A 72,089-nucleotide genomic window follows, 5' to 3' on the forward strand; every position below is an offset into this window, starting at 1 on the left:
TGTATGTATGGTAGACAATGGGAACAAGGTGGACTCAGTTAAAATTCACATCATAATTACTCCTTCATACTGATTCAAAAACATGAAAACAATGCTAAAAATTCTACTTTGGATTTACAAGCAGTGGCATTTACCCAATATTATCTTTTTATCCTTAAAATGGAAGAAAACAATTAAACTTCCCATTTTGGTAAGAGTAACATGAAACCTCATAGATATTGAAAAGTCTAACATTGACTTATTTTTATTATTTTTATTTGGGTTTCAAATCATGATCATTAGAAAGACTGAACTTCCATTTATTTCAAAAGTCTGTTAACCAGACTATCTCATTCTTCTAGAGTACCTCTTCTTCTGATAAAATTGAAATGTTGATATGTAGATTTCATTCTACTATATCATTTTTTTTTTTGCCAGAGTTTGATGCAGTTTAATTTCATACCTATATATTGCCTAGTTTTATGCATTATACAAATGTTGAAAGCAATCCTGGGTGTGGGTCAGAATATGCAAAGATATCAGTACTTTGGCTAAAGAATTGCTATTAACATAAATGGAAAATTTTAAAAAAGCATTGATAATCATTTACAGACTAAATCTGATAGAGTATAACCAGCACCAATCTTAGTTTACTTCATACATTATCAGTAGGCTTCTAATGGCAGCATCATAAACATTTAGGGCTCCAACCTCTTCTGATCTCTAGTTTCATATTTCCACCTAACCATTTCCATTTGTTAACACTTCCTATCCTATAAGACTCACCTCAAATTTTTCTCATCTCCTCATTCTCCTCTAATAAAAAGTTATTATTCCTTCTCATAGCACTTTATAACTTTTATAACTTCTTAACACTTCCTACTTTGTACAGTATAATTTGTCTGCCTTACTGAAGTATAAGTTTTTTCTGAATAGCAATCATATTATACTTATGTCAGTAATGATTGTTGTGTCCTATATATATGATAATAAATATTTTTTAGCTTAATATTAATTTGTACTTTACATTTATCTAGTACTTCATGTTTGCAAAGGTTTCATGCTTACACATGATATACTATTTAAGCCTCAGAACAGCTCTAGGATGTGAGTACCTTTATTTTTATAGATAAGAAAGGTGAGCACAGAGTAGTTGGACAAATTACTTGACAGTATTCAGCAGCCAAGAGATAGTCCAAAACCAATCTATTGTCCATCACTTCTTGTGTCAGGGCATTCAATGATTCCTGCAGATTTTGAAGTCCTGCATCAATCTCATCATGTGTCAGGGAATCTAATGATTCAAGGTGAGGCACAGAGTAATTGGACAAATTATTGACAGTATTCGTAACCATGAAATGCAATATAAATACACAAACAATTTATAAGTGCCCTGTTAACAGTAGATTCAAATATAATTTAATCTCTATCTCTTTTTTAGAAGTTCTATTTTTATGTTTTATAATGTACATAATTATTAATATAATAGTACATATAAATAATTTATATATAAATAAACGTACCCATATTGGAGATGTATGTTCAAAATTTTTTTGCTGATGGGTGTAAGTGATCAAAAATATTTGGACACTACTGGCATGAAACAGTAGAACTGTCATAAGAAGAATTAGTTTGGAGTTTTGGTTCCAGTACTTAGTACTACTTAGTCTGAGACAATTATGGATGCTCAGAAGTGGGGAGGTTTAAACAGCAAAAAGACGATTCTTTGTTGGGAAATTTTGGGGGATAAGGGTAGGTGCAGTTCTGTTAGAGACAAGCCCCATGACTCACATGTGCAACAATGTTTGTGGCAGCCTTTTTTTGTAGTGGCAAGAAACTGGAAATTAAGTGGATGCCCATCAGTTGGAGAATGACGAATAAATTATGGTATATGAATGCTATGGAATACTATTGTTCTGTAAGAAATGACCAGCAGGATGATTTCAGAGAGGCCTGGAAAGATTTACATGAATTGATGCTAAGTGAAATGAGAAGAACCAGGAGATCATTATATGTGGCAACAGCAAAATTATATGACAATCAATTCTGATGAATGTCCATCAATGAGATGTTTGAGGCCAGTTCCAATGATCTTGTGATGAAGAGAGCCATCTACACCCAGAGAGAGGATTGTGGGAACTGATTGGGGAGCACAACATTGCATTTCACTCTTTTTGTTTTTTGCTTGCTTCTCATTTTTTTCTTTTTTGATCTGATTTTTCTTGTGCAGCAAGTTAATTGTATAAACATATTTACATATATTGGATTTAACATATATTTTAAAATGTATAAAACATATTGGATTACTTGTTATGTCTTGTTATATATACTTGTAATATATATATTACTTGTTATATAGAGATGGAGGGGAAAATTTGGTGCACAAGGGTTTTGCAAGGGTCAGTGTTGAAAAATTATTTCTGCATATGTTTTGAAAATTAAAAAAAAAAACTTTAATTAAAAAAAAGAGAGACAAGCCCCATGATTAGTTATCACAGAGAATAAGACCTATTTTCCCCTCTTCTGACTGGTTAATCATACACCCTTGGGGTCAATATACCACCCTCTGAGTAAAGCTTCTACTGCTCTAGGCTATGCCTATTGTCACATAAAAATCACATTTTCCAGCTCTCTTTCCACATTTCCAATCCTCACCTCACATGTCTCATGTCTATCTCAATATATCATCTTTTCAGGGAGTCCTGAACACCACTGTTTTCTCATTTCCAAATACTTCTATGTAATTCACTAGTGCAAATTGCTTCTCTATTGACAAAACTCTACTGTAAACATGATGATTTAGAAAACTCTCAGATATTTATTTTTATTTTTTGATCAGGATGGGTTTTGGATTTCTATCAGTAACTAACATAAGAAAGTTTCTTATATTTGGGACTACAAAATTGTCCTTTATAAACAATTTAATTAGAGAATTAGATGATGTTATTTAACTTCCCTTAGTCTCAGTTTCCTCATTTGCTAAATAAGGAGGTTGAACTGAATGGCCTCTGTGGTCATTTCCAATTCTAGACCAACAGTGATGAGTCAAATATAAATTTATGTTTGTTAGATAGAGAATATAGAGGGAATAGGGCTTCTTTCTCTATTCCTAAGTCATTAGAAGTACTTAAGCAGAGTAGACCCTCTTTTTTCAAAAAATGGTGAAAGGTATGGGCTGCCCTGATGGAACCTTTGGTGGGAGCTCAGTCCTTCCAAAAGGAAGCGTGCTCAAACTACCTGTTCTTACCTGACCACTAAGGTCAAGCTCCCTCCTGTGTGTACTACTGGTACTTCAGTATGAGAATGGGGGTTGCTTTATTTCTTGCTGTCAATAATTGTAGTTTACTCCTGCTTCCCAGAGCCAGCAGTTCTTGGGACTTTTACCATGTCAGAATAAGTCCACTTCTCTTTGCTCCACAAGAATCTTTTATATCTTTTTGGGGCCACAATTTTATGGGTTTCATTTTTTTTCTTTTAGTGACTGCTGTTCTCCCATGACCTACTTTAAAAATATTTCGTAAGATGGTCTGTGATCCAATCATAATAGAATTAGAATATAGGGAGAGTGTAGACTGAAAACAAATCTGGACAATTAAACATTACCCAATCTAATTAATTTCATTTCAAAGCCTATGAAAATGACTTGAGTGAATTTCTTAATCTCCAAGTCACTTCTGTGTGAAATAGCTTTTATCTTCTGCTTTTGATTTTACTAATTCCTATATTCCTCAAATTCTTCCCCACCTCAGATAAATCTCTGTTCTCATATTGTGCGGTGGAAAGGGTGTCCATTGGGTTTGGAGTCAGAAGGAATGCCTTCAATTGCTAGCTCTGCTCAGTGACTTTGGGCAAATTTTTGAAAAATGGGGGTGAGGGGAAGAAAATTTAGATTAAATAATCTCTAAGGTCCTAACTTTAAAAATTGTGAATTTTCGTCTTTATCCAAGGCAATTAAGGACTTTTTATCAGTAATAATAACTATGGTTTTACATAGTACTTCACAAGTTTTATCTCATTTTTTCCCCTCAGGACAACCTATTAGCCTCATTTTATGGAAAAGGAAACTTTGGCAGACTGGGATTAAGTGATTTGCTCAGGGTTACATAATTAAGTGCCTGAAGTCAAATTTGACTCTGGGTCTTCTAGGGAAGGGACTCTCTTTTGCCTCTTTTTGTACCCCCATTGTTTAGTATAGTGGCTGCTATTAACAATGTGGGATATTAATACATAGTTATAGATTTATTGACTCTAGATCTAGCATTTTTTTTTATTGCTGCCCTCTGGTTGCCACCTTTTCACCTCTTTTAACTCCCCCATTATATTAGGCAATATTACCAGATCCTTCCCTTCTGACCAGAAGCTAGAGGTACATTCTATATATTGGGGAATACAAATATGGAAAGGCTTGGGTATTTTGCCAAAGTTTACAATGGAAATACATTTCAACATACCAATAACTCTAAGCTTATACCACCTATTGCTCACCTGAAGAATTATCAGATATAAATTTTACATATGGAACTACATGTTATATCCTTAAAATGGGTACAGATGACAAATATGGTATTTATAAAGCAATTTTCATCTTCAAAGTACGTTAAGGGCTTATTATTTTCCCCATCGAAGCATGCATTATCCTCACTTTTCCAGATAAGAAAATGGAGACAGGGGAGGGCCTTGCTTTAGGCTATAGAGGGTGGCGACTTATGAGATGGGCTGGACTGATAGTCCTCATAATTTCCTTTCCATTTCACTCCCAGGGAAGAAGAGAAAGCCAGAGACAGTTTCTGTTTTGGATTTGGTTAGTGTAATGTTTGAAGAATTTCAAAGAGTGCTAAAGCTGAAAAGGATTTATATTTTTTTTAGCCCAATATTACTGAACTGCTTAAAAATTCTAGAAAACTAAAACAAAACAAAAACCAGATTTCCTTATCAATCTGAAGACAGTTCATTGAGGAAAAGTGTCACTTTTTAACCTGCTTTGTTGGAATTATATACGGTATGTGTGGTTTTTTATTTTTATTTTTTTTATGAAATTAAACAGTTTTATGTTAAGGAAATTCAGGGACAAGAAAAATAAAATATAATTCTAGACTTGATTTATTACTGACCCTAAAAACAAGATGTGGCTTTACAGAAAACAAATAAACATTGGGAATCTAGTATTTATCTCTATATGATTCTCTCTACCCAGAAACCTATCTTTGCATCCCTATAACTTTGCACAGTTCCTGGCACAAAGTGAGTGTGTTTATCAAGTATCAGCTTTAGGAAAGTTGTAGTTTTTCTCTTATAGTTCAAAAAGTGTTGACATTAAAAAAATATCCTTAATGATGTTGAGCTGTAAAATAGAACTGGTATCCTCCACCCACATTAATTACTCAAACAAACTGTAATTGGCTGGGCCTGGGATAAGTGTGCCTCATCAGCACATAATATTGCTGTCATAGAGAGAATAAAGAAAAGACACTTTCAAAGGGAAGAAACTAAGAGCCTTATTTCTGGCAAAGGAGTTTTCTCATTGGGAACAGGTCACCCTAACAACACAACCTAAACAAAACAACGCTCATGTGGTGTGGCTGGTTGATGAATCAGTGATCCCTTTCTTCTTTTGAAAAAACTGCTAATACCTGCCCGACTGCAAATGTTTATTCGTGGGTCTCATACTGAGTGTTTGACAAGAGAGGTAGAAGCAAGAATTCTGAACTTGAAGTCAAGAGACTTGGATTCAAATCCTCTCTCTGAAGTTTATTAGCTGTGTTGCTTTGGGCCAGTAATTTGATCTCTCAAAGATCAGCTTCCTCAACTGTAAAAAGCCATATAATATTTGTCCTACCCATTTCACAGAGTTGTTGTGAAGCTTGAAGGAGGTTATGTATGAAGCATTTTTTAACTCTTGAAAAAGCTACAATTATTTTTTGTGCCCATAAATTAATTTATTGCCTCACAAAAACTATATATTTTAAACATTTTTTTCTTTCTGTAACTATAAGCTTTTTATATATTTAATCTACTTGCAGACAGACATAGAAGAAGAAAGATGGACCATGTCTTTTTTTTTGCCACCCTCTTCTGTTCCTTAAAACATAATTCTGTCTTCTTCAGTTTAGTTCTTTGAGGTCCAGAAAGGTAATGAAGGATAAATATGTTTACTAAATCCTAGGATACAGGTTTTAAATTATCTCCTGCAAATTACGAGAATAGTGTTAGTATAAGTAAAAGAAAATAGATTGTATGGTTTTTCAATTGTGATTCCAAGGCAGATGGAGTATCAGTGTAAATTTAGAAAGTTAATAAAAGCTTAGATAAATCCTTAGTGATTAGTCCATAATGTATATCTGGTTATAGCAGTGGTATAGTGGGGCATTATTCAGCCACTCCCGTGTCTCCTTCCCTCCACCCTATTACTGAATCATTACCTAGAAAGCTGAAGCAAGAAGGAGGATACTCCTCTTCCCTTATAGAGGGAATCAAGTGATAGGCAATTTTTTCTCTATTTTTTAGCTCCAAACCTCTAGTTAGAGATGGGGATCTGGCAAAATACCTCCTTGTTTGATCTTTATCTTCTCTGGGGATATTGCCTCCTCGATTGTCTCCTTCCAACCATATTTTAATAAATATACCCAGACTAGCAGAGTCCTGTTGTTTAAAACTGTTTATAAAGACAAAGTAAATTATCTCTAGCAGATATGTGTGTGTGTGTGTGTGTGTGTGTGTGTGTGTGTGTGTGTGTATGAGATGCATCCATCCCTTTTCAGAATAATATTTTTAAGTGCAAAAAAAAATACAAAGGATTATGAAGGAAGACAATTTTTTTTTTGCAAAAGAGGTACAAAAATTATATTTTAAAAAAGTTTACAACTCCTAATTGTAAAGAAAGACAATAATAATCCTCCATGCCTAGAGGGAAACATTTTAAGTCTCCTTGAGGAAAAAGATTATTGCCTTGGTGTCAATGGTGAGAGATGGGCACACTGCATGTGCCCAGATATAGAGATCAATAGGATCTAAAGGAATCCAGCTCCGGAAAAGTGAAAAGAATACCTAAAGCTGGAGGCATTTCCTGACTAGAACTGTGAGGAGGCAACTAGGTGGCACAGGGGATAAAGTACAGGTCCTGAAATCAGGAAGATCTGAGTTCAAACTATCAATGAGACCTGGGAAAGTCACTTAACTCTGTTTGCCTCGGTTTCCTATTCTGTAAAATGAGCTGAAGAAGAAAATGGCAAACCACTCTGGTGCCTTTACCAAGAAACTCCCCCCCACCAAAAAAAAAAAAAAAAAAGAGTTGGACATAACTGAAAAGGAATTGGCCAAAAAGGGTTTTGAATATAAAAGCATCACTTGAAACCACTACTAAGACAGGATTTAAGATTCCATAAATGAAGTTGTTTGGTTATTTATATATATAATATGTATGTATAATGAAGGGCTAGGACTAGGTGGTCTCTCATATCTCTTCTAATTGTAAAACTCTATGAGTCTATCAACTTTTTACTGACATGTGACCTTCTTAATAAACAATTTATCAAACTTGTCAGAGGCAGGTTAATGTTATAGTGGATACAGCTTAAAGTAAGAAGGGAAATTCAAATCCAACCACAGACATTTACTACCTATGTAACCATGGGTACATATTTTAATCTCTTGTTTGCCTCAGTTTCTTCAGCTGTAAAATGGGGATATTAAGAACAGCTACCTTGAAGGATTGTTATGAGGATAAAATGAGGTAATATTTGTAAAGCACTTAACATAGTGTCTGGGACATAGTAGGTGCAATATAATTGCTTGTTCCCTTTCTTCCCTACCTCTTTCATCTTAGGTAATACGGTTTACTAAATAGAGTGAGCTCATCAAACGGGGTTTTCATCTAAACACATGCATCAGAAAATTGAGTTGCTTAAATTCTATAGGGCCCTGCCCTAATTTTTAATTATGTACTGTGGCTTTAGATTTGCTTTCTAAAAGCTAATTCTTTTTTTTCTATGTTATATTCCATGTATAATATTTAATAATAGTAAAATACTTATATTACTAAAACAATCTATATAGAGAAGAAAATAATATATTTTCTGAGCAATTAAAAGGATATGCCTAAAAGTTCCATCCATGTAATATCAACTTAGTAATTACTGAACAAATTGCTCCAAAGTGCCATAACATTTGTGCAGTCTTTATTGATTATCCCTAGGCCTTTGATTCCATTCCAAACTTAAGGCTTATCCAGATACTGCAAATATATTAAATAGAACCAAATGTTCTCTATTTAAAACATGACCCTAATACAATAAGGTAAAAAAAAATTGATATGAAACATAGCTTTTTCAGGGAAATAGTTTAAGCTTATTTTGATTCTGTCTCATCTTAAATTTATTATAATCTCCTTTGAACAGAAAAAAATGTAATTTCCAAATTAAATCATTTAATTTATCAATCATTTGATGCATCTGAATGACATGCTACGTGGCTTCAACAAAAATGCATTTAAGAACTCCTTCATCTCATGGAATCTTTCTCCAATATTACTAAATATCATTTGCATTCAACAAGGATAAAATTCTTATTATTTGCCAAAGAAAGATGGAGACTGAATATTTCATATTTGAATATAGATGTCAAATTGAACCAATGGATGAAAGTGATATGTACAAATATCTTGATATCCTCTAAGCCAGACATATCAATCATAAAGATACCTAGGAAAAGGTCATCATTGAATTTCAAGAATATTACTGACATCCTAGTCAAATTTAAGTTGGAATACTTAAAATTGGATACTTAAAACAATTAGCACTTCTGCAATACTAGTATTAATTTACACTTTCAGAACCACAGCAGATTTGTAAAGTATCTTAACAAAGTCATATACAATATTAATGAAACATAGGACCCATCACCCTAAGTTAATTATAAAAAGATAAAAACTTCATTAAAAAGGAGAAAGATGATGGAAATACATACCCAGAGTACATAACTAAAAAATGTTTTTTAACAAATCTATAGAAATACTTTGAAATGAGAAGCCTAACTTCATTAAGCATTATAATAAAGACTGACTACAGGTACATTTCTTTAGATTTGTTGAATATAATCAAAAGATATTTACTTTCAGTTGAAATCTTTGAAACTATTAAAACACTAGAGCTAACTCAAAATGCCCTGCACAGTTGATACCTGCACAAACTAAGCCAATCACATACTTACAATGACTGTTAGTCCATAAATATTTATTAAACATCTACTGTGTGTCAGGTGTTGTGTTAAAGACTGGAGATACAAAAAAAGGCAAAAGAAGGAGGACATAATCTAATGGAGAAAATGTCATATTATATAAAAATCATTTACAGGATAAATTGGAGATCATCAACAGAGAAGAGGCAGTAGAATTAGAAGTGATTGGGAAAATCTTCCCAAGGTGTAATTTTAGGAAGGTGTAATTTTAGTTGTGATTTGAAGCAAGTCAAGGAAACAAGGAGAGGGAGGTAAGGCGTATTTTGGGCACGGGGAGCAGCCAGTGAAAATGCCCAAAGTAGGGAAATGGAATGTTTTATTTGAGAAATGGTTAATATAGATTATTTGAGGAAATAGAAATTGTGCAACATTATCATGTAGATTATAAAATTTTAGCATCTATAAAACACTTAGAAAGAATTGACCAATGGCTAGAAGATTGAATCAGAGGATTGCTAACTTTCTGGACTAAGAGATTACAAATTCTCATATTACCAATACAGACCTCAAAATATCCTGGATATTGTAATTAATAAATTGTACTGGAATCAGAGCATGACTAAAGATTAAAAAGTAGTAGTAAGTAGTAAGTAGGAGTAAGATTTTTCTTACTCCTTTGGATATCACATTGTTCTATAATTTAAGAATGCTTAATATTAATTTCCATAATCTCCAATTTGCTTATATTCATAATCTCCAAGTTGCTTATAACAAAAACTTTTAAAATATAAAGGTTTAGCAGGAGAAATCAAAATTATATGGTATTATTGTTTTATTGTCTGCTACTGTTATTGTATTGAAGATATTTTCAATGAGTCTATAAAGGATGAGCTTAGGTCTTAATATTTTTATTCAACTTTTGAAACCAGTTTTTGTGTGTTTCTGGATAGTCCTTATAACACTTAATAAAAAGTTTTAAAGCAGTATATCAACTTGTTTCAAGACCAAATCTATCCAAATGCCATCAAGTTAAATAAGAATTTAATTATGACAATGATAATAACAACAATACCAGTATTGAGATAATTCTTTGAGGACTGGAAAATACTTGATATACATCATCTCATTTGAGTATCAAAACAATTCTGTATAGTAGATACTACAACTATTATTATCACCATTTTACAGATGAGGAAACTAAGGCTCAGGGAAAAGTGACTTGTTCATGGTCATATACCTAAGAAGTGCTGGATAGGACATTTGGTTCTCAGAATTCCTGGCTCCAAATTCAGTGTTCTAGCCACTAAATCATATCAATATGAAGTTCTAAATTCTATATTAATTTTAAAAGATGAGAAAATTTAAAGAAAATATTAAAATATTTAATTGTAGATACGGAAGAACAATTAGTAATTAGGGCAGTTTAGGAGACTTTGGGATTTTGTTTCTGTCTTTCTCAGTGACTCATAATGTGAAAATCATTTCATCTCTGTTAACCTCAGTTTCTCCACTTATGAAATAGGGATAATCATTGGGAACCTTCATTGAGCAATTTTTGTGAATTGCTACAAATGTGCAGCATTGTGATTCTTTTTTTATCAACATGTGGGAGAAATCTCATAAATATGATTTAGATCCATGCATTAGCCATCCATTAGGGGTTAAATGAACCCCTGAGTAACTGAAAGTACTAAATAGAGAATGATTAGGAATTTCCTGTTGAACTTTTTATAAGGGAGAAAAAAAGGTGATTCCATAACGTGCTGAAACAAGACTCTTATGAATTGCTCAATGGGAGAGGCAGGGTGTGTCAAGACATCTCCCCAAGAGAATGCTGAGTAAAGGAATAGTAATGTTTGCAATGCTTTAACCTATAGGCAGAGAGGGAGGGAAAAAAAAAAGTCTTTTATGTCATTAAATATTCAGAATGAATTCTAGTATCATTGGGCTATAAGGAATTGTTTAATGAAATTTCATAAGGCAATTAATTCTGCTTTATATTTATTTTCCTCTATTAATATTACCTAAACATCTCAATTAGTTCCAAGTATATTTTTGTTGTTGTTGATTCTATTTGAAATCTTTTACAAGGAATTTACAAGGAATGTTACAACCAATGCAGACAAGATGGAAGGGAAGCAATAAATTGGGAAAAATAATTTACATACAAGGGTTTTGATAAAGGCCTTATTTCTAATAACCGGGAAGTACCAAACACAATAATCATAGTGTAAAGTGAATTTTAGGAAGGGGCATTGGTGATAGGGCAGAAATCATTGAAATAATGTCCAATCGATTCTGAATTCTTAACTTTTAAGGTGCTGGGAGTAATAAGAACCATGAAAACCAGAGTTTTATCAGTTTCTTCCCCAACATCTAATCATAATGTAACGTAAAGTACACTGAGCTAGAGATCTGTTGACTACTGGTGAGGTGCTAGACTTGCCTATGCATTCATTTGGGGCAAGCAACCTCCCCTCACTGGTGTAAAACAGGAGAGTTAGACTCTAAGATACTTTAAATTCTGGCACCTTAAGGTTTGAATCACTCCAAATTCATCTTGCTGGTAGAGTCAAGAGAAGTTTTACGTGGATTTTATAAATGCTTAGCACAAACAGAAGCTTCCCAGAGTTGAAGGGAGATCAAAAGAGCTCCATAAGTTAGGTTTTCATGTGGTCAGGAGGTAGGAAGCTTCTAAAAGCTTTTAACTGAATGAACATAGCATAGTTATTGAGGCTTTCTTGCATTCTGAGATAGTAAAATGAATAATAACAATTATAGGTAGCATTTATATACCGCATTAAGATTTTCACAATGCTTTACAAACTTTGTAGTAATCCTGAGGTAGGAGCTATTGTTAATCCTATATTTACAGATGAGGAAACTGAGGCTGAGAGAAATAAATGACTTGTCCTGGGTCACACACAACTAGGAAGTATCTGAAACTGGATTTAACCTCAGGTTTTCCTCTTTCTTAGTTCAGCACTCTATCCACTGTACCATCTAACTATTCTAATAGGCTATATTTCTAATGTATGTCTCTCAAGTCTCTATATCATTATATTCTTATCAGATTCCAGACTAAGTCCTCTTATGATTCCATTCAGTCATTTCTCCTAGGTCCCTGGCTATCTTCTATTTCACTGTTTCATACAATCATGAAATCAAAAACTTCTTGGTCAAGAAGGACATTAGAGATTACTTAGTCCAAGTGAAGGAAAGGGAGGATAGAGCAAAGATCTGTGGGGAAGATCAGGGAGGTTGGAAGAAATGGTCACTCTGCTTTGAAAATCACCCTCTGTTACATGTGGCATTTTAGTTGTCAAGTAGCCAGGAAGTACAGGAGTAATAAAAGATATCTTTTATCATGTAATATTTGAATAAGTCCAGTCCATTCTCTATTCTCTATTTTCAAATGTGTCTGATGGAATTTAAAATTTAAAATTTTCAATTAGAAAATGGCTTGAATTCTTATAGTTAATATTTCCTATTCAGATTAATCAATAATCATCATCAGACCAAACCCTTTTAAAAAATGGAAAGTTTTCTGTAGATTATGATTTTATCCAAAATATTATATTCAGATCTCTCATTAGGCCTTATTATTCCATGATTTGTCTAGAAGGTGGGAGTTAGTAATAATTGCAGCAAATACATAATAAAAACTATTAAGTTGAGTGTTGAAATAGAAAATGAAAGGTTATTTTAATGATACTGCTAAATTGGTAGATTATATCTATGCACCCACAGACTTCTTGGATAGCTGAACAAGTCAGGAAATGTAGTAATTTGTTAGACTCTGCTATCAACTCTTTTTCTGTGAACATGTTCTTCTCCTATATATGTTCCAAGAGTTCTATGAACTCAGAATCTTCTGATGTTGGCAATAGTGTGACTTGGAAGATTGAGCCAACAAGTCATTCATACACATCTCCTTCTTTGAAAAAAAGAATGGAAAGTTATTAAGCCTATATAATACCTAGACATTGACAATCTTGAGGAAAGACAGACATGCAAACCAAAGTTTGAAAAATGGGGATGTAGGTTTGCTAGGTAAGAACCTTGCTTAGAAAGCTAGCCTTTATGACTTCTATTAAATCTATCTATCTATCTATCTACCCTTTTAATCTGTATATATGTACATCTACACATATATGTATGCAATATGATCAAATAAAATGGGCATTTCCATATACATAGCAGAACACAAAGGTAGTGTTGTATATGAAACTGCAAATATCTATTACATACAGTTTGTTTTTCTTTTCACATTTCTAAGTTCTAGTGGTAGCTTGTAAAGCTTTCTTGTGTGTTGATGCTTCTGTCTGGCCTTCCTTCTTTTGTTTTCTCTGTTTGTTTTTTTAAATATGCCTCTAAAGAGTGATATTATAAGTAAATTAGAAGAACAAAGGATAATCTACCTTTCAGATCTGTGAAGGAAGGAATTTGGGGCCAAAGAAGAACTGGAGTACCTTATGGAAGGCAAAATAGAGAATTTTGATTATATTAAATTTAAAAGTTTTTGTATAAACAAAACCAATGCAGACAAGATGGTAGGAAAGCAATAAACTAGGAAAAATAATTTACATCCAAAGTTTTGATAAAGGCCTTATTTCTAAAACATGCAGAGAATTGACTCAAATTTATAAGAATTCAAGCCATTTTCTAATTGATAAATAATAAAAGTATATGAACAGACAATTTTCAGATGAAGAAATTGAAACCACTTCTACTTTTATGAAAAGTGCTCTAAATCACTATTGTTCAGAGAAATACAAATTAAGACAATTCTGAGATACCACTACACCTCTCAGATTGGCTAAGATGACATGAAAAGATAATGATAAATGTTGGAGGGGATACATTGTTGGTGGAGTTGTGAACTGATTTCAACCATTCTGGAGAGCAATTTGGAACTATGCTCAAAAAGTTATCAAACTGTGCATACCCTTTGACCCAGCAGTGTCTCTACTGGACCTATATCTCAAAGAAATCTTAAAGGAGGGAAAGGGACCCACATGTACAAAAATATTTTTGGCAGCTCTTTTTGTAGTGTTAAGTAACTAGAAACTGGATGGATGCCCATTAGTTGGAGAGTGGCTGAGTATAAGTTACAGTATAGGAATGTTGCTGAATATTATTGTTCTATAAGAAACAATCAGCAGGCTGATTTCAGAAACGTCAGGAGAGACCTACATTGACTGACGTTAAGTGAAGTGAGTAGAACTGGAAGATCATTGTACAAAGTAACAGCAAGAGTATACAGTGATCAGTTTTGATGGAAGTGGCTTTTTTCAACAGCAAAGTGATTCAGGCTAGTTCCAATGATCTCGTGATGAAGAGAGCCATCTGCACCCAGAGAGAGAACTCTGGGGACTGAATGTGGATCACTACATAGTATTTTCATTCTTTTTTGTTGTTTGCTTGCATTTTGTTTCTTTCTCATTTTTTTCCTTTTTGATATGATTTATCTTGTGCAGCATAATTGTGGAAATATGTGGAAATGTGGAAATATGAAAAAGAATATATTTAACATATATTGACTTACTTGCTGTCTAGGGGAGGGGATAGGGAGAAGAGAGGGAGAAAAAAATTTGGAACACAAGGTTTTGCAAGAGTGAATGTTGAAAATTATCTTTGCATATGTTTTGAAAATAAAAAAGCTTTAATAAAAAACAGAAAAAGAAAAAATAGAAAAATATGCCTCAGTGATCCTCTTTCCCTTTTCCTTTATGTTTCCTTTCTTTTTGAGTTTGGGTCTTCCTATCTCACCCAGGCTTTAAGTGTAAGGAACATTTGTGGGTCTGATCCTACTATTGATCAATATAGAAATCTAAACTTGCTCTACTTCTCTGACCTGGCTTGGTTTGCCTCTCTTTAGGTAGTCTAGTGATCTTCTGCTCCCTGGGGCTCACCATATTTTATTAAGTACCTACAATGTGCTACATATTGGGGATACAAATAAAAGAAAGAGAAATAATGTCCATTCTCAAGTATTTTACATTTTATTGGGGATATATGTAGATATGTAAATATATACAAATATATTTAAAATAAATGAGGTGAATTTAAGGGGAGGACACTATCTGATGAAAGAAATCAGGAGACTTCATGTGGGAGGCAGTGTTTGAACTTTTTTTCCTTGATTTCCTCAAAGGATTTAGTGATTTGCCCAGCAACTACTAAGTATCTCAAGCTGTATTTGAACTTCTCCTCACTCCAGGGCCAGTGCTGTATCCACTGTGTCATGTAGCTGCCCTTGAACTGAATTGACAAAAAAAAGAGGAATTCTAAGAGGCAAACCTGAGAACTGAATACACTCCAGGCATGGGTGATAGCCAGTGCTAAGTTGAAGAATTGGAAGATGGAATAACTTGTTCAAAGAGCAATAAAAAGGCCAATTTGGGCATGAAGGAGAGTGATGTGTAATTAGGCTGGATAAGTAGTCTGTAGCTATGTTGTAAAAGGCTTTCAATGCCAGACAGAAAAGTTTATTTGTGATCTTTGAAATAATAAAGAGACATAGACATTATTGATTAGGAGAGGGGATGACATCAGTCTCTCATTTGAGGAAATCTCTGTAAGAATTGTGTGAAGGATAAAATAGATCAGACAAGAAGTGCTGGGGACAAGAGGAGCTAGAATGGTTGTGATTGGAAAAGAAAGAAGGGGACAGATCCAAGAAAAGGTGTAAAGTTAGAAGTGACAAGATTTGGCAACTGATTGGATATGTGGAGTGAGGTAGAGTGAAGAATCTGAGGATAACAAGGTTTTGCGTGAAAGATATCAACTGCAATAGGAGAATTCAAAAGAGGGGCAAATAAATTTTGTTATGCTTACACTGAGTTTGAGAATGCTAAGGGATGTCCACTTAGAAATAGTGATAGGAAGTTGGAGACACTTAACTAGATCTTAAAAGAGATGCTAGGGCTGAAGCCGTGATCATTTTCAGAAATATGATAATTAAATCCATGAGAACTGATGAAATTAGCAAGGGAGAGAGTATTGAAAAAGAAGAGAGCTCTCTTATTCTGTAAGAGAATGGTAGATCACCAAACTAGGTTGAAAAGGAGCTAGAAAAAGAGAGCAATGTCATGAAATCTAGGGAATAGAGAGAATCCTGGAAAAGGGGATGATCAATAACTTTATTTATATTAGAGAGGTCAAGAAGGATTTGACAATTAAGAGATCATTGGTAACTTTGGAGAAAGGAGTTTCATTCAAATGTGGTCAGAATCAGATTGCAAAGGACTGAAAAGTGAGGGGGGAAGAAGTGAAGACAATGATTGCAGCCAGCATTTTCTAAGAATTTGGCTGTGAAAGGAGGAGATACAGGATCACAAGAGAGAATGGTCAAGTCTAGTGGATTTTTTAAGAATGGGAGAAATTTAAGCATGTTTGGAGACAGCAGAGAAGGAAGCAATAGATAATTGGAAATTGATGATTAGAAAGAGTGAAGGGGATCTGCTGGAGAAGTTGGGAAGGAATGGAATCAAAGGTAGATAAAGAGGAGTTGGTTTTTGTGAGAAGGACTGTTTCTCATCAGATTGGGTCATAAAGGAGAAAAGAATGAGGTTTGGGGATTGAAAGAAGAGAAAAGGAGATAGTTCACGACAAGTGGAAGTTGCCATTTTTTTCTCTATTTTCTCAGGAAATTGAGGGGAGGTCCTCATTTGAAAATCTTGGGGGAAAGAAGTAGCATGGGAGACTTGAGAAAAGAAGAGGTTTGAGATAGTCTACCAAAAAGACTAAAGAATCCATTAGAAAGGAGTAAAAAATTGTTGCTTTAGTAATGTCCCAGTAGTAGTTTACTAAATGTCACACAAGCAGAAAGAGCCAAGACGTCAACTCAGTTCCTCTGATTCTAAATCATGCATCCCAATATGTCCTCCATTGCTTTTTATATTTCAGTAAAGTAATCTTTCATTGGCAATATGTATTTGAATCTGACAATAAGCTTGCAAAGGAAGGCAGGGAAGGTCATCATCCATGTTTAGAGAGGAGCTACCTGTAGCTCAGAGATCATCACATAGCTAGTAAGAGGAAGAGATAGAATGAGAATCCAGGTTTTTTCCTGATAATGTGTCACCCTAAATATCAGAAACTTGAGGTTAAAGACCTTTCTCTTTTAATTTGAAGAAAGATGCTGTATCCAGATTATCTGAACAGATGTACTAGGACATAATTAGAGTAGCCCATGTTGGGCCACTAATTATCTGTTACTGAGACTTTGGGCATTTAAAATGAGAGTTTTTAGTCAGGTGATCTCTCAAGTTCTTTCTAGCTCTAATAATAAATGATTATAAGTTCAGCTTTCGGTGGATTGATAAAACTAAGGATTCCAAGTCATTTAGAGAAAGCACTAAACACAGAGACATTTCCAAATAGATAAAACCTCTTTGATTTTTTAAAAATTTTAATTGTATATTATTTTTACAATTACAAATAAAGATGATTTTCAACATTCATTTTTGTAACATTTTGAGTCTAACTCTTTTTTCCTCCTTCCCTTTCCTTTCCTTCTCCCTTTATAAGACAGCAAACAATTTGATACAGGTTATACATATTCAATCAATTTTTAACATACTTCCAAATGAGTCATATTAGGAAAGAAAAATCAGAACAAAAGGGAAAACCATGAGAAAACCAAATCAAAACAAGACAACAACAACAAAAAAGATGAAAATAGTATGCTTTGATCTGCATTCAGTCAATTCTTTCTCTGAATGAGGATGTCACTTGTTCATTCCAAGACTATTGGAATTGTTTTGGATCACTGTATTGCTGAGAAGAGCTAAGTCTATCATAGTTGATCATCACACAATCTTGTTTGTATGTACGGTATTTTTCTGGTTTCTTCTTGCTTTACTCAGCATCAGTTCAGGATTTTCTGAACTCAGCCTGTTCATCTTATAGAACATTATTTTCATGTACCACAACTTGTTCAGTCATTTCCCAATTGATGGACATCTACTCAATTTCCAACTTTTTTACACCACAAAAGGAACTCTTACAAATATTTTTGAACATTCTCTTCCCCCTTTTATGATCTCTTTGGGACATAGACCCAGGAGTGACACTGCTGGATCAAAGGGCATATCCTTATTAGTTTTTAATACCCTTGGACATAATTCCAAATGGCTTCCCAGAATGGCTGAATCAGTTCACAAACCCACCAACAATACATTTATATGCCAGTTTTTTCACATTCCCTCCAATGTTTATCATTAGTGTTTCCTGTCATCTTAGCCAATCTGATAAGTATAAGGTGATATCTCAGAGTTGTCTTAATTTGCATTTCTCTAATCAATAGTGATTTAGAACATTTTTTCATATGAGTATAGATGGGTTTTAGTTTCTTCATCTGAAAATCATCAGTTTATATCCTTTGACCATTTATCAATTGAGTTTGAATTTTTTTTCCATTTTTTTATTAGGATGTGCAGAGAATGCCTTTGAACCATTTTTGGAAATAACAAAGAATTCAAAAGAGACTAGAGAGCTAGAGGTAAGATAGACAAACCTCAACCAGGGGGTGAAACTCTGAATTATTTTGAACTCCTATAGTAGGAAGTTTATGCCAAGAAGAAATAATTTGTTACATGGAAACTCTTTATAACAATCGTTTTCACTTTGTGGAAACAAACAATACTAATGGTATATATCTTATATTTGTCTATACTTTTGCTTATGCTGTACCTTTTTGCTTAGAATGTCATCCTTTCTCTGCCCTTCCAATCTATCCTTTAAGATCTGTTTCATAAAACACTAGATTATAAACTCATTGAGGGTAGCAATCATGTACTTTTTAACATCTCTGGATCTTCTTTATGACCTAGTTTGATGTGCAGTGTGAAGAAACTTGTGTTTATTGCGATTGTTGCATCATTTCAGCCATGCTCAGCTCTTTGTGATCCAGTTAGGGTTTTATTGGCAAAGATACTGGAGTGGTTTTCCATTGCCTTCTCCAACTTATTTTACAGATGAGGAAACTGAGGCAAATAGGGTTAAGAGATTTTCCCAGGTCACATAGCTAGTAAGTGTCTGGGGTTAGCTGTTAACTCAAGTCCTCCTGACTCCAGGCCTGGCATTCTATCTATTATACCACCTAATTTCCCACATGTAGGAACTGCTCAATAAATATTTATTGCATAAAAGAATGAATGAAATAATGATGGTTATTTAGTGGTAGCCTGGTGCAGTAGGTACAGAAAGATCTGAGTTCAGAACTTGCATCTGACACTTATTAATTGAATGGTCTTAGGCAAGTCACTTAATCTTTGTTTCAGGCATCTATATCTATAACTATAATTAATATTGTATTAATTATAATTAATTATATTGATTATATATAACTAATAATAACTATTATTAGCTATATTGCTAAAAGAAAAAAAAATAAGACAATAAAAAAAGTTACAAAAAAAAGGAATGCTTCATCCAGCATTTAGAATTCACCAGTTTTCTCTCTGGAATTGTCTCGAATCATTATCTTGATCAGAATGGCTAAATCTTTTACAATTGATCATCCTTATACAGAGAGGACTGGCAAGACGTACATGAACTGATGCTAAGTGAAATGAGCAGAACCAGGAGAAGCAGCTACACCCAAAGAAAGAACACTGGGAAACGAATGTGAACTATCTGCATTTTTGTTTTTCTTCCCGGGTTATTTTTACCTTCTGAATCCAACTCTCCCTGTGTAACAAGAGAACTACTCGGTTCTGCAAACATATATTGTATCTAGGATATACTGCAACATATCTAACATATATAGGACTGCTTGCCATCTCGGCGAGGGGGTGGAGGGAGGGAGGGAGGGGAAAAATCGGAAACGAGTGCAAAGGATAATGTTGTAAAAAAATTACCCTGGCATGGATTTTGTCAATATAAAGTTATTATTAAATAAAATAAAATATTAAAAACAAACAAAAAAAAAAAAATTGATCATCCTTACAATTGCTGTTACTGTGTAACAGCACAGTTCTGCTCTTCTTTATTCCTGGTTTTGCTTAGTTTGCTTTGCATTAGTTCATATAAGTCTTTACAGATGTTTCTGAAACCATCCTGTTTAGTTTTCTTATAGCACAAGAGTTTTTTTTACAGCACAACTTGTTCAACCAATTGATAGATATATCCTCAATTTCCATTTCTTTGTTACCCTCTCATTTTACAGATGAGGAAACTGAGGCTCTGGGAAAGCTGCTATAAATATATTTTGCACATATAAATCCTTTTCACTTTAAAAAAAGTCTCTTTAGGGTACAGACCTAGTGGTAGTATTGTTAGATCAGTGTGCAGTTTTATAGCCCTTTGGGTATATTCCAGATAGTTTTTCTGTTAAGGTTATACTAGTTTATATCTCCACCAATAGTCCCTAGTGTTGCAGGTTTTTCACATCCCTTCCTTGCTGTAGCATGTTGTGAAGCTCTGCAGACAACAGCAACTTTAGGCTGAATCATTTTTTTTTTTTTTTAATTTTGGAAAAGTTGCCAAGATGTATGAGTAAGAAGAGAAAGCAAGTGGGAGGGGAGAGACACAGAGAGTGCAAATTAGGAGCGGTTACAGTGGGAGTGGCTCAGGCCTCAGGTGAGCTAACTGGCTCTTTCTGTTCTGAAAGGCATTGCCTCAACACCCAGTTTCCCAGCTCGACTCTTTAAATTTCTTTTGCCATTGCTTTCCCCAGGATTACTGCATAGCAAGGTAAGGGGAAATGAGGGAGACGGGTAGATTTTCCTTCTTAACTTCTGAAATCTTAAAAGAAAATAATAACTTTGAGTAGAAAGGGAGAGAAACTTAACAGACAATGCAAAGGCAAATTCTTATGAATGTTGATTTCCTACTCATCACTTTGCTTTCAAGTTAGCCAGGCAGCTTGCCTTACTTTTCCCACTGTGACCTGGGAGGACTGATTCTGGGATTAAAATTAGATTTAACCATATAAACCAGAAATACATAATCTCTTCAAGTGGGTGACCACTGATTCATGAAGGAAGAAGTGTTTATCCAGGATTCTGATTATTTCTCTGAGTCTACTTTAGAATTCAGTCGGTTAGTCTTTGATTCATTGAAAGCCATCATTTTTTTTTTATTATTATCAGTTTCAAAAAGGGTGTGTATCTTGAAAAGCAAGCAAGTTTTTTTTTTTCCAAACTTTTTAATTTGCTAATTATAAGGGAAACACTGGAATGACTGGTTCACTCATTAGCAGGTACTGCTTAACTGGGATTTAACCTTATAATACACTTGTATCCTAAACATGGGGAAAAAATCAGAGGAAGGATTATAGTGCATAGGTGGATAATTTATGGAGACTTAATATTAACATTATTAATACTTTATATACCTAATACTTACATATTGTCTTAAAGTTTAAAAAATGCTTTGCCTACATTATCTCATTTGATCTCATTTCTGGGAAAATGTATACTAGAAAATGATCAGAAGATGATAGGATTCATGGAGAGAGAGGCTGTGAACTGTATATGTGAAAGAAGTATTACCACTAGTGAAGTCATATATATACCAATGTTCCAATACATTAGCCACATGATTTTTTTTTTAACTTAATGAATTGTCATTAATTCTGGGTCAGTACAATTATATTTTCAGTTGGTTTCTTTCAAAGAACAGAGGATTAGATATAGATCTAGAAGGGACTTTAGAGACTATGTAGTTCAACCCTCTCATTTTACAGATGAGGAAACTGAGGCTCTGGGGAAAATGGGTGATTTATCTAAGATCCCACAGGTGTAAGTGGTGAAAGAAGCATTAAGGAGAGCTCAAGAAGATCTGAATTCATATTAGATCTCAGATGCCAGCTATGTGACTCTGGAAACCTCAATTTTACTGCAGACTGCCTCAGTTTCTTCAACTATAAGATGGAAATAAAATAGCACCAATTCCTAGGGTTATTGTGAGAATTAAATGAGATAATATTTGTAAGTACCTTGCAAATTTTAAAGTACTACACAAATATTAGCTATTATTGTTCTGAAAAGATGGATCTACTCTTATGAAGAAATTGGTCCTCATGAATCCCTCGTATTGCAGTATTTCCATATTTGCTCTTTGGCAACAAGACACCATATTCTCCTATAATGATTACAGATCATTATAGTTACATCTTAACTATGGTGGAAAGAAACTTGACAAAAGGCTGTCATGGATTTGTAGAGTCACAGATTTAGAGTGGGCAAGGATTTTTGATATAATATAATCTAACATTTTAATTTTTTCATATAAAGGAAAGCCCAATGAATTTTTGGATGTTGAGAATTTTGGGACTAAGAAAAATGGGGTGAAATGAGGAAATGATAGAAGCTATGTTGCTATGAACACTGAAGTTTAGATTCCATGAAGTTGGAGAGGATAATTTGTTGTACCAATTCCACTTTGCTACAGGCGAATGAATTATATGATTTATTGGTCTTTCTACCTAACTGTTATGATGTTTATTTAACATCCACAGTGATCTTACATATACAGAGTATTCTAAACACTGGCATTTCCAGACTTTTTTTTTCTTTTAATGCCTACTTATTTTAGCTAAGCAAGTTTGAATCAGGTTAGGCGGGTCTCAAAGTTAACTGAACTCTGATCTTAAGAAGACTACGCCAGTTCCCAGACACCTTGCAGATGCTGAGTAATTTCCTTGTGGGTGGAAAGGCAGAAGACTTGGGGTTTGCTTAATTCAAACGAAGGATTCCTAACAGAAAATGTTCCCCTGTGTTTTTAACTTTGCTTGGTTATATTTTGAATGCGATCATTCCAGTTCCTCTAGGATTATTGCTACTGCATTGTAATAAATTCTGGTCATTGGGAAAAGGTTGCCAACCAAACAACATTGCTGGCAGCAATAGATTGGTCATATATAGGAATGGAAAAGAAAACTGGTATTTTAGATTTTTCTAACAAAGTAGAAAGTAATTAAACATGCAAAATCAAATAATGAATTTCTAAAATTTGTTAACTTAGGGCCTTTAAAGTCCTCATTCTGTTGGTTCTAAATTCTTTATAGCAGGAATTCTCAAAACATTGTATATAGTAATAGAGTAGAACAATTTAAAAAGTGTTTTGTTCTGTAATGTTAATTCTAAATTAAAATGCATAAAATAGAGTATTTAAGAGATATATTTATAAAGCTGGTTCTTTAACCAGGCAAAATTATTTGGTTTTATTTTTGTGTGTCTCTGTGTTTGTAGAAGGCCTATGTCAAGTTTTTTCTGATCCCCTCCTCCAGTTAATAGAGCTTCCCTTAAATTACTTTCTATATGTTGTATATATACTTAATATTTGTATGTTGTTCCCCCAGATAGAATGTAAACTTGTTAAGGAATAAGGACTATTTCATTTCTGTCTCCTTGTACTTAGCATATAGTTAGCACTTAATACTCCTTAATTGATTAATTAGGATAATAAATTTTCTAGTTTTGCTTCATACAATAGCTCAAAATGAACATTGCTTTTCTAGGTTTATGGTTGCAAATGCTTTTATGCAAATCTTTGAACTTCTGTGCTTATTATCTCTTTTCTTCTGACTGCTGTATTTCTTTCTTTGAATAGTATTGGTGGTTGGCAGGCCTAATATGAATTGTAAGAGTGAATAAACTGATTTGGAAAAACAAGACCAAATCACTAGGATGCTAATTAGAGTGGATGAAAATTACTTAAAAAATAATTAGTAGCAACAACTCTCACTGTCTCTTTAAAATACAGATATATTATTGGTATTATTAGTATTATGGGATAATGTAACACTGGGATATTAGCATTGGTATATTGGCAATTTATATATGGCACACAGGCACTGGTATGTGGCTTGGTATATGAAACTGATATTTGGGCAATATTGATGCGTTAGCAAATGTTGTTCATTCATTCAACATTTATGAAGCACTTTTAAGGAGCTAAGCTAGGTTGAGCAGAGATAAGAAAACTAAAACATGGCTTTAATCTTCAAAAAACTAAAAATCTTATAAGGTAACTAAGACAAAAACAGAACTATATCAGAATATCATAACTGCATAAAAGGGGTGCTACTAGTGCAAGTAACTGTGGGATCAGAGAAATCTTCATTAAAAGTTTGCATTTGAATTCAGTCATCAGTAGAATTTTGATAGACTGGATTATCAAATGGGGCTTTTCAGGCCTAGAGAATAGTGCAAATAAATGCATATAACTAGAGCACAGGACACATTCAGGGAGACAGTGAGTAGGTCATTTTGGCTGGAATGAGAGAATGGGAAGCAGCATGAGATAAGATTAGAAAGGTGGATGGGAGCCAGATTTTGGAGGACACCGAAGGCCAGGCTTTTAATCAATAAGCATTGAACACAATGTGATGTGATTGGGGTTGTACATTAGGTAGATGAATGTGGCAGCCAAGTGGAAGGAGAGATGGGATGGGAAGGCAGGCTATGGCAACAGCCCTCCCCTCTCCACCCCCCAAATTGTTGTTGTTGTTTGTCCTTCATACTCGGAGAGAACCAAAATGACATCATTATGTTGGAATTAATATATAGTGTACCTAGCTGTGGCTGATCAGATTAATACAAGCTCAGAAGTCTCTACCATATGTTTAACACAAATAGTCTATATGAACATTCAGAATGGAGATGTCTTTAAATTTGTGCATCTCATTTTTTTTTAGCTATTTTTATTTTATTTTGCTCATACAACACAGCTTTTTTGATGGAGGCACACCATGCTGGATAATCCTGTGATAGTGTCTCCTTTGTCTCTCAATCATTACCAAAGTTCTTCAGAGAGACATCTTTAAGAGTATCCTTGCATCACTTCTTCTGACCCCTTTTCGCAGTTCAAGTAATGAGAATATTAACTAAACTGATGGCCATGGGAATGATGAGGAGAGGAGACAGATGTGGTAGATATAATATTATAGGCAATAAATGACAATTTTTGTAAGCAAAAGAGAATTACAGAGTTGGTACTACAAATGATAAAGAGAACCAGAAAGTAAAAAACAAATCAGTTATTGCTAAAGGCACTAACTTTCTTGATCTTTAATCATTCACTTTTCTTTCTCTGTACCCTCTGCTTATTTTTGCTTTTATACACAGTGAATCCCTTTTCAATAAGCCAACAGGAATATAGACAAGATGCTGTGTTCTGAATATAAGTAGTAAATGTATAATATTTACAAGAAGGATATTTTGAATGAATAAAAATCTAAGACTGAATAAAATATCATATTTTGCCTAAAAGTAGTAAGGCTTTCAATCTTATGATTTTAAACATTTGTGAATTGAAAATTATGGCTCACTTTTTAAGGTCAGGAACTAGTCATCAATTTTAGAACATGAAATTTATGAGATTTCACATAGCTGTTTTTTTTTAAAGATGTTCTGGGACTGTTTAAAACTTGAACTTGTCAGGAGAGGTTTGGTCAATGTCAAGGAATTTGTTTTTCTAAAACTAGTTGAGAAGAAAGCAAATGAAACCCTATGCATATACATATATATAAGCAAGATGTAACAATTGTTTTGATCCCTGGAAGATGATCTCTGTTATCAGCCTTTGTCCCTCTGTCCCTAGGCAGAGCTTCTCAATGTAAGATGAGAATGCAGTGTGACAAAAGATCATTGAAAGATTCAGGGAACAAAAAACTCTAGAGGCAGTAATGAAATGATTCAACAAATACATTACCAGTATGTCTACCGCATGAATGACTGAAAAAGGCATTGTGGTATATAAGAGCCCACACTGAACTGACAGACAGGATATGCAGGTTCTAACTTGCTACTGTGATCTGGGGAATTCTTACCTGTCAAAATGAAGTCAAACTAGTTAATCCCTAATGTCTTTTCCAACACAAGTACTATAATAAATAGCCTTCAAAAAAATCAAAACAAAACAGTGTTGGTTTAAAAATAGTGATGCTACAAGTCTCTCTCTCTTCCTAAAGAAATAATTTTTGAAACATAATAACAACAAATATTTAGAAACTTTGAAAAACCGAGTCTCTAATTATGTCACTATTATCAAGAAAGGAACTAAGGAGGCAGAGTAGCTTACTGGAAGGAGTATTGTTTGGGAAAACAGAAGGATGAGACACTAGTTTTTGCTTTGACTAATTATGTGATTCAGGGTTTTGTAACCTGGAAAACATGAATTTGCTTTTAAAATATTTTGATAACTATATTTCAATATATTTGGTTTCCTTTCTATTTCTAGTTTTATTTAGTGCTTTATTATATGTTCTATACATGTATGGTGAAAGAGGGAAGAGAAAAACATGAAATTTTCACAAGAATTTAATTTAAAAGGAATTTAAAAGGAATAATTTAAAAGGAATTAAAATAAAATAAATAAAAATTTAATAGCAAGATATATTGTATGAATGGGTCCATAACCTTCACCAGATTGCCAAAGGAATTCATGGTCCAAAAATGGCTAGGAATCCGTAGATGATATCCAAGAGTTCCTTCTATTACTAAAATTATGAGTTTACATATCTCTAGACTTCAATTTTCTTACTTGCATAGTAAAAGAATTATAAGAAATCATATCCAAGGTCTTTTTTAGCTCTAAAATTTTGTTTTTCTATAAAGTGGCTTCTAAGATTGGCATTTTCTCTTTAAAATGGATTTATATACTCAATTGTACTATGGAAGAGAAATAGATAAAGCATTTCTTAATATGCTTTCTATGTTCCAGGAACTGGACTAAATGTTAGAACATTTAAATAGATAAAAAATTTTAGAAATGAAGAAACCTTTGGATGTCATCTGAAGCTTTTGTAGTTTATAAATTCCTTTGACTGCCTGGTGAAGGTTATGGACCTCTTTCTCAGAATAATATTTTAAAAATATAAAATTAAGAAAAATGTAGAATTACAAACGAAACCATGTAAAGAAAAAGGCATTTGAAGCCAGGGAGTAACCAACTGGAAGGATCAACATTGACTATATGAAGTATTTTGGATGGAAGTCATAAAAAGGTTACACTACTATGTAGGAGAAAACATTCCTGCTTCTCTATTCTTCATCATCATATTCTTGTTTAAAATGAAAATTGTTTTTTGTTGAAAATTGATGTGCTGTTAATGGTGATGACATTTGATTAAAATGACTTTGTTGTATTACCATGTCATTGGGTTGATATCTGGCTGTGACCACTGGCTGTGACCTTGTGTTAACTTGGGCCATATATGGATATAACACTGAACCTATTTTGATTAGTCAGTTAGGGCCAATCATTGGGCAGATGATTCTAAATATCATGTGTTATTGATCATCATAATTCAAATAGTTAATTTGGTCAGGATCATAGTATTGAAAAGCATATAGAACTAAAAATTGTTTTTACATGTAATTGGGAAAAATATTATTTTAAAAAAGTATATAGAATCGTAGAACTTAGTTGGGTTTATTTAAATATGCATTGCTAACATTTATTTGTTTTGAAAAGTGTTATGTATATTATCTTATTTAATTTAACCCAGTGAGGTAGGTGCTATCATTATCCCCATTTAACAGATGAAGAAAATGAGACTAAAAGAGGTTAAATGGCTTTCCAAGGATAGTAAATGTCAGGAGGTCAGAATCAAGCTCAGATCTTCTTGATTACAGGTCCTCCTATGCTATCCACTCAACCATGTTGCCTCCAGGCACAGTATTTATTTCCCTTGTTCTCTATTATGTTGATAATTTTTATTACATTCATTTTTAATAGATTGTAAGTTTCTGAGAGCAAGGAAAGTTTTATTTTTGTTTTTATTCCCTAAGTATCAAATTCAGTTTTTCACATGTAGACAAAGCTAAATAAAATCTGGTTGAATGGGAGTGCTCAGGAAGGCTGTTTAGTACGTAGATCAAATGTTAATGATTGAAATGACCTTCCCAAAATACAAAGAAGAATTTTATGGGAAAGGCATATATCACCATATTGAGGAAGCCTGATCTCATGTGTGACTCATGCATGGTCATTCCTATCTAACAGGAAGAAACATTTTCAATGGAAAGGTTGGTTGTTAAGGGGAAAGTCTCTCTGATACATCATCTTCAGTGAGGTATGCACTGACTTAAATTTTCTAACAAGCAACTAGCTTTCAGCCTTTAATTGAAACACAGTATTAATTAAATTATGTCATAAATTGACTTAAAAGCCATGAGAGTCTTTTATTCATGTAGTGTCATTCAGGTTAAAGGCATTGCAAAATATTTTTGAGAATGAATAATACTTGGGCTACACAAGAGGGAATACAGTTTTTCTTCTTTGCAGGTTTAGGTCATTGTATCCAAATGCTGTCATAGAACAATATTGCCTTGGTTACATGAGATTTGCAATCAAATGCCCTCATCAATTATTTTAAAAAATTTTAGACCATTCCTTTCCATGATAAAAAGAAAAAAAAGTTTTAAAATGAGAACTTACTATTATTGATGATACAATTACATCCACTTTAGTTTCCTAAGGGAACAACACAAAAAAAGACATGTGAGAGTTATTTATTAGTCAGTTGCATTGCTAAGTATTGATTTTTAAAACCAATTTATATGCCACTTCATATTAGAGAAGCTGTTATTTCCAGGTTTGGAAGGGCTTATCTAATACAAGAGAAACTACTTAAAAATGAAAATAATGGTTTTGTGTGTGTTATGGTTTTAAAATCAAGTTTGTCAGCATAACAAATTTTCCTGCTGTCTGATTAGGAATTTTTATCTATCCTCTTATGTCTCTCAACTATAGATCTCCACAAATATCACTGGCGGGCTGGGACAAATTAAGAAAGGCTTCTAGCAGAACAAGGGATACCTCTTACGGTAATCTTTTAAGATGATATGGGCAAGGGTAGCACAGATTGGACAGTTATAGATGAATTGTGACCTGGAACATTGCTGTCAGCTCCTCAATTGATGAGATGATGAGATACATTTGAGTTTTTGAGAGAGTTCTAGATTTTTTGGAACTGTTCACTTTCCTGAAGACTTGAGATGGTTGATTGATAATAGTGCCGTTTTAGGGTGAGGTAGAAGAGGGAATTGCTGATAGAGAACTAGGAAAAGGGAGCTGTGTTTACCTTTCTACTGTGATTCTTTGGAGTGGGGTGAGGTTGGCTGGTGACTGCTTGAAAATCTCCCATGCAAAGCTTTAAGATTTAGTACTTTATGGAGAGCTACTGGTTAGAGATTTCTGCCTTATGTTTTTGATTGTACTTTCTGTTAAAAATAAATATTGGTGCCTTTTATTTTTATGTAGCAGTTGCTTCCATATGACAAACATCTAAAGAAATCTCTCCAAAAAAGTTAAGCAAAATTGTAGAATAGTAATTTTCACTGATAGTATATGGTATTTCCCACTTTTATAATTCACTATTCACTAATAGAAAGAAATACCATATGTTTTAATTTTAATACTAATTTGCTGTTTGGCATATACTCAACGTTTTTTTTTTCCCCCTTATCAATTTGCTAATATCAACTAAGCTACAAGACTTGATGAGTCATACAGAACACAGCCATTTGTAAACTTCCCTGGTCTTTAAAGCAAATACCTACTTTAAAAAATGATGAAAAGGGGCAGGTGCTTTTTTTTTCTTTCAATTTAAATTATTTTAATTTAAAGAAAACATTTATTTTTCTGCATTGAGCAGAAATTTACAAAATTTACCAAAAAAACTCCATGTTGTAAACATAATAGAAACTTAATAAATCTTTGTTGAGATGAATCATAGTTCAATTTTTCCCTTCTGCAAAGGGAAAAACAATACAGATTCAAAGATAGAAGTTAATTTGGGGAGGTGAACAACTCAAGATATATCTATCGATTTTTTTCAATGAATAGCCTTTTTCTTTCTTTCAGAATTTTACTTACTAATGGATGTATAATCCCATTGAGTAGGGGCTATGTAATTTGCTAGCAAATAGTTCACCTGCCTAGATGCCAAAGAAATCAGGCCTTAAAGAAATTGGAAACACTCTGCTCCTCCTTTAGATTCCCTGAACTTCCAAAAAGAATTTTGAATAGGAGCCAGCACTGAGTATATTTGGCTGCATTTCTGTTTCCTTAATCTAATGATGTGGAGACTAGGAGAAAGAAGACGACAGCATGTCTAGGAGAGAATGCTTACATTGGAAAGCTTGAATATTGTCAATGAAAATATCTCTTTCCTCTGAACAGCTTTTTCAGACAAAGGGATTTTTGGGAAACCTGTCTAGGACTGTCTCATACTCAAGCTCTCTTTGCTTTGTGTTATTTCTGTCATCCCTTGCTGTGTTCTATGAAAAAGGCACAGTCACTAGCAAGAGCTCAGTACTAGAGAGTTCACTAGGGATATTCTGTTGGAATTCTCAGCTTTTGACATTTTTGTTCAAACTGCAAATTTAGGTCATAATCAAGCACATGACTTCAGCCTTGGGTTTTGGGCAAATCATCTTTCCTATGATGTAGTTGATAGAAATGTTAGCAAATGTAACTCTATATATATGACAGCATATGCCGAAGTTTCATTCCTACCTTTTCATTATTGTTCTGTGTTAATTTGATTGATTATACCTAATCTTGGGCAGCTAGATGGTGTAGTGGATGAGGGTTGAACCTGGAGTAAGGAAGACTTATTTTAAGGAGTTAAAATCCAGTTTCAGTCACCATATGACCCTATGCAAGTCACGTAACCTTGTTTGCCTGTTTTCTCATCCATAAAATGAGTTGGAGAAGGAAATGGCAAACCGTTCCAGTATCTTTCCCAAGACAATCTCAAGTAGAGTCACAGAGTTGGACATTACTGAAATGACTGAATAACCTAATCTGGACATGGTAGATAGAGGATCAGTCTTGGAGTTAAGAAGATTTAAGTAAAGACCTTCCTTTGAAACACGTTGTCTGAGACAGTTACGTGGTGCAATGGATAGATTCCTGGGTCTGGAGTCAAGAAGACGAGTTAAAACTTTTGTCAGTCTTTTGTTAGATTGTGACCCTTAATCTCTTATTTGCCTCAATTTCTAACAGAATTGTGACAATCAAATGAGATAATATTTATAAAGTGTAGGCAATATTGATTCCCTCTCCTTGTATAACTGGGTTATCAGTGACCCAGGCAATTTCTTAAGACCAAAATGAATTACCAATCTGCCTCTTTCAGATAAAGTTACAGGAATGGAAGAGAAAAGAGAGAGAGACAGACAGAGAGAGAGAGAGAGAGAGAGAGAGAGAGAGAGAGAGAGAGAGAGAGAGAGAGAGAGAGAGAGAGAGAGAGAGAGAGAGAAGGGAGAGGGAGAAGGAGAGGAAGAGAGAAAAGGAGAGCGATCCATAGTCCTACATCTTGATGAGAGGTAAGAGAGCAAGCATTTATTAAGTGTCTGCTATATGCCAAATGCTTTACAAATATTTGTTTTATCCTCACAATGCTGCAAGGTAAGTAGGTTCTATTATGATACCAATTTTACAGATGAGGAAATCAAGGCAGACAGAGGTTAAATGACTTGCTTAGTGTCACACTATAAAATATCTGATATTGGATTTGAACTCATGTCTTCTTGTCTCCATGACTGACTGATAAGCTAGTCTACTAGGAGCGCGCATTTAGTTGCCATTTATTGAAGAGATCACCTAGTTTAATCCCCTGCTTCTATATAGACTAAACTAGAAGTAAGGTGCTATATGTGTCTTAATTAACCAAATCACAGTATTCACAAATTCCACAGATTTGGAAGTGAGCTTAGAGACTGAATTCTTATAAATCTTGTAGGGAAAAATGGGAATTTCACCTAGACATACTTAGCTTAAATGTGTAGAATAGGACCTTTAATTAGGAAGTTGTTCCTCTGATGAAACCAGGTGACTATTAGCTGTAATATTCTCTTTATAAGCATCCTATATTTTTAAAGTGGGAATAGACCATAGGATCATGGAACTTAGAGTTGGGAGGGATATTAGCGTGCTTCTAACCCAACTCTTCTGTTTTATAGAGAAGGAAAATATTAACACAAAAGTTAAAGTGACGTGTTCAAAATCATACAGGTGGCAACCAGGATTCAATCCAGTCCCCTGATTACAAATTTAGTGCCTTTTTCATGCCATACCTACCTTTACTTATATGAACTCTTATCCCATTTGTTAGAACTCATCTTTCTGAGTTCAAATTTGGCCCCATGCACTTCCTAGCTATCTGACCTTGAATAATTCACTTATTCTTGTTTGCCTTAGTTTTTTCACCTGTAGAATGAGCTGGAGAGGGAACTTTAGCATCTTTGTAAAGAAAACTCTAACTGGTATAATGAAGAGTCAGACATGACTGAAATGACTGAACAACAATAAATCTCATTTGTTATTCATCTATGATGGCAATCATGTACTTCTTGTATTGGGATTATTTATTATTTATATGATTTCTTAATCTAATTTATAAACCGTGGGGAGTCAAGGACTTCCTTTTATTGTCCAATGCCAAGCAGTAGTGAGCATTCAATAAACATTCTTGATTTTTTGTGCTGATTCATGGAATTCCTCTTGCCCTGTCAGTGCTAGCATTGTTCTGTCTCTTCTCCTACTTTTCTCTATGTTTTTGCACTTGATTATTTTATTACTTTCCATACCTTCTTTTTCCTCTCACTTTGGAGATGACTTTTAAATTTATATATCTAACCCTAATACTTAAAACTACAAGTATATAATGTTCAAATGGCATATGGAATATATTTACATTTGTATAACATACACACATACATGTTTATTGATTGACTAATATTATTACTCTTGAGTTCCAGTCTAGCTTCCACCACTTGTCATGTTCCACAAGCAGATTTAATGTTAAATACATTTTGTATTGAATCAAATATTTGTTTGCTTAGAACCTTCCTGAGGGATAATCTACTCTTCTTCACTCTTTGTCACTTTTAACATTATTGAGCCACCTGATCTTGGAACTCTTCCCTTGGCTTAAATGATATTAAATTGCTCTTTCACTGTCTCCTCCTTTTCCTGTCCTCAAATGTCTTTGTTCCCCAGATTTTAGATCTCTGTTCTGTTCTGTTATTTTTCCCTAGTTTTTCATTTGGTAATTTTATTTGCTCTGTTGGCTTCTTTTGCTGCCTCTCTGTAGATATATGATTCCCATACTTTATTTCAGTCTTATTCTTTCATCTGTCCCTCCTTAGGATTTTCCTGTTTGTATTGGTCACCATAACTCCTTATTGCCATTGATTATATCCTCTCCATTGCTCCTCCTATAGCCATCAATGGCTAAATGCTGCCCATGACAGCTTCCATAGAATTTCTTAAGTAATAAATCACATTTTTTGCAACAGTCAAGGATTTGGAAAATGTTTTCCTCAATGAGGTAGGAAGTGCAAATGTTACTATCCCCATTTTAAAGAAAAGAAACTGAAGCTCTGAGAAAGAATAAGGAAATTGTTCATGATCACAAAACTCAGAAAAGTCTGATTAGAATCTGGGATGGGGCTTTCTCTGTACTCCCCCTTTGTGCTTTGCATTCTCCCTCCTGTCATATTAATTTAGACTCCTGTGACCTCAACTGGATCATTGTAACAACCTCCTTAGTGGTCTCCCCCAGGGTATCCCATCCTATATATTTTAGTCAGATTATTCTTTTTAAAATTTAATCTTAATCTTTTTTAATCCAGTCCTGTCAAATTCTCATACTATTTTATACCATTTCATTGTATTTTTACATTGAGTTTTATATCAATGTATGCATATGTCACATACTTCCTACTATATTTTAAACTCCTTCAGAGTAGGGACCCATGTCTCTTGTTCATCTTGTAGACCAGTGAAACATAGGATATACCCATATTAATGGCTTTGTGACCATGGGCCAATTAACATTGAGTTCCTCACGTGTTTGTTATGAGAGTAACATATCTTTGGCACAGTCACTTTGTGAACTGTAAATTTCTTTATAAATATGTTGCTACCATATTATACTCTCAGTTGCTGATTGAATGAGTGAATATGCTGCCATGATGAGCATGATTATACTCTTAATTGAATAGTAATTGTGAGTGAATTAGTCAAAATTTAGGTTTAGCAACAGTCTCAGACAGAAGTTCTTAACTTGGGGGCCATAGATCTGGTGGAATTTTCATGTGTAGATTTCAAGGGTCTATAAATTTGTTTTAAAAATATGTTCATAACAGTATTTCTTTTATTTTTTTAATTTTATTTTTAATTTGTGGAATTAAAAAGGGTTTTTATAACAGTATAATTAAAAAAAAGATGGCACATGAAACTATTATGTATAACTTAATACTTCTTTTAAATATATAATAAAGTTATCATGTAAATTTCTTTTTAAAATCTATTTTGCCTCTCTATCATGGCATCACATTAGATACCAAATATTATGTAAATACAATTACAAATATGTAAGTATAACTTCCAAGTAAAATAATTTTATACATACTTTGATTTATCATTTCTTTCTCTGGATGTAGAATATAATTATTTTCCATCGTAGTCCTGTTTATTTTATTTTATATACTTGAAAACAGATGATCTGGGCCAGTTTGTCCCTCCTGTTTTGTCCTGGATGTTCATCATACTGAAGCCAAACTTAGTGTGGACACCTGATTAGAATAATTCATTGCAACTCAGTTCAAGAAATCTGCCAGCTTTAATCATGCATGTGTGTCACCATGTTAGGTAACAATTACTAATTGAAGGGAGCATCATTATAGTGTTGAAGTGATACAGTTCCAAAATACTTTAAACATCAAAATTTTAAAGATTCTTTTTTTTTTTAATAATCACTTAGTTTTTCTTGCTTGAAGGATCACATGTGTCTCCTTCTTTTGACCTCCCTATCCTCCAGCCATGGAGATCTTAGATTATCTCTTATAGCTGTAGATTCACTTCTTTTTGGATTAAATTGATTCAGAGAGACCTCCTCACTCTGAGAGCCATGTGATACTCTCATAGCCATGTGATTGTAGAATTGTAATATTTTCCTCTCCTTTTCCATTCTAGGCCCACAATGGATGCTCTTCGATTGGCAAATTCAGCTTTTGCGGTTGACCTTTTCAAACAGTTGTGTGACAAGGAAACAACTAGCAATGTCCTTTTCTCTCCAATATGTCTTTCTACTTCCCTGTCCCTGGCTCAAATAGGCACCAAAGGTGATACAGCAAATGAAATTGGAAAGGTAAACTTTGGATTAATTGTTTTCATTTTTAAGAGCTAGTTGTATTTGCTTTTACTTGAGCAATGTTTAGGGGGAAAGTAGGAGGAATTTTAGTGTAGTATTTCTGTAAGAATTAAGACACAACCAATTTTTTTCATATTTCCAATATGCTGAATAATATAGGAGTAGCAGTTTCTGCAATTGAATTGAATGGTTTTGTAGCATTTATTCTGATATTTTAAAATAGTTCTTGTGGTATCTCTGAGATTCAAAACACCATGAAGATGCTTTATATTAGGTATTGTGGTATAGTATAATATAAGATCCTTGAACTCTCTAAAATTGGGTTCTAGCCCAAACTTTGCCAATAATTACATAGAATCACTCAGTCTCTCTTCTTCAGTTTCCTAATCCATAAAGTAGAGAATAGTTCCTATTCCTACAATTTCACAGGGCATGTAGTAAGAATCAAGTAAAATTATGCATTTGAGAACACTTTGAGAAGTGCTATGCTCATATGGATCTGTAATCTCATCAATTTGGATGTTTCCTTCACTAACATATATTGCCTCCCATTCCTATGCAGGCCAAACCTTAGATATATTCTCCCATGTTCTGGCCACATGGGATGCACCCAGCATGTTGGGGATTCTCACCAAGTATTGTGCAAATGTAATTATTATTTTTCTCTTCTTATCAGTGCAGCTTTGGTCAATACTCAATTAAAGTACCAAACCTAATTAAAACTTTTTTGGTACTAGTGAAGATGAGTTAGTTCCCTTGGTCATGAAGTGTAGGAAAGTTTGCAAATCATTATTTTGCCCAAGTTTATCTCTAATCAGTGCTTATTTCCATGAAGTGTATTTCAAGCTTATTGTCTTTATTTACAACTTCATTTACTTTTTGTCACCAGGTAAAATTCCCTATAATCTAGCATTGTTATGCTAACAATTATTTTATAGTTCAATAGCACTTTTTTTCTCTTCCAAGGAATTCTGAAGAATTTTTAGCCCAGTATCTTTGTATAAGCCCTTAAACAATTCCTGGAGATCTCTGGGTCATAATTTAAATGAGGCCTGGAAATGTAAGGCCAAGAGAATAACCCTTCTCTCATCTGTCTCTTCCCTATCACCCACTCCTCCACCTTCCCATCCAATTCCAATGCATTTTTCTGGAAAGTACAGATGCACAAGAGTGTTATTTGTTGTTCATCCTTTGTCTAAAAGACTGATATCATCACTTGCATGTGAATTGGAATTTAAGTGAGGCAGTTTCAGTTGTCATTCTCACTTTCTCCCTCAGAACCATTGGAGTCTAGTGGCAAGACAAAAATCAAGATGACTGATAATGGCCCAGGATGTAATGGGCAACTTTCGCCTTTTTGAATTAAGACCTTTCTCTCAATGTTACCCCTAATAAAGAACCTGTATTTCCTTAATTAAATTCAAAATTAGTAATGGGTTGATAATGCTTTAGTGCCTAAAGTATTAAAGCATTATTATCAATAATGACATTAAATCTTTACAGAGAACTTTACCAACATAGGAAACCATGATAATCTTAAGAAACAAAGCACAAAAAGGAGAAGGTCCCCTGTAGACCCCCTCTACCCAGCTGCCTCCCCAGTAATCTCAGCAGTCAACCTGGCTAAACTGTTTTATGATCTCCCACCCAGAGGTCCTGCCATATGTCAATCAGAGTTGGAAATATTGTGGCAACATGACTTCTCATTGTCAGATGGTGTTGGTCTTTAGAGTATAATGTGGCACCTCTGATTTCCATGAGAAAACAATCTTCACTTTATATATTGTGAGGTTAAAAGCACTTTGGATTTGAATTAGTTTGTATTAGAGAGAAAAGTTAGTGATTCAAATCAGGAATAAAAATGTAGCATTTAATACCTAGCAGATTCTGGAGGCACTGACAGATTGCAACAACTCATAAAGAAACTGAAATGGCTTTCTGGAATATCCCCCTCTGTGGCTTAGGGGAACTCTCTGTGGTATCCAAGGAGTTTAAATAAGGACTGAAAGAGTGAGTGAAGGGCTTCAATCATGTCAACTCACCAGCAAATCAATCGATCAATCAATCAATTTTTATTGAGTGGTTATATGTGGCATCAAGCCTTTGTGGTACAATAGTACTAAGAGTCAGAGAACCAGGTTCATAGGATTTTAGGAATCATGAGCTTGAAGGAGACTTAGTGGATCCTTTCATCCAATCCTTTTATTTTACAGATGAGAAAAATAAAGCCTGGAATAGTAAAATAATATATTTAAATTGAAAACTGAGATTGGTACTCAAGTCCCAAATCCAGGATTTTTTTTTTATTATACAAGCTTTTACAATTCTGTCATTAAATAATCTCTAAGTTTGATTTTGAATAATCCATGTAGAGTAGATGGGGGGGACCCAGTAAATAAACCTGGGCTTGGAGTCAGGAAGACCTGAATACAAATCTGGCCTCAGATACTAGCTTTGTGAGCTTGGGCAAGTCAGTTCTAAATTTATGCATCATAGTGTAGTGAAAGAAACACTGGTTATGGAGTCAAAGAAACTTCAGATCAAATCTCAGCTTGGGTTTTTACTGCATGTGACCTTGAGCAAGAAGCTTAATGTCCCAGAGGCTCAGTTTCCCTGTCTTTAAAAAATCTGATGTATTAGACAACCTCTGATATCCTTTCCAGCTCTAAATGTCTGATTCCATGAAAAGTATTGGTGAAAAAATGAGAACTGAATGTAGGCTAGGCAGGGAAAGAAGAATGGCATTCTTGGGCTTGCCAAGCATTTCTTCTCTAGGATCACTGTTGATAATAATTATTAGCTGGGGCTCTATTTTTGGAATAAAATGCAAGTCAACCTGCCACTTGTTATAAATAAGGAGGTGGAAACTCCTACCAAAAGTCACTTTAAACTTTATTTTCTGAAAAATCCCATTGCCTTGTGTGCATTTATGGAGTACCTGTGTTCCAGGAACTATGCTAAATATTTTACAACTAAATTGGAACCTAAGGAAACTTCATCCAAATCCTAAAGATGGACTTTTACTTTCAACAACAACAAAAGATCTATTGTGTGGATCATCTATTTTATGTTGCAATGTAATGAAGCATATGTAAGCATTACTTTAGATCATGGATTGGCAAATTATGGAAGCGAGATAGTGCAGTGGATAGAGTTCCAGATCTGGAGTCAGGAAGACCCAATTTCAAATCCAACCTCAGACATTCATTAGCTGTATGATTTTGGGCAAGCCACTGACTTCCGTTTGCCTCAGTTTTCTTATCTGTAAAACAGGAATAATAATAACACCTACCTCTGAAAATTGTTGTTAGGACTATAATTTAATAATAAAAACAATAATTATATACTTAGCACAGTGACTGGCAAGGTGCAGTTTCTATGCTAAGATTCCCAAGGTTCATTTTCCTTAAGAACAAACTAGGGGAGAAGGGAAATCCCTAACAAATTTTAAAAAAGTGATAGGCTAAGATATTTATTTATTTTTCTATTAAAAAAAATAGCCTTTTATTTTTTAAAATAAATGCAGAGTTTTCAACATGCATCCCTGCAAAACCTTGTGTTCCAAATTTTTCTCCCTCCTTTTCCTCCTCTCCTCTCCTTTAGATAGCAAGCAATCCAATATAAATTAAACATGTGTAATTCTTTTAAACATATTTCCACATTTATCATGCTGCACACAAAAAAATCAGATCAAAAAGGGAAAAAAAGATAAGAAAGAAAAAAAAGCAATCAAACAGTAATAACAAAAGTGAAAATACTATATTGTGATCCACATTCAGTTAGGGTCAAATATTTTATTTAGATCATTTTGTTCAACTGTTCTTTGACAGATCAGAAAATTCTAAGAGTTTTAAGTGCTTTACCCAGAGTAGTAAGTTGTAGAACCAGAATTTAAGCCCATTTCTAAAAAAAAAACACAAATCCATTATTTTCCTCCATGCTGCATTGCCTACTTCAAATATGTCTGCGATGGATCAATTGGAACAAGTTCTTTTGGTCATCTACTGTTTATTTAAAAGACATTAGCAATGGAGCAGAAGAGATCTAGATTCACATAACTGTTCTTGAACAAAATAGAACACTGGGCCTGCAGTCAGGGAAATATGAGTTTATATCCCACCTCAGATACTTATGTGTTCTAATACTGGACATGACTCCTACATTGTTTGTCTCATTTTCCTCATTTGTAAAATGAGCACAATAATAGCAACTAGCTCTCAGGGTTTCTTTGAGGATCAAGTGAAATAAAATTATAAAGTTCCTGGCACATAATAATCACTATATAGATGTCAACCATTTTTATTATATTATTATGCCTTATTATGGGGCTGGTATGTGGTGCAGTGGATAAAGCACTAGGTCTGGAGTCAGAAAGTTTCCTTTTCCTAAATTCAAATGTGGCCTCAGACACGTACTAGCTATGTGACTCTGGGCAAGTTATTTAATTCTATTTGCCTCAGTTTTCTCATATGTAAAATTAGCTGGAGAAGGATATGATAAACCAGTCCAGTTTCCTTGCCAAGAAAATCCCAAATGTGGTCAAGAAGAGTCAGACAGGAGTCAAAAATGACTGAAATAAATTCTTATTATATTATTATTCCTCTAGTTGCATCTTAACAACAAGTCCATTTTCCATCAGGGGAAACTAGTATTTCTAAAAGGATTTGGGTTGACAATACATGTTTCCTCTTGCTCTGCTCCCTTCAGTTTGTGAGGCTTTGTTTAAATCCTACAGACTGGCTGGGGCTAATGTTCCCAGAGGTTTTCTATTATGCCATAATAGACTCAGACTTGAGAAGTACTCAGTACAAAAACCAAGGTTTGATTATTACTAGCTGCATGACTCAAGGCAAGTTACAAACTTTCTTAATATCAATTTTCTCATTTATAATATGGCCATAATACCTCTCATGCCCAATTCATAGTGTTTTTTTCAAGTCTAAGTGAGATGATGCATGTAAAATACTTTGGAAATCTTAAAGTACCTCTATAAATGTCATTTATTATTATTAAATATTATCATTTTCATGAAATATTATTTCTCCAAATGATGATCCTAGGGTTAGGGAGTGGCAACTTATCATATTTGAAAATTGTCCAATGTTAATATTAGGGTCACCATTTCTAAGACAAATAACAAGAATGTTGTTCATTTTTTTTCAAAAAAGTCTGAATTTATGTGATCCCATTTAGGTTTTCTTGGCAGACATATTGGAATAGTTTGCCTTTTCCTTCTCCAGCTCATTTCACAGAAGAGGAAACTGAGGGAAATGGATTAAGTAACTTGCCCAGAGTCACATAGTAGTATCTGAGGTTGGATTTGAACTCAATTCTTCCTGACTCCAGACTTGATACTTTATATATACACTAAATCACCTAATTGCCCAGAAGCAAGAGAATTGAGTATAGTTATTTATGCATATCCTATATTCCCCTATTAAATTACAAGCTTTGTGAAGTCAGAGACTATAGCTCATGTGATTTGTATCTTGGCCCCCTTCTCCCAAACACATTCCCCGTCCAGTGCCTAGCAAAGGACATTGAACTTAATAAATGAAAGTTGAATTGAGCTGTCCAGCAGTGACAGAAAAGATCAATGGTTTCCATTAACTTTTTCTTTTTGTTCACAGGTCCTTCACTTTGAAAATGTCAAAGATGCACCTTTTAGTTTTCAAACAGTGACTTCTGATGTAAACAAACTTAGTTCTTTCTACTCCTTGAAGCTAATCAAAAGGCTCTATGTTGATAAATCTCTAAACCCATGTGTGGTAAGTTATTTAAAAACAACAACAACTGGTCTTATGTTTCCTTTCACACTTTTAAAGCTGTATACAGGGTTGTAGCCTCATGGGGACATTTAGGGGTGCTAAGGCATTTGGGGACACCTGAGCCTCAGCTGACTCTCTCCTTAATTATTTATGGGGTGACTAGGGAAACACTCAATAAAAGCCTGAGCATCTGGCAATAACTGATGCTGCCCTCAAATTTTTAGAGCAACAGATCTCACTATGTTATCTCAGACTATTGTCTGGGACCTTCACATTGTGTTTAATCATGGAGTGTTTCAATGTAAGGAATGCTGGATTTGGAAGCAAAGAACTCAGACTCAAATCTCCTTCTGCCTCTTAGGCAAATCACATATAGTCTATAAAATGATTCATCTAGATGACTCCAAAGATCTCTCCTCCATTTCAAATTTATGATCCCCACATGAGGAGGATATACATATCATCTTTTGGCATTTAAAGATTTTCTGTCTATGGCTGACTGAGCTGTCTGTAAGTATTTAGTTGTATCCAAGACTTCTTGACCCCATTTGAGATTCTCTTGGAAAAAATGCTGAAATGGTTTGCTATTTTCTTCTCCAGGTCATTTTTACAGATGGAGAAACTAAGGCAAACTTGCTTAAGTGATTTATGCAGGGTCACAATGCTAGCAAGTGTCTGAGGCCAGATTTGAACTCAGAAAGCTTCCGAATCCAGTTCAGGCATTCTATCCACTATATAACCTTGCAGTAAATATTACAGCTAGTCATTGATGGTATAACAACCAGTTAAACCTTCTGCTAAATGGCCTAATGCTCTCAGATCATTCATGTAGCCAATGATATCAACATAATAGGAGAGAAAATCTTCATTCCCTCTATTTTTACTTGCCACATTTATTTCATATAGTGAAATTTATTTGAGCAGATAGTATTATGAAGAATCTTTTATTGGAATGATCCAGATTTACTATTTACTATCCTTAGTGACTAATTAATAGTATTTTAAAATTCAAACTTCAATTCAAGCTAGGTTCAATTAACTCCTATGCTATCTAGCTGTCCTAGTTTGCCAGCCTGTGGTCTAAAGTAACATTTACATAGGCTTCTTTTTATTGCAACATATTAATGCCTAAGCATAATAGATGATACATATAATATATTTATTTTTGTTGAAGGTTAGAGTGCATCTTTAGGATTTGGATGGAGTTTCCTTATGCTTTTGTTAGTTTAAAGCACTTAGAACAATTCCTGGAACATAGTAAGAGTTATATAAATGCTTATTCCTTTTCCTTCCCCTTTGAGAGTGGAGGTAGGAGTAACTGCCACTTGTTGCAGTGGAAGCTACTTCATTCTGGGAGCTGCAATTAAGTTCACTCTTATTATAAACTATTTAGGTGGCAACCATTATGCTAATAATTTCTGAGCTATTATATGGTATACTGTATAACATTTTGGATAGTATTTGGAGAGAAAGTTATATATCTATATCATAGATGGATTGTACTGCTACCTTGGAAGCCTATGATTCATTTTGATCAAATTCATGGAATTTGGTTTTTGCTCTTTACTTTCCATTTTTAGTTTTGTGTGAAATATTTACATATTTCATTAGTACTTTTATTTCTGTGTAGAAAAACCCAGACTTGTATAAAGGATCATTTTTCGTCTTCTTTCTTCTTGATCTTATCGTCCTCATCTTTTTTCCTTCCTATTTCACTTCTTTTTTTCCTCTTCTTCCAGTTATTTCTTTTTGCCTTCTTTTTTCTTCTCTTCCTTTCTTTTTTTCTCTGTCTTTTCCTCTTCCTCATTTTCCTTTCTTCTCCTCATTCTCTTTATCATCTTCCCCTTCTCCTCTTCCATTTTTTTTCCTCCCTGTTCTCTCTTTCCTGGTTTTCTTCTTCTTTTTTCTTTCTTTTTCTCTGCCATCTTTCCCTCTTCTTTTTATCAAATTTCTTATCTTCCTTCCCTTCTACTTTCTTCCTCTCATTCTCTATCTACTCCTTTTCCATTCCTTTTCCTCCTCTTCTTTCTTCTTCTTCAAGACATACAGTGTTAAAGCATTTGAAAAAATAGTTGTGATTATTCCTTGATACTTCAAAAGATTTATGTTTTCATGGGTGAAGGTGGTCTCTCCACAAATGTAGATCACAAGCTCTTCACTCTTTAGTAAGCACTTCAATAAGTTGCTGTAATAGGCTAATAGTACACTATTTCAGAGTCTGATTCTTTTTGTACAGCAAATAACTGTTTGGACATATATACTTATATTGTATTTAATTTATACTTTAATATATTTAACATGTATTGGTCAACCTGCCATCTCGGGGAGGGGATGGGGGAAAGGAGGGGAAAAATTGGAACAAAAGGTTTGGCAATTGTTAATGCTGTAAAATTACCCATGCATATAACTTGTAAATAAAAAGCTATAATTAAAAAAAAGACTCCCCCCCCAAAAAAAAATAAGTTGCTGTAATTAAACAGTACCTAGTGCCCAATCTCATAGCATTGAGCTTCTCCAAACACTGTTTAGGCTGGTTATCAGAAAACAGATGCATTGTTCATTGCTGAGTTGGTATTTAAGATCTTAGTTTGATAGGACCTGTTATGACAGAAGTTCTGTTATCATATTTTTCAGGAACTGAGAGCTATCTCTTTGCCACAATGAGGTATTAGACAAAGAAAGTTTTTCAGAGTTGTCCATTGTGTAGTAGAATGATTACAGTTATGTGTGGTATGTTGACTTTATTTTTTTAAAGTAATTTATGATGAATTTACATTGTAAAATGTGTGTTTTTCAGGAATTTGTCAGTGCCACCAAAAGGCCCTATGCAAATGAAATGGAAACTGTTGACTTTAAGGATAAACTGGAAGAAACTAAAGGCCAGATCAACAAATCTATTAAGGACCTTACAGATGGCAAGTACCTTTTAACCTAATGCTGTACCAGTGACCATATTCTGCTTTTTCTTCTGTCATCGCAGATCAATTATAATTAAATATCTGGAAGAAAGTTTGAGTAGTCACTTTGTTTTAGCCTCTTTTTTCAGGTAAAACCAAATGAGTTTTATATAACAATTTCCTCAGTATGAAGGTATTTTTCTTTTTATTTTCATAATATAGTATTTCTATTTCTATTTTTCCCCTTTGGGTCAACTCTCATGGTTTAAGCCTACAAGTATGTAAGTCTGTGTAAGATATTAGGCTTTAGATCTGGAAAAGAACTTGGAGATCATCTAGTTCAACTATCTCCTTTTGGCACTCAGTTGTTTCTGCTGTGTCTGATTCTTTGAGTCAGTTTTCCATTTCCTTTTCCAGCTCATTTTACAGAAAAGGAAACTAAGGCAAATAGGATTCAGTGACTTGCACAGAATCGCACAGCTTGTAAATGTCTGAGGCTGAATTTGGACTCAGATTCTCTTGACTCCAGGTCTGGTACTCTAATCATTGTACCACCTAGCCTCATTTTATAGATGGTCAAATTGAGACCTGAGGAACCTAAGTCATTTGTCCAAGGTTACATAGCAAATTTAAGAGGCATAATTAGAACTCAGATTCTCTGGGTGAGTGTTCCTTACCTTCACATGTATTTAAGATAATTAAATAATATACCCTATGCCAATTCCTTTACTTCTGCCCCAAAAATTCACTGAAAAGAAGGGGAAAAAAAGTTTCTTTAAGACCAGAACTAGACAGAATTATGAAGTGAGAGCAATGTGCTTTTAATCTTCAAATCTCTTCTCATATCAGCTTTATTTGTGCCTCTTTTCCTGTATTGTTACTGATGCATTTATAATCTATTGCTACATCATTATAACTTAATGAAAGCTCCTTAGAAGCCTACTTAGCTATCCTATCTCTGACAGTGCTTCATAATACTATGTGCTTTTCCCATCTTTCTTCCTGTTTCTTTAATTGAACACATCCTTTTCTTGTCCCCTTTAAATGCTTATGAATCTTGTATTCAGCAGAGTCTCAGTTTTCTGTTTCCCCCTAGCAAATCTTTAAATAATTATAAAATGGTATGATTATGGGCTTCTCTTCCCAGGCAGCATATCTGTATCTTAATGAAAGCCTTTTGGAGACATATCTTTAACCTGGAGAAATAATTCTAATGATGGACATTTCAAGGATTATAGAATTTGAAGTAATGAGAGATTCTTTTAAACCAGGGAAGAGCTCTCAAATCAAATCTCATAGACTGAGGCCTATTCTGCCTTTGTAAGAAACTAACACTCTTCTTCATAAGGGTGATTTTGTCATTTGCCAATCTGTTACACAGTATTTTTTCCTTGTGTTTTTCCACCTCTCTACCGTGCTTTTTCTTCATTTCTTTTTAAGCAGGAATTCTTAACCTGAGATCCATGGACTCCAATGGGTCCATAGATTTTAGGAGAAATAAAAAGGCAAACACTTATACACTTATTATTTTTACTAATTTCTTATTGAAATTTTGTATTTCTTTAAATTATTAATTAAAAAACCCATTTATTGTGAAAGGGGTAGGATGCTATACCAGATTATAAAATGGGACCATGGCACAAAAAAAAGTTTAAAACCCCACTTTAAATAAAAATTTGGTATAAAATTTCATAGGTTTATATAGATTCAATCATTTGTCATAGGGCAAATAAATGATTCTTCCTGTATTAGGCATAGTTACTTAAACAGTTTGATCCTTAGGACAGTTTATACAGGTATGTTCTTCAAAGAGTTTAAGTAATTTAAAATTCAGATAGACTAGGGATGATTTCTGAAGGCATACCTGTTATCTTTCACTTTCAGTGGACAGGGAACACTTTTGGAATAGATATAGCTTACATTTATTCAAAAACAACCACCACAAAAGTAGCTCCTTAAGACATACTGAAAGGTCAAAGGTAACATTTTTTTCTTGAAAATTCTTAAACGGAATTCTGTACTTAGAACATTCCTCTCACTCTCTTTTCAGTCAGTGGGTAATTTGTCATGAAATGGGGAAATGGGAATCCCATTGGAACTCTCAAGGTTTGCATCATATAGTCATGCAAGGCCAGAATAGGAAGGGTTTTTAGAGACTGCCTAATGCAATAATCCCCTCTAGACCATAACTTGACAAGCACTCATATTGACTTTGCTTCATGACCTCTGAGCGCCTATTCCACTTTTGGATAGCTGGAACTACTAAGAGGCTTTCTTTTATTGTTATTCAGTCAATTCAGTTGTATCCAACTCTTTGCGATCCTATTTGGGGTTTTGTTGGCAAACATACTGATTTGGCATTTTTTTCCTCCAGCTCATGTTATAGATGAGGAAAGTAAGGCAAAAGGTCATACAGTCCTATTCCCCACTTCTAGGATCTTCTCCTTGAGAGACATCCCATTTTCTCAATGTCCTTATATGGTTGCCCTCTTCTGGATATGTACTGAAGCTTAATCTGAAATTTGATGTGAAGAATGGAACACAATATAATATGTGTAGTCTGACCAGGACAGATTGCAGACGGACTATCACCATTCCTCTCTTAATGTAACCTAAAACTACATTAACTTCTTGGATGCTGTAAAGCACTGCTGGTTCACAATGAACTTGCAGTCCTTTAGGACTTAGGAAAATAATAAGTGTATAATTGTTTACCTTTTTATTTCTCCTAAAATCTATTTTTAAAAAACCTAAATTGTCAAAACTAGAAATGAGGCTAGTCTGGATGGAACCATGTTGGCTCCTTGTCATTAAGACTTTTTTCCTGGGTGTTTACTAATCATTCTTTCTTATGATACATTCTAGAAATTTGCTAGGTCAATCTCATTAGCTTATGTTTGTAAACTCTCTTCCCCTTTCCATTTTTATTTTGAAGAAAAAAATTGGCACAATTTTTCCTATTAGTTATGTGACACCTTTTCCTTCCTTCAAGATCTTTTGAAGATCATTTTCTCAGCAATAACAAAAAATGATTTTTTTTTTGTATATTGGGATTTAGTTTGTCTGGAACTGGTAACTTGAATTTATTATTCATCTATATCTTAACACAAAATGACAAATCATGGAATCATAGAATTTGAGAGTTGGAAGAGATTACAGTGACCATTTAATCCAAATCATATGTGAAAGGTATCTCCAGTATAATTCACCTAAGTGATTGTCCCTATTAACCACAGTTGTTCTGTCTATATGAGTCTAATGATCATTCACTTTGACAAAGAGAAGCAAAGTAATATTTGTGTGGTTTTGCCTTCTTCATGTCATTTACTCTATCTACTCTATAATCTTTCACTTTAACTCAAAAAGCAATCTCTCCCTTCCCCTCACAATAAATTTTAATTGTTTTGGCTTTCTTTGATAGCCTCAGTTCACTCTGAGCTTTAGCATCACATGTGATTTGTGATTTCAAAGCTTGAAGTAACCTTAAACATTATCTAGTCCAACTCTTTCATTTGAAATATGAAAAAAGAGACTGATAAGAAAGTGATTTGCTAATCCAAGTCAGAATCCAAGTCAGAAGTATGACTTAAATTCTCATTTTCTGGCTCCCAGCTCAAGTTCTTCCCATGTACAATTCTTTTATGCATGGCATTGTTTATGTCCTTTGGCTCCTGCTTCCCTGAATATCCCTGATTAGTAGAGATGCCTGCTGCCTCTGTGCTAATGTGTGAGCAAGAAAGTCTTGCTATATTGCTTGCCTTTCCTCAAAGAGATTTTCTCAGCCAGTTAAGTGGAAATTTTGAGCATATTGTATACTTCCTCTCCCATTCCCACCCCCCAAAATCATGGACATCCTACTCAAGATTGTCTGAGGAAGAAGATAGAAGTATTGAATGACTTCACCTCCCCTTTCATAAACCTATAGGTAAATAATGTCAAATTTGGAAAATTCATTTTGTGAAATTTGGGTTTAAAAAATATCTTTTCAGGCCATTTTGAGAATTTGTTGACTGAGGACAATGTAAATGATCAAACCAAGATCCTTGTGGTGAATGCAGCCTATTTCATAGGAAAATGGATGAAGAAGTTTCCTGAATCTGAAACAAAAGAATGTCCATTTAGAATCAACAAGGTATGTGCTCCATTATTATGTGTTAATTATCAAAAGCTGAACTGGGAGAGATTTTTATAGGATTTATATTTCAGTGGGGGTTATATATATAACTATATATAAGTATATAGTTATAGCCTTTTAGAAAAGAATCCAAATTAGTTAGAACTTTAAAAAAAATAATAATTCTTCAGATTATAATGAACTACTGGTACATCTTGCCTTTGGATATTGCCACCATCAGTCACTGACATTTTTAGTGCCTTTGAAATGGGAGTAGTCTTATTTTGATTATAAAATAACTGAACCATTTGATAAATATAAGATGTAGGTGTCATATGTGGCTGGAATAGTTATATATCTAGCACATATCCTCCCCTGGCTTTATCCAAAGGAAATTTTAATTCCTGTTAGAAAGGAAAGCAGGAGGTTGAATCTGGAGATTGGTCATTACTCTGATATCCTTAGAGAGAACGAATACTGGACTTGAATTATTTCTTTCTTTTCCCCTAAATATTATTAGTCTAAGGGATGTAATTTTTAGGTTCAATCTAAATTAACTGATTGCTATATCTAAAAGGATAAAGGATTACTCCAAACTTTATAGCCAAGGCTTGACTCCCTTCTCATCAAATTCTATATCCTAAATCTACAATGAATACACATAGTAAATAGCAAATAAATCTATTTATACAAGTCAGTAGCAAAACAGAAATCAGAGAGGATACATAGGAAAATATGTATATGTATATATGTATATGTGTGTATATCTAGATATGTGTAAGGGAAAAGGGAACACACACACACACACACACACACACACTTACTGGACAATACACACAGTAAATGAGTTTTCCCATTGGGAATAGGGTAACTCAGCTCAATTAAGAGAGAGAGAATCCCTGATTTTACCTAAAGGGAAATTTCCTAAAGTCTCCAGAGCAGCAAACTATGGGTTTGATGGAGGCTGTCAGTTCTTATGTCAGCTTCTTCCTGAAGTTCTCTCTTCATGGTCTTGAAGAGAGATTGGAATCTTGTACAATTTTTATATCCATCCTGGAAGCTGGAAGAACCCAAGAGAAAGAAGAGAGCTGAATTTATCCTCTATCTTGCTCTTGTCAAATCCATGCTGCCCTTTTACACAGGTCTGGGGCATGAATCTCCACAAATGAGGAAAGAGTCTCATATCAGTGGGCTCTGGGGTTTGGGTGACATTAAAAAAAAGACATTAAAAGGCATATTAACATTTCTATTTTCATGAAAGGTAAGTATGTGTCTGAAGCTAAAGAGTAGATTTGAAATCAAGGCCAAAATGCAAGGAACATCTGAGAGGTAACCTTAAGAACATAATTTACTTCTTTTTCCTTATTTGGGAAATCAGTACAGTGATACCTGATAGCTACTAGAAAACAAGGCTACTAGCTAATAGCAAATAATGAGAATAGGACTCAGTTACATTTGTAAAATAATTAATCAAGAAAATAAATGTAGTTATTTCTCACAAAAAAGGTCGGGGACCCTGGCTTACACAATATCAGTGGTACAGACTATAGGGAAGAATCTCTGCTTACTCTTTCACCAAAGATGGGGTGCCTGATGTGCCAGAGGGGGAAAAACCCAACTTTTTTCTAAGTCTTTATAAACAAATCCCCCAGTTTTCAAAATGTTTAGTGAATTATGTTTTTATTATTTCCTTTCATTCTGAGATGTGAGGGTACTGAACTTTATACAAATCTTGTTGTGAGTTAGGGAGGTCGTGTAGTGACTCAAAAGTTAGCAGAATATAGGGAGAGAGAGAGCATTGGAGTAGAAGTCATGAGACTTGGATTTGAAAGGAAGTAAGGAAAAAAAGCAGTTATTAAGCACCTTCTATACATCAGAACCTATGCTATCTCATTTGATTCTTACCATTTTACTACAGTTGTAGAAACTGGCAGACAGGTGTGATTTAGTTAAATCATTTGGTTTCTCTGGACTTCAGTATTCTCTTCTGAAAATAAAAGCATTGAACTGTGTGATCTTTAAGAATCCTCTGAAGATCTATCAGATTCTATGTGTAGAACACCTTAGTGGTAGTCAGATTCCTAATGAAGCAAGTTCTTACAGCATGCAGCCACTCCCATCTTGTGTGGGATTATCATTGAGCTGCTTATTGGTCCTCTCATCTAAGGAGGTTACTAGAAACATTTTTGCAAAAAAAAAAATCCTGTATGTCTTTTTTTTTTTCCCATTTAAATTCAAACCTGCCATTAAATGGCACCCCTTAGCAGTAATGTCAGTCATAAGCTTAAAGAAACAAATTATAATTAGACTATAATGGAGGGAGAGGTAGAAGAGGGAGAGGTCAGAACATCCTTGGCTTTTTTTTTTTCTCAAATCTCCATGGGCTTTCCAGTTTTGAATTGTCAAAAATATGAACGAATACTCTGAGATGAGGAAAAACCTTAGCACTCCAGCTTTCTCATTTATTAAATTTTAAAACTTCAAGCTGGATCCAGGCCTGATATCCTGTCTCTGTGAACAGAATTAATAAGGAATTAGAATGTCAGCAATCGTTCTCTGTTTCCCCTAATAGGGCAATCAAATGTCACTAGAAGACTCTAGTGATGCTTTCTTCCTGAGGACAGCAGAAGCTATTACTTTCCTGTGATTGCTTGGATTTCTGTCAGTCCTTGCACTTCTGAGTCACATTATTAAAGCTTTTCTCACATCTTATGCCATCTCCTTCAAGGCTTGCCCTAAATTTTTGAAGCTATTTATGAGTAGTTTAGTACATCTGGCTATTCCTACATAGGTGACCCAAATTCAGTTCTGGAATATGAAATAAATGAAGCTTTTGGGAAACCATAACTTCATCTAAATTTAGGGTTTGTCAATTATTTAACTGGATAGAGATTTTAAAATTGAAGTTTAATCCCTAACCCATTTTAAGTATAATAAGTCCAGGGAAAGAACTTGGTCATCTACTTTACCCATACTGATTGTAGAGTTTTCTGGTCATATGAAGAAAGGGAAGGAAGTGACTGCCTTCCAGTGATTTGGAAGTGGCCCGTGAATATCTTTCTTGATGACATAACTTGGACACTGAATTATTTTATCAGTAAAATTCCAAACCTTTCAAAAGGCAATGCCTTAGTGGGAAGGCTGAATCACTGAGCTATCAATTCCTTATTCCATAGTTTGAATTAAATGATCACAGATTAACTAGAAAAGGACTCTAAGGATTGATAATTTTTGATGATGAGTGTGTGTGTGTGTGTGTGTGTGTGTGTAGGAGAATGGCGCAAGGAAAAAGATATATGGAAATGATGTATTTTTCATAAATCAAAGGATATTAGAGATGGAAGGTATCTTAGAGAACTTTTAATTCATATTTTGCAGAAGAAGAAAAATGAATCCCTTAGAAGTTGAAGTGATTCACTCAAGTTATTCATTTAGTTTATGAGTTAATGGTTGTGCTGAGACTAGAATCTCGGTTTTGGTTCCTAATCTAATATTTTTTTCTACTACACTACATGTGACAAGGGAATAGTAGGAAGGAATACTTTTTAAAAGAAGGAAACAGATGAGCAAACAAACTAGCTATTGTTGGCCAGAGCCAACCACATTCAGTGGTTTCCAGAAGGAATGAAATCAGAAGGTTTAGCATCAATCTACTCTAGTTTACAAGGAAATTCTTTTGCAAAATATTTATATAAAAAACATGAAATTTTGCATTATTATTGGCATTCAAGTTAGTTCTATCAGGAATAATGGAAGAAAAAGCAGCATAGCATTAATAGAGAGAAAAAAGTAGAAAATGACCTAGGAATAAAGAACCTGGGGTTTTATTCTTAGCACAGAAAGCCTTAAACTATATGATCTTGAATAAGAAATGTAATCTCCATGAACTTCAGTTTCTGGGTATGTAAAAATGAAATTTGGACTAAACAAGGTGTTATTAAACTGTGATCTTCAAAGCATTTATATCTTTTTTTAAAATTTTATTTTATTTTATAATAACTTTTTATTGACAGAAAAGCATTTATATCTTAACAAATAAAATAAGTCCTAGTTTGCCTTCCTAAGTGAGGTTTAAATGTTCTATGGAGTTTTAGGGCAGCAGTATTTGGAAGTAGGTAGAGAGACTTGATATTGTTTTTAAGCCTCTGATAAAGGCAAATTAATTTGTGTACATATGCTGTTTTTCCTGATTGTGGCAAAAATCTACATATTTCCTATGTTTTATAGACAGACACCAAACCAGTACAAATGATGAATATAGAAGCTACGTTTTGTATGGGCAACATCAAAGACATGAACTGCAAAATCATAGAACTTCCCTTTCAAAACAAGCACCTAAGTATGCTCATTTTACTACCAAAAGATATAGAGGATGATTCAACTGGATTGGAAAAGGTATGGAATATAGATGATGATTTTATACATATATATATAATAACTATATTGTAATGGGAAAAATAGTGAACTAAACCATTTGGGGATTTGATGAAACCTAAGTTGTCTTGATGGGGAGCAACTTAATAGCCCAGTGGATAGAGTCCCAGAATGGGAGTCAGGGAGACTTATCTTTCTGAGTTCAGATATGGCCTCAAATGCAACCATGGGCAAGTCACCTAAGACTATTTGCTTTGTTTTCTCATCTGTATAATGAGCTAGAGAAGGAAATGGCAAGACACTCCATTATCTTTGCTAAGAAAACTCCATCACCTCAATTAATTTTTTTATATCTACTTAGATGTGCATATATTATTTTTATTAGTTGACTGTAAATTCCATGAGGGCAGGGACAGTGTTGTGGTTTTTTGTTTGTTTGTATCTCCAGTTCCTTTCCCAGTTCCTGGCATATAATAGGTACTTAATAAGTATTTATTAATTGATAGGCCTTTTCATGTTTGAGATTGAGGTAAAGAAGGATTTTTTTCCCTTTTATACCCCTTGCTAATAAAATACTTTGCTTTTTTTTTTTTTTTCTCTTCTTTTAGGTTGAGAAAGAGCTCAGCCCAGAGACTCTGCAGGAGTGGACCAATCCCAGTACAATGGCTAGCACCAAAGTGAAACTTTCAATGCCCAAATTTAAGGTGGAAAAAATTATTGACCCTAAAAAAGATCTGGAGAGCCTTGGAATGAAAAATGTCTTTGATGAAAGTACAAGTGATTTCTCAGGGCTGTCAGAGACTAAGGGAGTGGCTTTGTCTAATGTCATCCACAAAGCCTGTTTAGAAATAACAGAAGATGGTGGTGATTCTATAGAAGTACCAGGATCTCGAATCCTGCAACATAAAGATGAATTTAATGCTGACCACCCATTTATTTATGTCATCAGGCACAACAAAACACGCAATATCATTTTCTTTGGAAAATTCTGTTCTCCTTAATCAACCCTGTCTGTCTTTTACATAGGTACAGGTTTCTATAAACTTTGCACCCAGAGAATTACTTTCTAACTTTGGCATATTATTAATATTTTTGGAGCAGGGAGCAATAAATGCTTTTCATATGCAGTCATCACATAGAATACCCCCTTTTTTTAAAGCTATTTTTTATTTCACTCCTTTCTCAATAAAAAGAGAACAGGGTGAATTTTTTAGCAAAAAATATAAATATACATATTTATTTGATAATTATTTTTTTAGGGACTACTCTCAAACATGTCAGAGAAGTCACCTACAGGGGATGAGCTTCTACCATTGGTCTTTCAGATGCAGCAAAGACTAGTTCTAGGGGCAGATTTGGGTGGAGTGAAAGATTTCATGTATTGTGATTCACTAATGTTAGTATAGAGGGCTGGGAATACAGGGATCTGTGGCAAACTGTAGAAACCATACAAAATTGAAACGACCAAATTTTATCATTAGGTTCAGTTCTGCTTATTGACTCTAACTAGAACATAAAGCAGTCTGTTTTTGTAGCAGGAATTACACTATAAGCTCTGATGAGAAGATCAGACCTACTCAGAAAGTGAACTCTTTATTAGAGTGTTATCTGGTTAGTGCTGTGCACACCAAAAAATAGCTGTGGATTCCAGCTAACAAACAAAATAGTTTTGGACTCCTGATGTCAGGTTCCTCCAATGCTTGTAATCACTTGTAATTTGAAATAAAAAGACTTTCTGAGATTGAGAAGAAAAAGGGCTTGAAATTGGTCTCTTGTCTGTCATGATGTTGGGAAAACAAGGGGAACTTGGTAGATTTTTGCAGAATAAAACAAATAATTAAAGGGCTCGTGACTCTACCATTTTATAATTTTTCTAACTCAAGGGTCTGATTTAATGAAGGTTTAGTAGGGATTTAGAATCAATGGGGTATTTGTAAAGCAAATCTGTTAAGTTACTAGAACAACATACATCCATCTGTTAATTCTGGACAAAATATGATTCCTTGACTAATGGGTTACTTTGTGAGTGGGATCCTCTGTTGAGTGTCCTATAAATAGGTTTAATTTTCATCTCCATTTTCTTGTTGCATTTGTTTGGTATTGAGTTCACCTTATCCTATTCAGAATAAAAATGTTATTAAATTAAATGTCTATTTTTTTTCTTGCCTGCCATTTATTCTGTGACTTTACATAATATTCTCTTTTTAAATATCACAATCAAGCTTTAATGTAGGGGAAAAATAAATAGGAATATCAATGATGAAGAGAGGTCCAACTCTCTAAATTTTCAGATATGAAACTTTGAGGCTCAAATGAGCATTTGAGACTTGGAAGGAACTATGATGACCATGCAGTCCAATCTGTATATGAAAAGAATTCCTACCTGACAGGTAGTTCAACCTCTGCTTGAAGTCCTCCAAGGAAGTTCAGAGGATCCATTGCTGCTCTAGGCAGCTCTAATGGCTAGAAGTTGTTCCTGTTGTGAAGTCAAAAGAGTCCCTTTGTATTTTCTGTGAACTTTCTCTAACTTATGCCCTCTGGGGCCAAATAGAACAAATCTAATCCTTTTTCTACTTGACAGTCCTTCAGATATTTAATATACTCAGAACATACTGATATGTTCTTTGAGCCTTTCCCTCTCCCCTCCCCCCAAGGCCAAAGTAACACATTTTCTTCATCATTCTCTAATGATATGGACTTAAGACCTTGACCTATCCTGGATGTTTAGGGTCTCATAGCTTCCATATACCAGATCCTTCTTCTTTTCCTTCACCCCACCATATACTCCCTGCATGCCCCAAACCCTCTTCAAGTTCCACTTTCTTATCCCCAATCAATCTTAGAGTTTTAAATATAGAGGAAAGAGAAGAAAACAAAATAGGATATTCTATGATATTTTCATCCACTGAGATGGGATAAAATAAGAAAGCCTGCTAAGTAGCCCTGGAATCCCTTTCTATCTCAAGCTCTGGAAAAAAAAAAATTAAATAACAAATTATATTTCACTTTTCAAGAAGATTACTTTTTTTTCTTACTATGAATTAGTTTCTGCACCATCTTATATTTTAATTATGATGCCCTTAGAAACAATTATTGTCTTGTGTTATAAAAAGAAAGAGAACTGATTCTGGAATTAGAGGCTCTGGGTCCAAATCCCATTTCTGGCACTTGTGCAATCTAGGGTTAAAAGACATTTCATCTTATTAGGCTTGTTTCCTCATCAGTAAATGAGAGGCCTATATTACGTAACTTTTGTTGAAGTTTACTGGGAGAAAAATTGTTCTCAGATCAGCCCGTTGGGGCATGAAAATTAAGGTTGACAATTTCACACTGTATTGATTCCTATCAAAGGTAATTATAGCTCACCACAAGTAGTCATGTCCATTTGGAAGAAGTTCCTCCTCCCTGATCCCATACCTAGTTTTAAGATGACTGGCCTTTCTGATACCCATTCCTTTTAATCAAAATTCTCTGTACAGGTGGAGGCAGGTTTTAGCTTGGGGAACTTTGTGAAAAACTATAAATTCTCTGGAATAGCTGGATATCTATGTTGCCTAAGTTAAAGGCAGGTCATACCCCATTTCCACATTTATTCATAGAAAAAATTAATGAGGAAACCAATAGACCTTTTTTCTCTGCTTGGTAATAAACAAATATAAGAACAGCAGGGAAAATGAATATCTGAATAAAACAATGTGACTGCTTACTGATAGCAGTGGATCTGGGGAGTATTGCTATTGTTATGACTCTTGATCTTTTTTTCAATCTGCATGCATTTATTAAGGGCTTACTTTTTTTTTTTTCAGTCAGTGGGTTAGATTCTGGAAATACAAAATCAAAAATAAAAATCTTTTCCCTGAAGGAGTTTATATTCCATCATCAAAAAATTAATGATAATCTTCTATATTTGAGGTCTTGAGATAAAATTATGTAGAATTTACAAAGAGGTATGTGACAAGGCTCCTGTCTTCAAGAGTTGATAATTTAAATTTGATAATTTTAAAAAACAATGTTAAAAATCAATACAATCTACGATAATAAAACACTGAATTGCAGAATCTTAAAAATTAGGAGCTTAGAGGTGATTTAGTTTAACTCATGGATGATCAAGAATCTCTCTATAACATATCCAATAAGTAATAAAGAAGCTTTTAGTTGAAGATTGTTAATGAGGGGTCATCTATTTGCATAACTCTAGTTGTTATAGTTTTTCTTGATAGTAAAGCTTAATTTATTTCTTTGTAATTTCCAATTAGTGCTCCTCATTCTATCTTCTGGAACAAATTTAATTCTTCATATGACATTATCTGTCACGTCCTCCTTCCTTCCCCTGGGCCATTCTTTTCTTTTGTCAGAGTAAATACCCATCTTCTAGAAATTCCTACAACTGAGCCTTGTAAGCATAATTTTGAGGCCCTTCACTAACCCTTTTCTCCATCCTCTCCTATTCCAAAATGTAATATATGGAAATGAACACAATACTTCAGACATAGCTAAAGCATTTGGACATTGTCTCTCAATCCATCCCACAGTTACATTAAGTTGTTACACTCTAAAATCACCAGATCTTTGTCTTATAAGATTTGATTCTGAAATCCATCAATACCTTTTTGAATTCTGATGCAATATGTTTGCTATTCCTCTCAGATTTGTATTAACACTAAATAAGATAAATGTGTCATCTATGACTTTGTCACTACTCTAATGACCAAGATCATGGGAGATAACCCAAAGTAAGAAACCATCTCTACTCAACTCCCATACCACAAGGCCAACTCTGCCTAAAAAGAAATGTTTACAAAAGTCAGAATACTATAATATACATGCCATGTGCACTAAACAATTTGTAGTATTACTTTTTGTAATCAAAAAACTGGAAAGAAGGTAGATTCCTGTCAAATGGGAAAATTTCTACACAAATTGTGGTTTATGGAAATAATGCAATATCACTGTGACATAATAATAAAGAAGAAATAGTAGAGAACTAGTAAACATGGGAGACTGAGAGAAATGAGATGACATACAAATGATTACAAAGCAGAAAATAAAACTAGAAAAAACAAAATACACGACTTTAATAATGAAAATGAAGTTGAAACTAAAATTCAGCTGAATATAAAATTCAGATGAAATGCAGTAATGACCATGGAGAACATATAATTAGACACAGTTCTCTCAAACAAGACACTGGGGACTATAAGAACAAAATCTTGCATATTCTTGGAGCCATGGTTGTTATGTTAGACAATTTTGTTTAATTGCTTTTCTTTGTTATAAGAGTTTTATGTTGGGGGTGAGGTGGGGGTAGGGTATGTTGAGGAAAAGATTGAATTTTTCTTTTTTTAAGGCATTAAGAAAATTAAAAAAAAAAATGATAGCTGTGGTCAGAAAAGGCTTGGAATTGGTAAACCAATGTAGCTAGAGTGCCATCTAGTGAGATCAGCTATATTTCACCTGATAATCGTTTGTATTCAATTCAATGAACTTTATTCTCCAGATGACAGGAGGATGGCATTTGAGGCATGTATTTGAAATGGCAATTGAGAGTTGTATTTGAATTCCCCAAAGTTTTGAACTACATATTCAGAAATGGCTTAACATTTATCAGCCTTTTATAGATTAATAAATTAGATCAAAATCCTCTGAATCTGAAGAAAATTAAATTCAGAATGAGACTTCAGGCAAGTCATTTCATTGGGTCCTCAATTTCTTCATTTTTAAAATGAGAAGTTTGAATTATATTAACTCCCAAGTTTTCTTCTAGTTCCCAATCTGATCCTATGTATAAGGCAGAACACCTACCGTTAGTTGAATGATAATATATAATGTAAAAGCCCCAAATAGGAACATAGATTTAGACTTGGAAGATGAAAACTATTTAATTTAACCCCTTTATCTTATAGAAGAAGAAATCGATCTCTTGGGGAGATTAAAATGGGAGATCTGGATCTACATCTTAGCTATTATTACTTACAAAACATTTAATCTCTGTAGGCTTATTTCCACAGTGGTAAAATGAGAGAGCTCTTATCTATGATCCTATAATACAGAAAATTCATTGTTTATAAGTGCAATTGTAAGAAGCAGATTTTAGAATCCAGGTGTCTGGGTTTTACAGCATAAAATGAGAACTAAATGTATTCTGTCTGGATTCAGTCTTTCAACTGAAGGGCACAGGCCAGTTAGGTCCTTAAAGAACAGGACTTCTCTTCCTGAAGTTCTATGGTAACCCTGAGTGAACAGAGTTTCTGGTCCTATCATTCATGAGTTCCCATATTATATGCTTTCGAAATGCAATCAACACACTAACTTCAATTTTTTTCAAAAGAAATACTGAGAAAGATAGAAGCTACAAAATATTTTTCCAAATCACAGGTATACTCTCCTGCTTTTATATGCAGTCCCTTTGAAAAGTGAATTCAAATTTAAAGCACAAGGTAGTGAGACACACATATAGGGAACATGTGAGGCCAAGTAGACCCTGCTACTTATGTTTGTTTTTTTTCCAAGGTCTTAATCACTACATGGAAACTGCTCTCTCCAAAATAATATTCCCAGTGTTTAGCATAATACTTGTTGCATTCAAAGCATTAAGTGATATTCATTCATACAATTAATCTTTTAAATTAATTGTATCTCCACCATTTATCAATGGATCTAGCTCAAAGTAATTGCTTGATAAATATTTTTATTTTTTTCATTCCTTCATTAAAAAAAGAAATAAATGTGTATATATAGGGAATTCAATGATCAATTTAGATTTAAAAATTAAAGAAGATGGAATCAAGTCCAGATAACAGAATAAATATAAAAACGTAGTATAATCCTATAGAAAGAGTATCAGGAATGCTAAAGTAATGAGTTGAAGCTGGGAAAAAAAGCTTAGAATAACAAAAAAGACTGATTTTTTTTAAAGAAAAAATATCAAAGAAGGGTACAACATTTTGGTGGAGTAGTTGGGGGGGGGAGATAATGATAATTAATGTAACCTTTTTATCCTTCCTTTAAGCCTCCTATATCTTCTCTTCCTCCAGCTCTCTCAGCTAAGATCCTTTCATATTTTACAGAAAAAAAATTGGGGCAACCCACCATTAACTTTTTCTTCATTCTTTCTCATTTATCACCCAGAAGTCTTCTGTCACTATATCCTCCTTCACCCCACCTCATATGAGGAAGTAGCCTAACTCCTTACTAAAGTTAACCCCTTACTTGTTCAACCAATCCCATTCCATTCCATCTCCTCCAATAGAGAATGCTGTCTCTGTAATTCTCATTCTTTCACTTATTTCAATCTCTTCCTTTCTAATGGCTCATTTCCTGCTGTCTACGGATGTTCCCATGTCTCTCCCATTATGAAAAATTCCTCATTTGATCCTTCTATCCCCACTTACTATAGTTCTAAATCTCTTTATCCCTAAACTCCTCAAAAAGGCCTTCTACAATAGGTGCCTCTACTTCCTTTCCTTTCACTCTCTTCTTGACTCCTGACAATCTGACTTTGGACCTTAATCACTGCATGGAAACTGCTCTCTCCAAAATTACCAATGGATTTCTTACTTGCTGAATCCAAAAACCTTTTCTTATTCCTTATTTTCCTTGACCTTTCTGCAGCCTTTGAATCTCTTCATCATTTTCTCTTCCAACTACTTTTCAGACATCTCAAACTAGATGTCCAATAGACAGCTTAAACTCTATGCCCAAAGTAGAATTTATTATCTTTCCTCATTATTTTCTCTATTACTGTAGAAGTCAACACAATCCTCTCAGTCTCTCAGGCTTACAATCTAGGTATCATTCTGGATTTCTTACTATCTCTCATCTTCCATATCCAATCTGTTGCCAAGGCCTATTGATTTTATCTTTGCAACAAATTTCAAATACACCCTCATTTTTTCTTTTGACACTTGCCACCACTCTAGTGCAGGTCTTTTATCATCTTATGCCTTAATTATTGTAAAAGCCTGCTGATGGGTCTGCATGCTGAAGATTCTTCTTACTCAAATCGATCCTTCTTTCAGCCTTTAAAATGATTTTTGATTATGTCTGACTATGTCTCCATCCTCCCATCCTGAACCCTTCATAAATCCAGTAGTTGCCTCTAGTCTCAAGTAGAAAGTCCTCTGTTTGGCACTCAAAGACTTTTATAACCAACCCTCCCTCCAACCTTTTCAATTTTACCTTACTCCCTGAAAAATACTATCTGATACAGTGATTCTGGTCTCTTGGTTGTTGCACAAATAACCCAGTCTATCCCTCAGTTCTGGGTATTTTCTCTAGTTATCCCGCATGCTTAGAACTCTCTCCCCCTTTGCTTTGAATACTGCCCTCCCTGGCTTCTAACTAAATTCCATCTTCTGCAGAAAATCTTTCCCAACCTCTTAATTTCAATGCCTTTTTTTTCTATTATTTTCTATTTATTCTTATATAACTTGCTTTGTATATAATTATTTACATGTTTTCTCCTCCAATATATTGTAAGCTCCTTGAAGGCCAGAATTGTTTTTTACTTCTTTTTGTGTCCTCAGAGCTTAGTACAGCTACTGGAACATAGTAAATGCTTAATACATGTTTATTTATTTATGGATTGATGAAACTCTTTGTTAAAAGCTTATGTGCATAAGACTTTCAATGGTGGATATTGATTTCTCAGTGCTAAGATATAAAGTTGGCAAAAAGTTGGGAAGAGAGAAGACAATAAGGTTCCAGTTTCTCTTTAGAGAGAGATCCCTGAAGGAAGAGAAAAACTCTGGGAAGAAGCTGATGTGTAGAAGCGTCAGTACCTTGATTGTGTCTTCTCTGGAACCCAGGCGACAGAATCTCTCTTTTCTCAAGCTGTCTGCCCCTTATGCAGCCTCAGAAACTGGCAAAAAAAAGTTTCTATCTTATATAAATACACTTTGAACCTCAAGTTACATTGACACCAGAGAGAAGACAGGGATGCCCAAATTATGTTTCCCCTGCAAAATAAAATGATCTTCACATTGGAAATGAAAGAATGAAAATGACTAACAAGTAGTTTTTCATTGCTCTCAATACACTTGTCACTTGGACCAAAGGATCTGCATCTTCGAGTACTGATATTCTAATATACCTATATAATTATTATATTATTATTATTATTGGAAACTGTGACCTCTGAGGTATCCAGATGATGACCACAGAAAACAACAAAGGCACCAGAAGACTGGAGAAAAACAAATACTCTGATTTTCAATAATGGGAATAGCAGAGAATATGTACATTATAAAGCCAAAAAGAATGAATCATTAAAGACATGTTTGGTGAATATCTAGTAAGGGGAGCAATGATCATAAAGGTTGAGTATGTGGCTGCCTCAAGAACAGGTCATGAAAGTCTAACCTCATTTTTATCTGTGACAAGATTACCAAATTATAAGTGGAGAGAACTAATATTATTAGTTCGCCTATATTATAACAAAATTTTTAATAAAACATTTCATAGTATTCTTGTAAAGAAGATAGATTTAAATGAAATAACACAATAAGATAGATTTAGACCTTGTTGGATGTTTAGAATAATAGTTGTTAATGGTTCAAAGCTTCTGTTGTTGGAGATCTCTAATGGAGTACCTCAGGAATGAATTGTCTTTGGTTATGTACTATTTTACATTTTTTATTTTTATTTTCATTTTGAAAAATTATTGAATTTTTTTGCATCTTTACAATTTACCCCAGTATTCTCTTCTTCTCTCTTTGAAATGAGATACCGTAAACAAATTTAAAAATTAAAAAAAAGGAAAAATCAAAAGAGTTGATTAGTACATTGAAAAATTGGAAAACTTTTACAATGTGCAATATCTATGGATATTTATTTCTATTCCAGATAAGGAGTAGATTAGGAATGTTCTTTCATGTCTCTTCTTTTGAATTATGCTTGGTCTTTATAATTTTTCAATGTTCATTTTTGATTGTGTGTATGCATATGTATGTGTGTATTTGTTCTTTCTACTTAACATTGTTAATGTCATTGTGTTCATTGTTTTCTTGGCTCTGCTTACAGAATAATAACCTTCTTTTACATTCATGTACTACAGTTTGCATAGCTGTTCTCTCATCAATAGGCATCTACTTTGTTTCCAATTTTTTGCTATCATACAAAGTGATACTATAAGTACTTTGGTGTATAAAAGGGCTTCTTATTGATGAGTTCCTTAGAGTGTAAATCCAGTTGTTTAACATTGGACTGAATCCAAAAAGATGAAATTCAATAAAGATAAAGGTAAAATCTTTCACTTGGGTCCAAAAAAAATCATCTTCCTAAGTAGAAAACGGAAGAAGCATGATCAGATGGCAGTTGTTCTGGAAAAAGATCTGGAGGTTTTTGATGTTCTGCCAGCTCAGTATCTGTCAGTAGAATGATGTAAAAACTAAATAGGCTCATGTGACTTTGGGTTGCATTAAGGGAGGCATAACTTCCAGAGAAAAGGAAAAAGTCCCATTGGGCTCTGTCCACATTGGATTTCATTTGCAGCATTATAATTCAATTTTGGGTAATGTGGGTAATTGAATTGGGTAATTTAAGCAAGATATTGTTAAGCTAGAGAGCATCTACAAGGGAGCAATTATGATGGTAAAGAACCTTGAGACCATGTCATATGAACACAAATTGAAGGAATTATCTATATTTAGCCTGGAGAAGAGAAGACACAGAAGGGAAAGTGATAACCATCTTCAAGAAGTTGAAGAACTCATTCAGAGGAAGGATTAGATTTGTTCTGTTTTGCTTCAATGGGAAGAACCGGGAGCCCTGGAGAGAGAGGATGTAATGAGAGAAATTTAGGCTTGATGTTAGAAAACTTTATTACAATTAGAATTGTTTAAAAAAAGTAGAATATCCTTTTTTAAAAATATATTTTATTCTGAACTTAAAACATAAACAAGTATTTCCATAACATAGTAGAAGAGAAAAAAAGATAATTACATATGAAAAAATAAATCTATTATGTATAACTTGTTATTCCTCTTAAAATATATATTAAATTTATCATGTAACTCTTTTTTCTCTTTTTTCTTCTTTTTCTTCCCCCACTCCACCTTATAGAAATGTCTAAAGGCCAACATTAGACGCAAATACAAATATACACACACATATATAAAATCATTCTATATATCCATACTCATATTTACAGTTCTTTCTCTGGGTGCAGATAGTCTTTTTTCATAAGTCCTTTGCATTTAATTTAGGTATTTATAATAGTAAAAATAACTTTCCTTAAGAAATGGTGGATTACTTCTCCTTAGAAATCTTCAAATAGAGGCTCAGGGACTATTTTCTGGCCATGTTATTGGTGTGTGTGTGTGTGTGTGTGTGTGTGTGTGTGAATTTCTTTTGCATGTATATTGTAGTACATGGCTACTGAGGTCCCTCTCAACTCTCAGACTTTTAACATTGCCATGTGATCTATTGATATACCCTCAGGACTATTCTAGGCTTTGTTATCCATCTTGTTACTGAACCAAAAATTCCATTAGCCCTTTCACTATGTTTCTATGTGTGTTTCTCATTTGGAAAGTGAACTCCTTGAAAGCAGGAGTTCTTTCACTTTTCTATTTATATTCCCAGTGTTTAGCATAATACTTGTTGCATTCAAAGCATTAAGTGATATTCATTTATTAATTCTCATTCATTTACTAACTTGTTCATATTTATTCAAAATGATGGAGAGGGGGTTCTTTATAATTTTTAGACATGAAACTTCTTAACCAGTGAAATTCTTAACCTTAAACCCAATTTAATCTCCCCCCCCCCACTCAGTTCCCTTCTCCAAGATTCAGTATCTTATCCTTCACTGCCTTGCTTCATTCAGTAAACCTCTAATAAAGCCTCATATTTGTCAGCCTCAGAGATGGTTGGTACTGGATCCAGGAGATCTTTTGCCTCAGGTGGAGTACTTTAAAATGACACCAAGTGCTGCTTGCATTTCTGAGGTTGGTATATGGTGAGATCTAAGCCTTTTCGAACTTTGCTGGCTGTATCTATATATGAAAGGCCAGAAATGTGGTTAGACCACTTTCCTCCAGAAATTTTCCTCACCTAATTATCTGTATAAGAGAATAGAAAAAGCTTGGAGTTGAAAAACTGGGGAACCCTGAACCTTAGAGCTATTTGGAAGTTATTTGATTGTTCTTTCACAAGAATAACGAGCAGGTAGAGACTGGTCTTCCGAGATTCAAATCAGGAGGTACATGAGATACTTGTCAGAGTGAAACTGCCCATGGAAACTTTAAGCTCAGAGACCAAATAAGCTTTGCTTAAAGAAAAGTCAGAAGGAAGCTGAGCATACTAGCTTTTCAACCAGGACTGTCTATGGTCTTTTTTCTAAAGGGATTTACGAGTAGGACCGAGAACCTCATAGACAAAAAAATATGGAGAAGTTCTCTTTTCTCTTCCTTGTTGCTGATCTGTGGCTGGAGTGAATGCCTTTCTAAAAGAGCTATTCAAATAAAAAACTTTAGACTTTGACCTAAATGAGAATAATACTCCACTGTTCTCTTGAGGAAGAGGTAGTTAAAAGTCTGCAGCTAGAGCTGAAGGCAAGAAGCTGACAATCGCAATAGTCACATTTCCAGCAGCATTTGGGGAGTAGCAGACAGCAGAAATCATGAAGAAGTAGATCTCTGGAAAGAAGGGTGATAATACCATTAAGCACATAAAAGACATATCTTGTTGATACACGGTCACTATGTGTATGCCTCTTTACACATGCTATGTATGGGTATCTACTTTTCCCAGGAATGCTGTGTATATTTTGGGAAGGGTGTCCCAGTTTCATGAGGGAGGGATATATTTTCATGTGACTATTCTTACTATGTCATTTCATTAACTGCCTTTGTGTTGAACTAATTGTGTCATCTAGATAGCTGATCAAGTTAAACATATATGTGGTGCTTGTAATCTCTGGTTTTGAGTGGATATAGACCTATAAAGCACCTTGCACTTGGGATAACCATCTCTAGGTAACCTGCCATGTACATTTATTGGTACCAACTAGGCGCTGTGTCCCTTTCATGCAGAGAGATCAAAGTGTCTTCCTAACAATAATGACTATTCTTTGTTCATCCCTGGAATGCTGGGGATGAGGAAGGTAGATGTGTTATTTCCTCTTAAAGATAAATATAGAAATTAACTTCATAGCCAACTCCTTTATTAAGTCTTTCCAGACCATTGCAACTACAGTAACATTCTCTTCTTTTGAACTTATAATATCAAAATACCTTCTATCTGTGCTACTTATTTGGCTTTTCATCATGCCATGTGATATTTAAAATCTACAATTCAATTCAATTCAATTAAACGTTTATTATATATAAGGAACATTGTGAGGTTCTGGGAATAGAAAGATAAAAATTATTCACTCCTTGCCCTCAAGGAATTTATTTATTCCTGGGAATAGAAGGATAAGATATGGAAATATAAACATTTATAAATTTCCACATATGAGGACAAGGGAGACATCTGAAATGTTTTAGGAAAACATAAAAAAATTTTTTCTTTTAGTTGGCAGATTAGGGAAGACTATTCAAGGACGATCATATCACAGTCAAACCTTGAAGGAATTGAGAGCCTGGAAAAGGCAGAATTAAGAAGCCAAGGAATCCCAGGCATGGAGTATATTTTGCAAAAGAATACAGAGAAGCAGAGTATAATATATTAGTGGGAAATAACTACTAGTAGTAGTCATATATATATCCTGGAGGGAGAATACATGATATGAATCAAGGTTGGAAAGGTAGCTTTGAACCAGATTGTAGAGGACCAGTTAAGAATTTTGTATTTTATCTCATGTGCAATGGTGAACCACTGAAAATTTTTGAGATGAGCAATAGCTTCCTATCATTTATTACTAGTGACTGAAAGGGAATCCTAGAATCTCAGAGTACAAAGGGATTGCCAAGGCCTACTCTTTCAATCTGTGCTTGAATTGGAATTCCTTCTACAATAACACTTAAAGAAAGTTGTACAGACTCAACTAGTGAATAGCCCATTCCATTTTTGGATAGTTCTAGTATTTTGGAAAATTTCCTTCACATTCAGTGCCACACATGCTACTTTACATCTAGCTAGATTCCTCAACAAGCAGAATGAGGCTTAAAGGAAGAAACAATGAGAAGTACTGTTTCATGGTGGATTTTGGTTCTAATTATGCTTCAGGTTACTTACTAGCTGCTTAATTCTGGGCAAATCACCAAACTTCTCTAAGTCTCAATTTCTTTATTTGAAAAATGGTGATGATAATAATGGCATCTGCATCATAGGACTGTGGTAGAGATTATGTGTAATAATGAATGTGAAGCATTCTGCAAATCTCAAAACTACATAAGCCACATTTATAATTGTCTAGTCATTTCAGTCCTGTCTGCTTCTTCATGACCCCATTTGGGATTTTCTTGGCAAAGATGCTGAAGTAGTTTGTCACTTATTTCTCCAGCTCATTTTATAGATGAGGAAACTGAACAGTTAAGTGACTTGCCTGGGGTCACATAGCTGTATTTGAACTCTGGTCTTCCTGACTACATAACTAGTACTTTATCCATTGTACCATTTAGCTGCCCTAAACTAAATAGGGAGCTACTTTTCAATGGTCTAATCCTCTTAAAAGACACAAATTTAAATTCTGGAAGGTAGTTGTTGGGCTAAAATTCCCTAATTTTTTTCAAATGATATTTATGTGCTGTGTTCTTCAAGTTTATAGATAATAAGATAGATTTGGAAGCTATTGCAGTAGTTAAGGTGATGTGCATTTGAACTAGGATTATGGCATCAGGAATTGAAAGAAGGGGATGGAGAGATTCAGTTCAATTCAATTCAGTACAACAAAAAAATTATTAGTTAGTCACTAATCATTTATCAAGTATCATATGCCAGACAATGAAGTAAGAGCTGGGGCAAGAAAGAAAAGCAAAAAATTCCTGTCCTCAAAGAGTTTGCAATCAAATGGGAAAGAAATTTACCATTATATTGATGTGCTATTGGGATAGTTAGGTTAAGATATCCAATAGACAGTAGAAAATGTGGAATTGGTGTTTAGGGGATCTATTTTATAAATGTGATAAATGAACCTATGAGAGGAAGTAAGATTAGTAAGAGGGAGAGTAAAGAGAAAGAAGAGAACAAGATCTAGGAAAAATCTTTGGGCCAAGAAAAGGATGATTAGTCAGCAAAAGACATTGAGAAGGAATGACCTGTTGGATCCACTAGTGTCATGGAAGCCAAGGGAGGAGAAAATACACAGAAGATATGATTGGGCAAAAGCATTAAGATCTGTAGAATGATCAAGAGAGATGAGGATAGAGAAAATACCATTAAAACTAGCAATTAAATGATGGCACACTGATGACCTTTGAAAGAACAATTTCAAATAGAGGTTCCTAATTCAATCTTTGAGGGATTGAAAGTGAACGTGAAATGGAGAAGAACTATAGCATATTAACTTGAGAAGATGGAAGGACCATACAGAAAGTTTTTTTTTTTTTTTAAGAATATGGGATATCTGAGCATGTCAGTAGCAAACAGGGAAAGAGTAGATTGGTAGAGGCTAATAAATATGGGAGATATATAGGTCTAACCCTGAGGGCTATAAAGTTTCTTTATTTAAAGGCCCACAAAACAAAGTTTTTGTTTTTACCTTAGTCTGGCCCTCAGACAGTCTGAGGGACAGTGAACTGGCCCCCTATTTAAAAAGTTTGAGGACCCCTGGAATGGAAAAATACAATATACAAAAAGGCATTCAAAAACTGAGAGAGGAAGTAGAGGGTTATTGTATCAAAGTCTGGAGAGTCAGAAACAGAGACTGGAAGGTAGTGAAAGTTGGTTTCCTTGGAACCCTCTTCAAAATGGAGGCTTTAGAGGAATTTACCAAAGGAAGAAGAAACTAGCATGGTAACGGGATGTTCCTGGGTGAAAAGGCCACGGGTAAAGATTATTATACCAGTGTGAAGAGTTCCAAGTCACTAGGAAAGTTCCAAGGTGAGAGCAATGCCAGGGGACCATGATGGAAAAATCTAGGAAGGAAGATAATTTTCTGCAGATCATAGTTATACAACTGACTGAAATGTATAAGAAATACAATAACTGACTGTTTGACAAAATTTTTTAAAAGGTTTTTTTATTTTCAAAAATATATGCATGGATAATTTTCAACATTCACCCTTGCAAAACTTTATGTTCCAAATTTTCCCCTCCCTTCCCTCTATCCTTTCCCTTAGACAGCAAGTAATCCAATATATGTTAAACATGTGCAATTCTTCTATACATATTTCCACAAATATCATGCTGTACAAGAACATTGATAATAAATTTTTTAAAAAAGCATTTGACACAGTCTTAAATATTTTCCTCAGACAAGATATCCTTCAAGTATATTATAAGACTGCAAGATTCTTGATCAATGAGACAAGATAATGTTACTCAATGTTATCTCTGAATAATCACCCAGAATCTCAGATTTGGAAGAGTACATAGAATTCTAACCTTCCTGTTTTATAGATGAGGAAACTGAGGTCCAGAAAAGTAGAATCAAAAAACTAACCAGAGTTGAGAGTAGAAACAAGATCTTCTGAATCCCAATACAGTGTTTTTCCTGTATTGCTCTGAAGAGCAATGCTCTGAAGAGTCACCTCAAGTAAGGCTTACCAGGTCATAGGATCATAGTTTTAGAACTGAAAGAGTCTGAGACACTTAGTGAGATCTCTTTGATGATTGTAAACACACAAATTAAAAATAATGAATGTAAAGAATACATAGAAATCAACATAGAACAAATAATATATAATAAAAATGCTATCTGCATCCTGAGAAAGGACTAATGAACAGAAGTATGTATAGAATAATTTTACAATCAAGGATGATAAAAGTTTACGAAGGGGAAATCCTTCAGCACTTTAGATAAATCCTTTAATTTTAAGGAAGAAATTGAACAATAATTACATAGGATGAGAAAGCATGGATAACGTCCTTGAAAGAAGTAGCTATAGATCATAAGACCATTGTTTGAGAGAGGAAAGGGACCACAGAAGTCATCTATGTATTGAAGTATAATTAAGTCTTAACAGCTGTGTTAGCTAATAATATTTTGTATTCTGTCATTTCGGTCATGTCTTTGTGACTCCATTTGAGATTTTCTTGGCAAAGATACAAATCACTAGAGTGATTTATTATTTCCTTCTCCAGTTTTTTTTTTTTAACAGATGAGGAAACTGAGGCAAACAGGGTTAAGTGACTTGCCCCGGTCACATAGCTGGCAAGTGTCTAAGACCAGATTTGAATTCAAGTCTTCCTGACTCCAGGCCTGGCAATTTATCATCTCTCTATCAGCACTACCTAGCTACCTGGTAATTTATCAGGTACAGGTTAATTGAAAAGGACAAAGATCTGTGTTGCCATTTGTATTTTCTTACCTGAAACTATAGCACGGTATAGTGGTTAAAGTAACAAGCTTGAAGTCAAGAGTACTTGGACTTGAATACTGACTTAGAAACTAGTTGGGTGACACTGAAGTTCCCTCATTCTTAGTTTCTTCATCTGTTAAATGGACATAATAATATTTGAGCCTCAGTGTTGTGGTGAAGAGCAACTGAGATAACATGTAAAATAGTTTGACAATTTTAAAGTGGAATATAAATATCAATTATTCTTGTGAGGACCTATTGAGGTAATATGAAAAATACCTTAAAGGGAAACTATTATTTCTTTTTCTTTTCATGACTTAGGTATGGTAGGAAAAACACTGTATTGGGATTCAGAAGATCTTGTTTCTACTCTCAACTCTGGTTAGTTTTTTGATTCTACTTTTCTGGACCTCAGTTTCCTCATCTATAAAACAGAAGGTTAGAATTCTATGTACTCTTCCAAATCTGAGATTCTGGGATTCTTATACAAACATTAATACAATTTATACATGTACACTTATATATGATTGAAGAAAAATATAGAGAATCAAGAATCTCTTATGTAACTTTCCACTAGGTGGCTCCATACTTCATAGTTTCCATTAATTCTGCTCAGGCTACAAGCATATTAAATGCAATAATATTGTATGGCCCAGGCTATGTTCACATAGATATTTTCCGGTTAGTGAAAACAAACCATCTTTGTGCCTTTTTGATCAATTCTGCTTTCCTTTTCTGAATACGTGTCAAAGAATCAGTTTATGATGAAGGATTACCTTTCCATCTATGTGGTAGTAGAATATTTCATCTATTTAAAAATATTTCTTGGTTTTTTGTTTATTTGTTTGTTTTTGCTTCGATATAGGGCTTCTGGAAGAAGAAAAAGCTTCTGAAATTACACAGTGGAAGAAAACAGATTCAGTGTAATTTCTATACTTATGAAAAAGAATATGGGGTAAAAGTCAGAGCAATTTAGGAAGACTTGTATGAATTTATAAGGAATAATGTAAATAAAATCAAAAGAATATTGTATACAAATGACCACCATAATGTAAGAGAAAATAACACTAAAATACTTTGGAATTTGGATCAACACATTGACCAATAGTGAAACAAAGGCCTCTCCTCTCCTAGAGAAGTAGTGATCATACAGGAGTGGAGGGAGATAAATGCTGCTAGGTAAGGTCAATGAATTTTATTTTGCTCAATAGCTCTTTGTTACAATGGAGACTTCTACTGAGGTATTATCAATCAATTAACATTTATTAGATACTTACTATATGCAATCTCTGTGGCAGCAATGAAAAGAAATCAATATAACCTTTGTTTTAAAAATGCCATGAAAAGCATCCACATAAGGTGTGTCTTGGTTTAATTATTGGAAAGCAATTTGGACTCATGAAAAAAATACCCTTTGATCTAACAATCTCACTATTGGATATACACACTAAAGGGTAAATGACAGAAAGAAAAATTCCCTATATATCAAAACATTAATATTAGTCCTATTTGTAAAACAAAATAAATGGAAAAAAACAATGCACATGCCTAACAGCTAAAGAAAAAATTGTGGTCTCTAAATATAATGGAATAATATTGTGCTGTCAGAAAATACAAAAATGAATTTAGAGACATCTGAACTGATTCAGAGCTAAGAAAGAGCCTTTTTGTGTGGCTTCACTGATAGAGACACAATGAAGGTTCATATTAGCTAATGATAAATTTAATCCCTTTTCAATTTTCACTAATAGGTTTACCATATTATGTTAACTAGAAGTATTATTACTTTCTTTTACAACTCAATAATCACTGGGGAAAAGAGTTGAGCAAAGGGTTAAATTGGAGGAAAGATTTTCTTTTTAGTGTTTACATTTTAAACAAACAGCACTGTCCCCCCTCCTCCATTACAAAGAGGAAGAATGAAGCCAGCAACTCCTTCCCCATGAGGAGGATCTCTTTCACCTATGCCCAGGGTGGATGTAACTCACTCTTTCTCAGCTTCTCCAGAAGATTCCAGATTATTTGAATAGCACCACTCATGATGTACTTGTCTCTACAGGACAAATTTCAGAACCTTTCCCCTAGGGATGTGTTAAGGGGTGGAAACATCCTCAAAGTTTGGAACTGAGGAGAAAAGGGCATAGAAGGCTCAGTAAATTTCCATCGACATTGATTAGTTCTAGGCTCCTGGGTCCAGCTTGGCTTAGTACTAATCTTTCCTTTCCCCCCTTCCCAGTCTGAAGGTAGCAG

At 34.2% G+C, this 72,089-nt stretch overlaps 1 protein-coding gene across 1 annotated transcript; it reads left to right on the forward strand.

Annotated features, from left to right (window-relative positions):
- Window positions 1–20,703: 20,703 nt before the first annotated feature.
- SERPINB5 (serpin family B member 5) lies at window positions 20,704–54,578 on the forward strand. Its single transcript, XM_051969915.1, has 7 exons — window positions 20,704–20,853; window positions 35,101–35,275; window positions 40,909–41,046; window positions 43,844–43,961; window positions 47,933–48,075; window positions 52,285–52,452; window positions 53,040–54,578. The coding sequence occupies exons 2-7, from the start codon at window positions 35,108–35,110 to the stop codon at window positions 53,430–53,432; spliced, it is 1,128 nt and encodes a 375-aa protein (XP_051825875.1). The 5' UTR covers window positions 20,704–20,853; window positions 35,101–35,107; the 3' UTR covers window positions 53,433–54,578.
- The last annotated feature ends 17,511 nt before the right edge of the window (window positions 54,579–72,089 follow it).

The sequence above is a fragment of the Antechinus flavipes genome, chromosome 1 (assembly GCF_016432865.1).
Source record: "Antechinus flavipes isolate AdamAnt ecotype Samford, QLD, Australia chromosome 1, AdamAnt_v2, whole genome shotgun sequence".
In the NCBI taxonomy this organism is placed as follows: Eukaryota; Metazoa; Chordata; class Mammalia; order Dasyuromorphia; family Dasyuridae; genus Antechinus; species Antechinus flavipes.

Bases quoted from the DNA above. Each gene is read 5' to 3' on its own strand.
- SERPINB5 (XM_051969915.1), top strand. From the start codon at position 35,108: ATGGATGCTCTTCGATTGGCAAATTCAGCTTTTGCGGTTGACCTTTTC. The intron at 35,276-40,908 runs GTAAACTTTGGA...TTTTGTTCACAG, and splicing joins CAGCAAATGAAATTGGAAAG to GTCCTTCACTTTGAAAATGT. The intron at 41,047-43,843 runs GTAAGTTATTTA...TGTGTTTTTCAG, and splicing joins AATCTCTAAACCCATGTGTG to GAATTTGTCAGTGCCACCAA.